This window comes from Hibiscus syriacus, unplaced genomic scaffold (assembly GCF_006381635.1).
Source record: "Hibiscus syriacus cultivar Baekdansim isolate YM2019G1 unplaced genomic scaffold, ASM638163v2 tig00017335_pilon, whole genome shotgun sequence".
NCBI classification, from domain to species: Eukaryota; Viridiplantae; Streptophyta; class Magnoliopsida; order Malvales; family Malvaceae; genus Hibiscus; species Hibiscus syriacus.
In genome coordinates this window covers 1-52,795 of record NW_024062404.1, presented here as the reverse complement: position 1 = coordinate 52,795, position 52,795 = coordinate 1, and the positions used below count along the sequence as shown (strand labels likewise).

The following is a 52,795-nucleotide window of genomic DNA, read 5'->3' as shown; positions in this document are numbered from 1 at the left end:
AACGGTTAATTGAATGAATGTCTATAATTTCAAAAAAAAAAAAATCTCGTTTGTGCACGAGACTCATGGTCACGAAACAGGCAGTTTATTTTGTGCTAACCAGCTACTAAAGTTTTGGCTGCCAAAAAACCCCCTCAAATTTGATTTTATAATGTCGACCAATGATGGCGTTCGTTAGTCAAAAGATTTATTATGCATTTAAAAGTACAAAATTTACTATAGGTGTATTTTCTAAAAGGGGCCATTATATTTTAGGGAAATTACACTTTAGTATCTCAACTAGAGACTCAAATAACAATCGAGTAACAAAATAATAGTTGCTATATAATAGTAATGACGGTGGCTGAAATGACGTTTAAAATGATTATTGCAAAAAATAACAGTATGAAAAGAATCACACCAATAATAGTGGATGAGACTTCAATTAGTGAGCAAAAGTCAATTGTGGCAATAACAGTCCATTATTCTGTTTTAAAAATAATTTTTTAAAAAATCAAATTCTTTTAAAAAAAAACTCAAGACCATGATATCTGATTTAAAAAAATAGTGAATGACCAAAGTAAAATAAAATGAATTCGGATACTAAATATGAATTTACCCAATTTTAGGTAAAGAAACCATCACCCCCTCGCACCTTATTTAAATGAGATTAAGTTTTAACCCGTTAATGATTTAAACCAAGGCATTACAAAACATAATAATCAAATCATTTTAAATTAAAGTAATGAATTCTTTTTATCACCAGATGTCGAATGACTCTTTCGTCTTGGTCTAACATGGCCTTAAAGTCATTGATCCATCTAGCTTCCAACTAAAGTTCATCAAGATGTAGTGGCATTCTTGGCCTTCTTTATCTGTACGCTAGTCTCCGAAGACCCCAATCGTTCAATCTCCATACCCTGCCTTTCTTCTCCCTCAAGAAATCTGCAGCAAGCATTTTATGGATATAAATTATGAAAAAACTCCGCCTGCGTTTCTTCGAACTGGCAAAGGAAGTAATCTATATCCACTCCAAAGGAATGTGTGGGAAACTCGATGAAAGGATACTAATAGCCCAAAATGAAACATTAAGCAAAAACAACAATAATGAGGAAGGGTTACCTTGAACTTTCTCATTCACTTTTCAACCCCCTCATCGTGCTTCTCGTGAATTAAATAAACAACCTCGTAGTGTCGCACTGTGTAAACACGGAAAAAATTGATCACGACAACATTGAAAAGAGAAAACCCATGTCGTCCATACGAAGACAAAAGTTTTGCTTCCTCCATATTTGACTGAAATCAGGCTCCAAATGTGACTTTGATATTACAAAGGGTAATAAAACCATGAGTTTCCTGGAATCATTCAGCAGAGATTGAAGATTCATATTCCATTTTCTCAGGTGGGACTCCGACGTAAGATTTCAATATCGTTGGCGTCATATTCAAGAGTATAATAAGCAAATTTATACTTTTTAAAACCATCTCTGAATCCAACACTTGCTTTAGTCTTTGTTTGTGGTGACATAAGTTCATCCTACAACTCACAAATTTAGAAATTTCGAAACGATAAGGTCCACTCAACATATGAGGAGCTAATGAAACGTTTATAAGGTCCAAATCAAAAGCTCGATGATTATGATAGAATCCAACACTCACTTTAATCTTTGTTTGCAGCGACATAAGTTCATCTTACATCTACGAGTTCCGAAACATCAGAACTGTCTGAACGGTCCTTCAGCTTTTTCGGAATGAAACTGTGAGCGTCTTGCTTATCATTATCATTGCTTTTGTTTTCTTTGCCTCCACAATTAAAGCTTTCCCGAGAAAATTTGAAGAAAGGGCATCGGTTTCCAAAGAAGCCAGTTTTTATTTTCAGTCTTGGTGGCCTATGAGCAACTAGTTTTGCAGAAGAGTGTAGGAGAGACTCCATTGCAGGAACTCGGAAGTGCAGAGATAACATTTCTCTCTAATTATCTGGAGTTATGGACAAAAAAAAGGTATTGGATTGAGCCACTTCTTGGGGTGATTCTAACCCATGGGTTGCATCTGCTGATTTACTACTTGTAATGTCCACATCTGAAAGCCCATTTATATACCAATCTTGTCTAGGGGATCTTGTCTAGGGGTGAGCGTTCGATCGAGTCGAGTCAAAAAAATTTCGAGTTATTCGAGTTGACAAGTCTTATTTTACAACTCGAAGTTGACTTGAAATTTTTTCGAGTCGAGTTGATTTTGAGTTTTGTTTAAATTTAATTATAAAATTTATAATATAATATTATTTTTCCAATTTAAGAGACTTTCTATAACCATATATACAATACAAATATTTTCTTCATATGTAATATACACATATCATACAAAGTTCAAGAACTCGACTTAAACTTAAAAGTAAATCTACTAATTACTAAATTTTTTTGAGTTATTTGAGTTGCATTTTACAACTCGATTTGAACTTGAATTTTTTTGAGTCGAGTCGAATTTGTGAAATTAGGACTTGAAGTCAATTTGAGTAAAAAAATTCGTTTTTTCGAGTCGAATCGAGTTTTGCTCTCCCTTAATCTTGTCAAGTTCTTCAATCTTCAGAAATAATTTAAATTATGGTTTTGCTCGCTCTGTATGCTTAAGTTTGAAATTTAGTATTTTTCTTTAGTTTTACATAATTTGGCCCCTTCCTTTTATAATGTCATTAGTTAATTCATTAGCTAAAAAGTTAACAATTCTACTTAAAATACTTAGGATTTTTTTTTTCATTAAACACTACTAATTCATCATATTGACTTAGATTCTTTGCGTTGGGTGGAGAGTGTTTCTTAACCTTGTGGTCGTGGGATTGAGTTCTACGGTGGGCAATTCATAATTCTGGCTGTCGGAGGTCTTCTACGGAAGCTGCTCTCAACCTGGCGTTGGGGACAGCCTACTATCCTACCTCTCCCTCACCCCATTACATATGGGAATAGGGTCACCTAATTTTTTTTATGAACAATAGATTCTCTATCATTTGAATCTTCAATAGAGCATCTTTGAGAAACTCAAAACTAGTGACATATTTATAATCTTATTAGTAACTAAATGACATATATAATCCAACGAATTTATAAACAAAAATTAATTCATTAACTGAATGACTCATTTATAAAAATTTGAAATTATAATGTCTCATTTATAAAAATTTGAAATTAACTCATTTGTAATCTTACTATCAGATGTAGTTTACCCTTTTTATTTTTCATCACATGCTTCGTGGCTAATATAACCTTCCAATTTCGATTTCTAAATGTCCTGAACTATCCTAGAATCTTGACTGTCGATTTATAGTTGATGATATTTGTCGAGTATGTTTCAGAAAATCAATAGGTGATGGAGCTTTCGATCTCGTTGCTGCCTACTCGGTTGAAATTGCAAGCAATTTGGCTGTCCGGCAGCATGTTTCTTGACCGCGGACCGTCGATAGACTCAATCAACAACCGAGCAAGATATTCAGTCATCTATTCATATTTGTTACGGCTTCTTCCGTCACCAGAAATAAGCCCTCCAGGCTTTGCAATTTATTTCATATTTGTTACGGCTTCTTTTATGGCCGGAAAATTACTTCTCTCGACAATATGGGGTTACAACTCATGACGACTGCTCGGAACTCACCATTGTTTCCAACCTATTCTCCTCTTCTTGTTTTCACTGGCGCTGCTGCTCTTCCAGCCACTTCCCGCTTTCGCAAATGGACTTTCAGCAGAGGTTCTAGCAGTAGAAGCGTTGAACATGACTACTTGTACTGCATTCTGTAACCACACTAAGAATTCTTCTTCCGTCAACGTTTCTTCAAGATAGGGCATTGGCATTGTGCCACCTCTCTGTGCCGAACTCGAACCCGTGCCGGTACTATTCTTGGATGTCACGTTGGTGTTCACATGAAAAGTCGGCTTATGCGTGTTAGGCGAACATCTCATTCGCTGCAAAAAATGCAGACGTATTGAGTGTTCTATCCTCGATTAATACGATAATAAATACCAGTAAACATAGATTTACCTGACAAAATACCATTCAGTAGCATCATATATCTTGCTATTAGCACAGACATAGGCAGAGGGAGCTTCCACCTACACCAACAACAAAATAAGTTAATGTAAAAAAAGGTAGAAATACGAAAAACAGAATGGTATCGGCATGTAATGAGAGGTGGACAGTGCATACCCGCTGCAAAAACCCGAAAAATAAGGGCTCAGACGATTGTTCAATCCATCCATCTCCATCTTTTGCTTGATTATAATCTTTGCATTCCTTGGACAAGTTCCGAGAACAAATTAGTTTCTTGTTAGAGTTAACACAATGTTATAGAAATTTAGGGGCTCTCATGCTTGATGACTATATGCTAATTGTTGAGTCAAAAACTGAAGGGTATGTTAAAATGATACACGTTTTTGCGGGAAGGATATACCGCGCACCATCTTGCTCGAGATTTCAATTTCTTGGTGTGTACCCAGACATGAAAGTTACCACATTTTTTGCAGGCGATTCGCCTAGATTCTCCAAACGGTTCCTTCCCATCAGCCTCTGGCCATGCAAATCTTGAGGAAACAAAACCATGTCTACCATTCTGGGCAATGAATGGCGCAATAGAAGGTCATTCAAGATGCAAAGATTGAAGTATCAATGGAGTAAAATATTTTATGGTTTCTCTGCCTGGAACTATGTTACTCGGACTTGAATGCAGGGATTTAAATAGCGTTCGTGGTCGTGTTTTCAGTCGTATCGCGTTTATCGCGGTTGTGGATATGACGGATGTCATCGCGGCCACTACGGGTGCCGCGGTCGTGAATTATTTTAAATTTCGCACAATTTATCCTAAAACATAATAATTATAATTATAGTCATAAGGAATCATTTTTTTAATGATTTCTAAGCAAAAATTACACATATATATAATATAGTTTAACCAAATAGAAGACTTTAAAATCCGGTAATATGATAAAATAATTAATTAATTATTACATTGTGAATACATGATTATTTGAATTACTAAATTAGGTCTAAATTAAATTATATTCTAAATTAAGGATTAAATTATAAATTCTAAAAAGTGGGAGCATAGCAAATTAATATATCCCTTAAAAATATATTATAAAACTTACTTTAAAAAAATAAAAAACAGTAAACTGCCTGAGTGTGTGTGGAAGGGCTCATGTAGTCTAATTTCTTTTAATTGAAAAATCAACATATACTTTAATAACTTAGAAAAATCTAGTATTTCTCTATTCTCTTCTCGATGGAGTTCTATGTTGTCTCCCTCATTTCATTCTTCCTTACTCTCTTAAGGTTTTGAGATAATCAACAGCAAAAAAACTCTAAAACCATGACTTGTTCTAGCCTAGAAGAGAGACTTAAGCACCTAAAGTTTAGGATTCAAGTAATTTTCACTTCAAGATCCACAAAACAGGTAAAGTTTCGTTCTTCCTTTTTACTTTTTCATTTTTTTTTAATCTCAACATGTATGTATCAAAAACGGAGATTTAAAAAGAAATAGAAAAAACGAGGTTCGACAACGATTAACACAAAAAAATCATCTTTCTTAAGTTTTTTTGGCAGTAACGGTAGAATAACGTTTATAGCGTTCCATGATCGGCGTTTTTCACCGTTATCTGTTAAATTACGGGCGCGATGGATCACTATCAACGTGAATCTGGTACCCACCGCTAAATTCATCAATAGCGGTTTCGGACGATGGCGCGACCGGGAAATAGCGGTCGCTATAGCGTTTGCATCCCGCTATTTAAAACCCTGCTTGAACGTAAGTGCCGGACACAGGTATGTTTAGATTTTTCGAAGTTTTGCATATATTTGAAGGATCCTTAGAGATCATATCCCCATATCCAAGCGTCGGACACGAGTGTCAGACACGGGTACTTCATGAAAAACAAAGTGTCTGAGCAACATAGGCTCGGAATGCATATAACTGGAAGAAGCAGAAGCGATGATGTTGGAAAAAAAATCAAAGATATCACAAACTAAACTCTACAAGCAACTTGAAAAATGTTACAAAAGTTTATACACTATCAATTTGAGAGACGAGTCTGAGGTAACTAAATAAAAATGCCATCAGAAAGTGAACATATATAGTCCATATGTTCAGATAAACAAGCTCAATTTCTGCTTTATCAAATCAACATTAGTCAAGCTTATGGCCAAGAAAAATCCTTGGGGTTTTGATGATATACATAAATCAAGAGTATGCATTGCAGAAACATGGCTTAATCAATATGAAACAAGAAATGTCTTGACAGAAACTTGTTCAAACCTGTGTTTTTCCTGGAAAAATATTTCCTGGGTCATACATATTATCAAGCACAACTAGAAATTTCATAACAACATCAACAAGGAGGGGAATCATATATATATCATTGGTAAATTATCTACTAGAAAGAAAATCAAACGAGAAAATGAGTTGTAATTAATTAATTTCCAGTAATAGCAGCCAACTTTTCATCAATATGTTACTAAAAAAGCTTATCCAACAACGTTTACAGAACATTTCATATCTATCAGCTATAACAAGCAATAACAGCAAAGAAAACATTTGGGAACAAAAGAAAATCCATAAATTTCATAACTGAGGGAAATACTTATAACAAGATTATGGATTACACAAGTTGAAAAGAAGGAAAAAAAGAATACCTGTTAGGCAAATGAACAATCACCGCGAACCACTGGGAAATACGGTCAAATATGAAGAAGAAAGATAAAAATACCCAATAAAAAGAAGTTTAAAAAAGACATTATATTAAAAATCACCCCTTAGCATATTTGTTACAAAATACCCCAAATTGCACACGTAAGACTATCTTGCGTCCCATGAAACCGTGTTAAGTCCTCGCTTTCCACATGGCACGAGGAATGTTCGATGTGGATGACCTTTTCAGAGGACGTAATTTAATATTGGTATGAGTGGTATTCAAGGTACATCGTTTTCCAAAATGCGAGGTATTTTCGAATTAATTTAATCATTTATTTTTATTACATATTATTTAATAAAATTACATAACCTTTACATTTTATTTTGATTACGTAATATTTAGTGTAATAACATTTTGAAAAAGTAGATTCTCATGCAAATATGCACTAATAACGCTAGTAATACAAGTATTATTATATAAATAGACACTAATAATATTGAACATGACAATCATGTACAACTTGACGAAACAAACTTGCTTCATGGTTCCTAAAACAAGAAGCATAACAAGTACATAGATTGTCATAATGTCGGTACAAACGTTGGAGGTATAAATTACACGCACAATTGGTAGGACAATTGCAGTCTTCGATTTGTTCTAGGAAGGCAATGTGGTGATGATGCCACAACTGTAAATGTAGAAACAAATTCATCTCTGGACGAAGAACAAGTAAATTTATTTTCGAGAGATCAAGAGCTCTCAAGATTCGAAGTCTTTCATCCCTCGATTCGCCCCCAAAATAAACTAGAATAAGGCCATAGACATATATGGCGTTGATTGCTTCAATAAATGTAGACTGAAGTCCGAATTTTTTCCACTAAAAAAATTAAACATGTTTTTTATATAAAACTTCAGGATTGTTAGCATGAAGACATCTTTGGTAAATCATCTTCTCGGGTTGAAACCACGACATGATGCTAATATTTTTCATGGAAACGTTCTTGAAAATGTAATCATGATCGGCAACTTTATGAAAACTCTTACAACTTAACTGCACGTTGACGAAATCGAGGACAGAGTTAGAAGCAACATGAAGTAGAGTTTTTGTTAATACTTCTCTCGGAAATTCAGCAATATTAAAAAAATATTTTTTTGTCATTTTGCTTTGAAACCGATTTAGAAAACCTTCCAAAATGGGTATCTATTTATAACAAGCCTCGCACCCGTCCTGAAGTGAAGATTCGATAGACCTCGCTTTTCTCAGGACACGAGGTACACATTGGAAAGGCGCGACACTTTAAATCAAAAGAAATCCAACAATTCAGATAGAACTCGCGTTCCACAATACACGAGGTATTAATTAATGCAAAAAAAACCCTAAAATCAATAAATTTGTACAAAATATGGAGTTATTATTTTAAAAACCCTAAAGCTAAAAATGAGTTAATAGAAATTTTCGTTGAGTAATTTGGGATGTTAAACGAAATATCTATGAAAATGTTTGAGGTTACAATTATAGTTTGCAACTTATATTTTAATTGAAACTAATGTGAAGACATATGAAAAATTGTAAACAAGGTACAATTTATGTAAATAACTTAAGAGATTTTTATATTTTAATTTTAGCGCACAATAGGGGAAATGATAAATAGTTGTTGCCTTCCATAATAAACGGATACCGCCGTGCCAGCGAAACGCAAAGGAAATTTTTTCTTTCTTCGTGCAGTCGATATTGAGTAAAAAGGAAAAAGCTCATAAGTTTTTCTCTAAAGGTGTTCCCTCACACTCGAAAAAGAATCCAGTGTGGCCCTTTGACCAACGTTTTCTGTCATTAATCATAATTCCATTAATTCATGCTGTTATAAATTAGGTAAATTACATCATTCATCATTCAATTATTTTATTTTCTTCTATTTTGGTCACTAAACTCTAAAAGTTTTCAATTTCAAAAATCCTAGAGATTCAAGGACTAAGTCTGTAGTTAAACCATTTTCCCCCCATTTTTCTAGCTTCTTTCCTCCCCTTCTCATCGCCACTGCATTATTGCTCTCAATCCAGTAAGATTCTTTGGCACTATGCCTTTACCTTGAGTCTTCCCCTGTCAGGTAGCCCGCTTATAGTCAAACTTATAGAATGAAGCTATGCCCCGCCCCTTCTACGAATGAATGGTACAGAAATGGCTTTCATCCCTACTTTTTTTATAAGCACCCGCAGCTAAAGCTAAGCCGCCTTCTAAAGTCAAGGAGTTTCCGCCTGGCCTTACCCGAGCGCAGAACGGAAGTAGTTGATCCACTCTCTAGATTCGAACTGGCCGCCCTCTCATCGTAGGTGACTTGTGAACGAAGTAAAACCTCTCGATTTCAACTCAGCAAGATCATGAAAGGTCTGTTGGAGTTCTTTTATCTTGTGAGCCATCCAAAACGAGATTAAACCAAACTCAGTAAATTCATAGTATTTGAGAAAGAGTGAGCAATAAGCAAAACATTGCTTCAACCGAGGAGACAGTTGATCATAACTTAGTTTCAGAACATAAACTATTTCATCATCTTTCTCCATTAGTTTCCAAGTCTCACTATTTTTCACAAGTTCCCACTCCCGCTCTGATGTGTTGGAGAAAAGCATACTTCCCAGTCCCCAAGGTCTTTAGTAGCAGTGGAACCCCATTGCATTTCTCGACAATTTCTTTTCCGATTTCCACAAGGTTTGGATGTCGTTTCTCTTTCCCTTTCTCTGTGGTTTTGAAATTGAAAGGAAATACCCTACCTTCTATCGGATGCTACTCTTCCGAACTTGCTTCCTCAGTGCTTCAATCTCAAATTCATCCAATACATCTTCTGTATCGTAACAGGCGTCCCTCAGCCTTTGTAGCCAAACCCGGCGTTCATGTAGATGAGCCTGTTTCTCTTCAGCATCTAAAAGCACGACTTTGATTGTGGTTAACGTGATTTCAAGCTTTTCAAGTTCCCCCAAATGCCCCAAGTGAGGCTAATTTCTTGAAGAGCAAGCTCGCATAGTTTGGAAATGACATTTTCTGCAACCTTAAATACAAAGGATCCGGCCATGATTTAGACAAGAAAAAGAGGAATATGTGAGGGAAACAAAGAGAGAAATGCAAGCAAACTTGTGATTTTTTCAATGATAGGTTCTGCATGGAGCTTCGGGTTAGGTTAGTGGAGCAATTTAGACAAGAAAAATAAGTTCTATTTTTTTTTCTAGTTTCAGTAGGTGAGGAGAGGGAACAGTTAGGTAAAATGGGTTAACGACAGCCTTAGTCCCTAAAGTCTCTAGGATTTTTGAAATTAAAAACTTTTAGAGTTTAGTTACCAAAATAGAAGAAAAGAAAATAGTTAAGTGACAGACAAACATATGAAAGTGCCATCAGGTCTATGACGAAACGTACGATGATACCCGCTAGCACGACATTGAACTTGTTCCTCGATACATCGCATGCTAAACGGACAAGCGTGGCTTCGCCGTCGGGGTAAAACCGAGTAACCGGCCTATACCTACTCCTAGGGAGCAACTTAGACACTCTAGTCAATGGATAGAAAACGTAGTAAACACTCTTATCGGGGATTTTCGAGCAACACAACGAGCCATTACACGAAGCTCTAACATTGACCCTATCTTTCAAGAAATTCAATGAAACTTCCCTCGAATTATGGACACAAATCATTATAGATTTTTGCGAAATATATATCAGGGACTAATCTATACCAAAGTTTGCAAACAGTTTTTGATTTGAAAAGGGGCTTTGCAGGCAGTCTCTCATGAATTTGAAGAATCACTTCATCAGGAAAAAACCCACTTTTTATATTCGTAACACAATCATGAAAATCGTTAAAAATGGGAAATTTAAGAGTTGCTTACCGGGAAAGTGAATTTGGGGATATAAACTGAAGCTGTCGTTTCTGAGACAAAGAAAATGCTTTTTCATCGTATTCATTTAGGGGGTTTTAGGAATCATTTGGTAAAGCTAATTATGTGAAGAATTGAGCAGCAAGCGATCTGGTAGGGTTTAAAATTTGGTCTCTGAAGAAGATTTACAGTTTAGTTTTTTTGGCCGATGGGAGCGAACTGCAAAGCGATGAAATAGCAGGGACTGAAAGCCTAAGGGATGTAGGGGTGAGATTGGATCGAATTAAGTCGAGTTGATTCAAAATATTTAGGGTAATTCGAATTGATTAATCTTATTTTATAACTCAAATTGTAACCCACCCAGACCTGGTTTGTAAGTTAGACCCAAACCTAGGTGGTCACATGTCTTATTCAGAGGTTTTGCTTTTAACAAATTATAGAATATTAAATATAATATAGAACAAAATATCAATAATACAGATATATCCAAAACGATAGCAAATACATGTCACCAAATATAACCGAAAAACATATAGAGATATATGTTCGCACAAAATAAGTAGTTGATCTCTCCTGATGCCAAATCTGCTAGCTTACGGTCTGCTGCTATCTGAAAAAAGTAAAAACTACAGAATGAGCTAAAAAGCTCAGTGTGCTCCATACAGTGTATAAAAACATATTAACAAAATATTTTAATAAAATTTGTTTATGCAACATGTTTTGAAAACATGAACACTACCCATGTCCTTTCACAATCTGTTTGTGTAGGTTCCCCAGAACCATACACCCCGCACAACCAGTAAGGCCGTGAGCACACAGTGGAGGAGCCTGCAGATAATATTCCTCCAATAATATTCCCCCAATGATAGTAATTAACATGAATGTATTCACGTAAAACAATGAATAATTCTTTAAAAACATAAGAATATTTCAAGCTTGAAAACCATAAACAGAAATACAGAAATCAAAAATCAAATTAGTAATGTATGGTAATTCAGATGTTGGGTAATTAGTATTCAGAAAACGGTATAAAATACCGTAACCAGAAATCCTATCAGAAATATACAGTAAAACAGAAATCAGATACACAGTATTCAGATATTTATATACTTTAAAACAATAATATAACACTATCAGGAAACACACCTGTAACAGTCTGAGAAATCAGATAGGGAAGCCTATTACTGGTTTTGTCGATCACGCTCTGCTGCAGCGCTAGATCCTACGAATTGAAAAAAAAATCCATATTGGAATCCTAATATAAATAATCTAAATATTATTTAAATAATTTACGGAAACCTACGGGTAATTCTCGTAGTACGCGGTTTAGGCTGATCTAATGAACGAACATCTCCAGACTTAACTGATCCTCGCTCAGGTGAAACACGAGTACCTTCATAAAATATTTTTACTGAATCAATTCCTTAACCAAAATTCAAATAAATAATCAAAATACTAAAATACTAAGCCTTTTGGGTTCACGTGCTCGATTTGGGAATTTTGGGTCTGAATTTGGCAAAACGAACTTCAGAATCAGATTCAGGACGTCAAAAAACATAAAGTATGACCTTCCAGATATTTAAATTATTGATCAAAGTCAAAGTCAAAGTTTTTGAGTGATAATTTGGAGATCTTCGGGTTCGAATTTGGTGAAACAGACTTCGGATTCGGATTTGGAACGTCGAAAAATGTCAGGATAGGTATACTCGGTCCAAATCAAAGGTCGTTTAATGCCCGGTCAAAGTCGGTCAAAGTTCTGGTCAAATGAGGTCAACGGTCAACGGGTCAGGTCGGTTCGGACCGGTCAACCCGGTTCAGACCGGTCAACCTGGTTTTGACCGGTCAAACCGGTCAAAAACCGATCAAACTGGTTTCAAGCTGCTGCTGAAGCTTCCCCACGCGCAGTGGCGGCGCGTGTGACGTCCTACGGTGTCCTATAATTCACAGAAAAATTTCTAAAAATTATTTTAAGTGATTTCGAGATACTTACAAAGCTCGGTTCAAATTTTTGAAGGGCGGAGAACTCGATTTCAACAAATCGAAAACTTTGACCGCTTCACCTCCCCACCCGCCGTCGTCTACGGAGATCAAGGATGACACCGTCGGACTCGGAACGACACAAGGAACACGATGGTGCATGAGGTGTCGTAAACGGAGCAACAATCGGCGATGAATTTAATATTTTCTCGGCGATTGTACTAAAAAAACATTGAGACTTTGACTTGAAATTCCCGACGTTTGGTAGCGTTTCACTTCAATTAATTTAAGGGGTTTGTTCTTCACTCGATGATGAACACGATGGTGTTTTCAAAACGACGATCAGAGGTCAGACGACGTTGTGATCGTGGTTAGAAGTTGGGGCTTGAAAAGAAGAAAACTTATAAAAAAAAATTTGCTTAATAATTCACCCCCACACACATCTGATTCTCCATTTAATAGAGTGTCTGCCGACACTTTTTTTTGGGTAAATTCAGGGCTTAGTCCCTAAATTTTCTTAAACTCTACAACAACGTATAAGTTTTGAAAACTTTCAATTTAGTCCCCAATTTTCACCAATTACATAATTAAATCTTCAAATTTCAATTAAATATTATTTTCAAATTTCCAGGTTGTTACAATTCCCCCTTTACAAGAAATTTCATCCTCGAAATTTACCTTATGAAAATAGATGAGGAAATTGAGCCTCCATTGACTCCAATGTCTCCCAAGTAGCTTCTAATGGGCTACGATTACTCCACTGAACTTTGACCATTAAAATACGCCTATTCCGAATAACTCGCTCATCTCTCTCTAAAACCTGAATTGGGTCCTCCTCATATGAAAAATCAGGTCTCAGCTCTACCTCGTCAACCTGAATGATGTGATCCGGATCTGGACAGTATCGCCTCAACATAGACATATGAAAAACATCATGAATACGACTGAGCTGGGGAGGCAACTCAAGCTGATAAGCAACAGGTCCAAATTTCTTCAAAATACAATACGACCCAATGAATCGCGGACTTAGTTTACCCTTACGTCCAAATATCAATACCTTCTTCCATGGGGATACCTTGAGAAAAACCTGATCTCCAACCTCAAACTCCATATCCTTACGCCGCTTATCTGCGTATGATTTCTGTCTATCAAATGCCTCTTTTAAGCGAGTACGAATCAATCTGACAGTATCTTCAGTCTCTCGAATCAAGTCTGGACCCAAAGTTTTTCTATCATGCAACTCTATCCAACATATAGGAGTACGAATCTACGTCCATACAGAGCCTCATATGGTGTCATGCGAATACTCGCCTGATAACTATTATTGTAAGCAAACTCAACTAACGGCAATAAATCTTCCCAACTACCACAGAAATCAATCACACAACCCCGTAACATATCCTCCAACACCTGAATAACTCGCTCAGACTGTCTATCAGTCTGAGGATGAAAAGCTGTACTGAAATTCAAACGAGTACCCAGAGCCTCGTGCAAAGCCTTCCATAACCTGGAAGTGAACCTTGGATCTCGATCAGATATGATAGAAAACGGTACACCATGAAGTTTAACAATCTCCGAAATGTACAACTTAGCCAGTTTGTCCAGAGAATAGTTAATCCGGATAGGGATAAAGTACGCTGACTTGGTGAGTCGGTCAACAATCACCCAAATAGAATCCTTTTTAGAAGGAGTCAGAGGAAGACCAGTAACGAAATCCATCGTAATGCGCTCCCATTTCCACTCATGATTCTTAATTGACTGTAACAATCTAGATGGATGCTGGTGTTCTGCCTTAACCTGCTGACAAGTCAAACACCTCGCCACAAAATCTGAAATATTCTTTTTCATACCAGTCCAAAAGTAGCGCTCTTTGAGATTATTGTACATTTTGTCCCCGCCAGGATGCATAGCATAAACTACTATGAGCCTCCTGAAGAATAACCCGTCTCAACTCATCATCTTTAGGAATGCAGTAACGACCGTGAAAACACAAAATACCATCTTGATCCACAATATACTCTGAACTCGATCCTTGCTTAATTTGCTCAATAATGGGAAGCAATGAGCTATCCAAAAGTTGTTTGTTCTTAATCTCATCGGCTAAAGTAGGTTTAACCTGCAACTCTGCTAACAAACTATTATCATCAAATAGACTCAAGTTGGCGAATAAGGCTCTGAGATCTGATATTGCCTTACGACTCAAGGCGTCTGCCACTACATTAGCCTTCCCTGGATAATATTCTATTTCATAATGCATATACCGGGTACGGAAAGCAGTGTTCGGAATATCCGAGTCTTTCACTTTGAGTTAATAATAACCAGACCTCAAGTCTATTTTTGAAAAGATAGAAGCCCCTCGAAATTGGTCAAATAGATCATCGATCCTGGGCAGAGGATATTTGTTTTTAACTGTGAGCTTGTTCAGCTTCCTATAATCAATACAGAGTCTCAATGTTCCATCTTTCTTCTTGACAAAGAGAACTGGGGCTCCCCACGGTGATACACTGTGTCGGATAAATCCCCTGTCCAACAACTCTTGGAGTTGAACTTTCATTTCCTTAAGCTCCTTTGGGGCCATATGATAAGGAGCCATTGAAACCGGAGTAGAATCAGAATATACTTCAATTTCAAACTCAACCTCTCTATCTGACGGTAATCCAGGCAACTCCTCGGGAAAAACATCGGGAAATTCCTTGACAATCCGGATACCTTCAATATCATACTGAGAACTCCTAGTATCCACTATATAAGCAAGAAATGCCTCGGAACCTTTCTTGATCATCTTCTCAGCTACCAAAGCAGATACAACATTCGTCAGAAATCCATTGAGTTCCCCGATCATTATAATCTTTCGATTATCTGGGGTCTTCAGAATAGCTCTCTTAGTCTCAAAATCAATATTTACTCGATATTTGTCCAACCAATCTACGCCGAGAATCAAATCAAACTCTTCCAAAGAAAACTCCATTAGGTCAGCCAGAAAAATCTCTCCATTGATCTCAATAGGGCACTCTCTATAAATACGATCCAACACAATGGACTTGCCTAAGGGACTTTGAACTATCACCGAATGCTCAGTATTCTCAACAGGAAAATTTAGACCCTCAGAAGCGGAATACGATTTATAGAAATTGTAGAACCACTATCAAACAATGCAAAGTAGGGAACTGAATGAATAGTAACAGTACCTGAAATCACATTAGGCCCACCGCGATCCTGTCGAAGTCTAGCAGTGTAAACCAATGCAGGTTGTCTGGCCTCAGATCTGACTGGACCCCTATTTTGAGATACACAACCTCTACTAGCCGATCCGAATGATCTCTCATGAGTACGACCACCCGCAAGAGTCTGAACAGTACTCTGAGTACGAGCGGGAGTACGAGCGGGAGTACGAACTGAATGAGTTAACTTTGGGTAATCCTTTACAATATGGTCACCTGAACCATATCTAAAACATGTACCCAATTTTTTCCTGCATTCCCCATAATGAGGTTCCCCATAATAATTACATGACTGTAAAGATTGCAACCCAGAAGATCCACCATGTCTAGAAGGCTGAAAAGTTGAAGAACCAGATGCAACAGGTCTGACACTCGCACCGCCTCTCCGAAATGACTCACCCCTGCCTCTCTTGCTAGGGTGTGTAGAAGAATCAACAGAACCAGAAGGCCTCCTGAATCGATTTTGGGCTCAATCACTATCTCTCTTGTGCTCCATACCCAATCGCTCTATTTCCTCAGCAGTCTTGGCTATCTCAACCAATGCATCAAAATTCCTCTCCCAGTGGGTAGCGACTCGACTCCTGATCTCATACCGGAGTCCATTTTTGAATCTTAAGCATTTATCTGTCTTTGTGTCAACAAGTCTAGGAGCATAACGGCTCAATCGGATGAACTCAACCTCGTAGTCCATAACAGACATATTACCCTGCTCCAGATTCTGAAACTCTTGACGTCACTCCTACAAGTATCTCTCTCCGATGTAGCGACTCCGGAAGCGAGTCTTAAAAAGATCCCATGTTAACTAGTTTCTCAGAATACTACCAAAAATTGATTGCCACCATCTAAAGCTCTATTTCTTCAACATAGTTAAGCTCCCCTTCAACTTCTGCTCATGTCCGAGGTCCATCTCATCCATAATCCTCTCTGTGTCCTCCAGCCAATACTCAGCGTCTTTCGGGGGTCCACCAGTAATACCCTCGAATGGAACTACACCAGCAGCGACCAAAGAATTTGAAAGCTCTATTAATGACGTCTTCATTCACGTCCGTATCCTCATCTCCAGTGATGGGAGGGTCTCTCACATGAGTAAACTGATCATCATGAGAAATGGTCGGATCTACTTGCGGAACAGGAGGATCACGTGGAGACATCGGATCGTCAATCGTAACAGAAGGTCGAGTAACTCGCCCTCGACCACAACCACGTCCTGTCCTACGACCTCTAGCAGCACTCATCGTTGGATCTATAAGGCTCTACAGAAAGAATTTGAAATATATGTCAGGTTAGCATCATGGATCTCGAGAAAATTTTAAATCATATAAGGTGACATTTTTTTTATTTCTTAAAAATCCAAAATTTAGGACACATATACAGTTCGAGTGTTTAAAACTGAAAGCTCTGATACCATCAAATGTAACCTCCCCAGACCCGATCTATAAGTTAAACCCAAACCTAAGTGGTCACATATCCCATTCATAGGTTTTTTTAACAACTTATAGAACATTAAATATAATATAGAACAAAATATTAATAATACAGATATATCCAAAACGATAGCAAATACATATCACCAAATATAACCGAAAAACATATAGAGATATGTTCGTACAAAATAAGTAGTTGATCTCTCCTGATGCCAAATCTGCTAGTTTACGGTCTGCTGTTATCTGAAAAAGGTAAAAACTACATAATGAGCTAAAAAGCCCAGTGTGCTCCATACAGTGTATAAAAACATATTAACAAAATATTTTAATAAAATTTGTTTATGCAACATGTTTTGAAAACATGAACACTACCCCCATCATTTCACAATCTGTTTGTGTAGGTTCCCCAGAACCATACACCCGCACAACCAGTAAGGCTCTGAGCACACAGCCGAGGAGCCTGCAGATAATCTTCCTCCAATAATATTCCCCCAATGATTGTAATTAACATGAATGTATTCGCGTAAAACAATGAATAATTCTTTAAAAACATAAGAATGTTTCAAGCTTGAAAACCATAAACAGAAATACAGAAATCAAAAATCAAATCAGTAATGTATGGTAATTTAGATGTTGGGTAATAAATATTCAGAAAACGGTATAAAATACCGTAACCAGAAATCATATCAGAAATATACAGTAAATCAGAAATCAGATACACAATATTCAGATATTTATATACTTTAAAACAATAATATAACACTATCAGGAAACACACCTGTAACAGTCTGAGAAATCAGATAGGGAAGCCTATTACTGGTTTTCTCGATCACGCTCTGCTGCAGCGCTAGATCCTACGAATTGAAAAAAAATCCATATTGGAATCCTAATATAAATAATCTAAATATTATTTAAATAATTTACGGAAACCTACGGGTAATTCTCGTAGTACGCGGTTCAGGCTGATCTAACGAACGAACATCTCCAGACCTAACTGATCATCGCTCAGGTGAAACACAAGTACCTTCATAAAATATTTGTACTGAATCAATTCCTTAACCAAAACTCAAATAAATAATCAAAATACTAAAATACTAAGCCTTTTTGGGTTCACGTGCTCGATTTGGGAATTTCGGGTCATAATTTGGCAAAACGGACTTCGAAATCAGATTCAGGACGTCAAAAAACATAAAGTATGACCTTCTGGATATTTAAATTCTTGGTAAAAGTTAAAGTCAAAGGGTTTGACTGACAATTTGGAGACTTTCGGGTTCGAATTTGGTGAAACGGACTTCGGATTCGGATTTGGAACGTCGAAAAATGTCATGATAGGTATACTCGGTCAAAATCAAAGGTCATTTAATGCCCGGTCAAAGCTGGTCAAAGTTCTAGTCAAAGGAGGTCAACAGTCAACGGGTCGGGTCAATAGGTCGGGTCAACGAGTCGAGTCGGTTCAGACCGGTTCAGATCGATCAAAGCGGTTTCAAGCTGCTGTCGAAGCTTCTCCACGCGCAGTGGGGGCGCGTGTGACGTCCTACGGTGTCCTATAATTCACGGAAAAATTTCTAAAAATTATTTTGAGTGATTTCGAGATACTTACAAAGCTCGGTTCAAATTTTTGAACGGCGGAGAGCTCGATTTCAACAAATCAGAAACTTTGACCGCTTCACCTCCCTACGCGCCACCGTCTATGGAAATCAAGGATGACATTGTCGGGCTCGGAACGGTACAAGGAACACGATGGTGCGAGAGGTGTCGTAAACGGAGCAACGATCGACGATGAATTTAAGATTTTCTCAGCGATTTTGCTAAAAAAATGTTGAGACTTTGACTTAATATTCCCGGCGTTTGGTAGGGTTTCACTTCAATTAATTTAAGGGGTTTGTTTCTCACTCGATGATGAACACGATGGTGTTTTCAAAACGACGATCAGAGGTCAGACGACGTCGGGATCGTGGTTAGAAGTTGGGGCTTGAAAAAAAGAAAACTTATAATTTTTTTTTTGCTTAATAATTCATCCCCCACACACATCTGATTCTCCATTTAATAGAGTGTCTGTCGATATTTTTTTGGGTAAATTCAGGGTTTAGTCCCTGAATTTCCTTAAACTCTACAACAACCTACAAGTTTTGAAAACTTTCAATTTAGTCCTCAATTTTTACCAATTACACAATTAAATCCTCAAATTTTAATTAAATATTATTTTCAAATTTCCAGGTTGTTACAGAAATTATTTATATATTAGGATACTATTTAATTCTAATTTAAATTTTTTGATAACTATTTATAATACATATATATTTCGTCATTTTCTCCAAATGTGATATACATATATCATACAAAATCAAATAACTCGACTCACACTTAAAACTAAAACCATTAATTACTAAAATATTTTAGTTATTCAAATTGCATTTTATAACTTGATTTGAACTTAAAATTTTTCCAAATCAAATTAAAATTAAAAATTTATAACCCAAAATCAATTTATGTCTTTTCGTAATAGAGTCAAATCAAAATAATTAATTTTTCGAATCGAAAATTTTTACTTTAACCGTAAAGTGATCCGCTGGACATCCGAGAAAATAGTTCACTGGGCACTTTTTACTTTCTGCATAATTAAGCCTATAAGCCAATTGATTTGTCCAAATGAAAGGAAGGATATATAAAAACTACATAAATGATCATTAATATTTGAATACATTTTATTTTTCTTATTGTAGTATTAAAAGTAATATATTAGTCACTAACATTATCAATAGGGAAAATAAAAAACTTATTCAAACAGTAGTGATCATCTGTGTAGTTTACCTTTTAACATATGGGTAAATTTTATACTTTTCATCAATCATACTTCTTCTTACCTCTAATTTTGATTATTAAAGTATACAAAACTTTAATTTAATCATTCAATTTTGATATTGTGCCTTTTTTGTCGTGAGACAGTTAAATAACAAATTGTGAGATGACACGTTAAAATGACGTTGTTTTAACTCCTATAAAATATTAAATTTAGACCAAAATGATGTCGTTTTAAAAAATATTTTCTTTTTCATTCATTTTTCTTCCCTTCTTTTCCCCTTTTATTTCTCTTATTTCTTTCTCTCCCTCTTTTGAAATTATCCATATTTTTACCATCACGTTGTCTATTGTTTTGACCAGAGTCAGTCATTACCATCGACTATTGATTAGTCTCATTTTTCATCAAACTTATTTTGTCCTCCTAGATACGAATCTAATATCTATGTAACCGAAAACACTAAATTCATAAGTCTAACGTTATTTCACTATAAATGTAACACCCTAAATTTTGAGTCAGTAGTTTTGAGTTAAACCAAGAGGATTTTAGATAAACCCATTAAACTTGTATAAAATCTTAGTCCAAAAGTGAATTGGATTTGGGCTTGGATTGAGCCCAAATAGGTTTTTAGGAATTGATAAATTAAGGTTTTTAGGAATAGAGGGTCTTTAAAAAGGAGAGTTCACAATCGTTCACTGTGGAAGAATACCTCGCATGACAAAGTAGTGTCAGGTCAGTCGGGTTAACGCGTCATATAATAATTTTATTTCCTCAATAACAACTATTAACAATAAGTGATCGATTTGTTATAAATCAATAACGTTAGTGATTGATTGTGAGTTTTGAATCATCAATTAAGAAACAAAATAAAATTAATCAAACATTGGCTATCATTTATGTAGTTTACCCTTTTTAAAGAATTTTAACCATCATTGTTTAAGTTATGAGTCAAAAAGTCTTTTTTTAATGAAAATCATTACTTAACTAATAAATAATATTTATTACTGACGTGATATTTTACATGTACTAAATTATTTGTGTCATGTCACTAAAAGTGACTGAAATATATCTTTTTCAAAATTCAATGGTCAAAATCAGACAAATTTAAATAAAAATAACTTCTTTAATAATTATCTAATAAAAATAAAGGTATAATATCAAAATCCACTTTTTAATACCTACATGAATAGTAACTTTGTCCTCTATTTTTTTTTAAACATTTTAACTCATAATATTTTAATTTTAGTAGATACCATTTTTTATATAAAAAATATTAGTCGATTAATCACTAATATTTATTATTGATGTGATATTTTTACATAAATTATATATATATCATATTAATTGTTAAGTATATAGAAATATTACTCCATCAACCGATGTTCATTGTTAATTAACTAATAATTTATATAAAAATATCATTTTAAAAACTAAAATATTAAAAGTTAAAATACTTTTTTAAAATATATAGACAAAATAATTATTTTATTAATTTGATATCATATGTAAAATAAAAATATTTTATTTATTATTTTTACAATTCACGCAAATCCACTCATAAATTTTAGCTGACCCTTATTCCCATATGTAATAGGGTAAGGGGGAGGTATGATAGTAGGCTGCCCCCAACGCTAGATTAAGAGCAGTTTCCGTGGGAGACCTTCGAATTATGAATTGCCCACCGTGAAACTTGATCCTACGACCACTCATAAAATGCATGCTAAAACTTTCTCTTACCCATCAAAATCTTCATCTTTTTTTCCCTTCTTTCACATTTCTTCTTAATCGCCATCATCTTTGATATTACATTTTAACCATTACCCCTTCAAATTCATTATGATGTACAACCCAATTGCATGCTAATAAGATCAGGTTTTTTGTCCACTTAGATCAACCCAAAAATTAATCTTTTAATCTGCTTTCGATTCAAACGAGTTTAGAAAAATCCTACCTAAATGTATAATTATTTTTATTAGATGAAATAAGGGTCTATTTGAAAAAAATAGAAATTGATATTATTACAATTCTCTCTCTATTATAATATTATATCGAGTGAGGTTGTATTCAGTTTTTATCCTAAACAAAGTCTCGGCCCGAACTGAATCCATCTTATTTATTTTATTTGAATTTGAAAAATCAAAATAAAAAATCGACTCGACCAAATCGAGTCAAATAGAAACTTATCAAATATGGATGAAACAGTCATCCCTGCATGTTTCCCACAACTCTATGAAAGCCCCTCGAGGTGATAAGTTTAAATAAAAAAATATTTTTTAATTAGAACTCATTATCTCGACGTGTCGAGGTCCATAAACATTGAAAAAAATGTTGTAGGTTCTACTTACCTTATTTTCCCTAGGAAAATAAAACCCTAACTTACGCTCTATGCACATACATAGGTTAAATGGGTTTGGGCTTAAAATGTAGTGGTGGAATTACACTTGCATGATGAGACTCCAAATGGACCGTCGATAACTTGATGCTGCCCTGTGTGTCTGCCCCTTGCGGCTGCAATTCTTCTGAAATTGGATCTGCACAAAGTTGGAAGCAAAAAGCAATTGACAAAGGGTCAACAAGGCAGCAAAGTTGGTGAATGGTCCACAGTCAATCAACTAAAATTTCATCTTCTTTTCATATAGTCAACCCCCATAAAGGTAACGCTTTTTTGTCATCATCTCAAGGTAGAGATAAACAGTCGATTAAATTATAACGAATGGTCACTCTCAGCCCTGCAAATATGAAAGGAGTGCATTCAGATTTACGATTTCTCCAATGCCTCTTGATTGTTCGGGTTGAATTTAGAAAAATGGGGATGCGGCCATTTAATCTGGGAAAAGTGTAAGTGGTCCAGAAAGCAAAGAATTTTGAAAAAAATTATCAGTGTTTTGTTTGCAAGAATCTTTGCAGGGTTTTTGTTCCCTTTCTTCTCCGGGATGGACCAGAACACATCTCCATCTTTGGACTCACTCGATCAGGGATTTGGATTTTTTTTTTGTTAACAACAATATTCCGATTCTGAAAGTTACAAGCAGTTGATCCTTTTGATTTGAACAGAGAATCGTAGTAAGTAATTCATAGTAAAGTTAGAAACATATCCAAAAAGGAGGAATCATAATTACATCTAATTAATGATGGTTAAGGAGTCTCAAGAAAAATGTAAGGTCTATGATCATAATTGTTACTCATAGGTTGTTAGATTAAATAAATATAACTGTCTAACAGTAGATTTTAGATCATCTCCAGCCCTTATCTCTACTCTAGAGCATCTCTATCTTTACTCTAGAGATGAAACAATAATTCATCTCCAGCGCTATCTCTACATTACCATCAATTTTACTTTATTCATAATATTTAACTATTATAATATTAATTTTACAAATATAAAAAAATCAGAAAAAATAGAAAAAAATCCAAAAAAATTACAAAAATATTAGTATGATTACTTATCTAATTTTAATATATTTTTATCTATTTTATAATTTAATATACTTTAATTTAAAAAAAACAAATGTAGCGTTAGCTACAGTACCGCGCTAGATGTGGCGCGGTACTGTAGCAATCCTTCACTGTAGTGTAAGATGTGGCGCAGGGCTGGAGCTGTTTTTTTCTCCACACTGGAGATATTGCTGAAATGTGGCGCAACATTGGAGATGGTCTTAGCCTGACGAATCATGTGAGATCCTATCAAATGTTGCCGTTGATATAATTCTCCCAACGATTCGATTATAGAAGTTTTTCTAAAGATTCTGATTGTAAAAGGAGTACAAACGAAGAGTCTAAAGAGGAAATCCCTTATTATGATATTAGTGTTGGTATAAATAATGGTAGATCCAAAAATATTTTCGAATGTGTATTTATATATATAACATAAATTTTTTATACGATAGACATAAATCAAATATACTTTCATTTAAATATATTTTCATTTTATAAAGATATACGTTAAAATCTACCTATTTCATTTAAATATACTTTCATTTTATAAAGATATATTTTTAAGTTTTTGCTTAGAGCCCCGAAAATATCGGGGACGACCCTGCTTGTGGTAAGAACATTTGGAGGAAATATAATAAGTTTGCATTTAAACACATCATAATTGATGAAGTCAATGTGCAAGAAAGATTCTTGCGGATGAAAACAAAAGCCCAAAAGGAAAACGATCAACCTGTATTATACTATACAATTGATTGTGATGGAAACTTCGAGGGTTTGGAATTCAACAAATACGCATTGTTTTGTTGTACCAACAACATTATTTGTGTGATTTAGTGTTTGACTCTGCAATTATACGCCTGAATGTGAGGAAATGCACTTCTAAATTAAAACTTCAATTAATGAAGAACGCCGGCCAAGGTGATCCTTTCAATTTCACATTATTTTGACCATTTCATTCCTAGGAGATTGTGACCCTAAACTTATAGTTATTTGAATCCTTCATTCAAAATTAATAATAAAGTAAATTGAATACAAATAAATATCCAAATTTGTATTATCTAATGCGGTTTTTCACAGGGTTCAAATTCTCTTATCTCTGTTTAAGAAGTCGTGAACTCAGTGATAGCATGAAATGTTATTTTTCCTAGAGGTCTCACATTCGAGAAATTGCGTTTACATGGTGTATATTCATTATTAATTGACAAATAATAGTAAGATTTTAACTATAATAGTTTTTGTTTTTCATTATGGAATATGTTGTTTTCTGGTCCATGGGGCAGCCCATGAAATCCCATAGTCACCCTTCTGGCTGGCTTTATAAGCCTAATTCCACATCTCTAATTTTTCAAAGATTTTTAACTTTCCTTGTGCTTGTAATTTTCCCTAGAAAGAAGAAGTATGGAGGAAAATGAAAAGCTCCCACGGAAGAAAGCAAACACAAGCTCTCACATGGTATGAAACTTCTCATAAACCTTTTCTTTTTCCTTTTCTCTTCTCTCTGCCCTCTCATCACTTCTTCTCATCCTTACAATATATATATATATATATATATATATATATATATATATATATATATATATATATATATATATATATATATATATATATGCATGCAGATGGAATTATTACGATGAAGGCCGAGCAAGTACTATCAAAGAATGATGCCACCGATGAATCCCGATATGGTGTCGATAGTTTCATAGACGACTCTTTTTCATCTTAATTGGGTGCTATCCTACCTGAGCTTTATTTTTTTTCTTTTGTTTTTTTAATTTATTTATTTTTATAAGTTTGATCTTCTTGACCTTGTAAGACCTTTTCTTGACCTTGTAAGACCCAGTCCAGCATTTATAACTCTTCTTCTCCTTCCTTGTCTATCCCTCCTGAGCTATTTCAAACTTGTTTCCTGCCGTTGACATCTAGTAAGTCACATTCGGTGCCAGATAAATTCGAAGTATAAGCGAATCATTTTACATTTGTATTGTTATAGTGTTAAAAGGTCAAATGTTGTAATGAAGGGTGTAGAAAATATGCTTTAGCAGGCACCAGTTTCGTTGTTTTATATGTTGTTGGTCCAAAGACTAAGATGTGAGATATAATAAAATTCAAAATATTCCCTCAGATATTTTGTCGTGCAACACTTTTCCTCCTCGTGACTTCTCTTTATGTGTTTTTTTTCTTTCTGTACTACCACATCTCGTTCCTCACATTTATCTGCTCTATTATTCGAATATTTCAAATCGACTAATAACATTATAAAAATAAAATAATTAAATTGTATTAAATTAAATTAAAATTGAGAATTGAAGCTAAAAAAGGAAAGAGAAAACAGGGTTAACTTCCTTAATTTGATGATATGTTTTTTATTCAGTTTCTTCTTTAATCCAAGACAAGTGGGATTGAAGTACTCAATTTGGCAAATGTAAGTCCAAAACTCATTTTGTAACATTGCTGATGACTAATAGAGTTAATGATATGTTCAGTACATATGTTTCAATAAAAACCCTATTTTGACCCTTGACTCGGTAGTTCTTCGTGGGAAAATTATATAATAAGAAACTTAAGATAAGGGCAATTTTGTAATTTGTGTACATTGTTGATGATTAATTTTTTTGAACATATATTATTTTATAGTCACCCCAAAGACCCATATTATTCAAAAAAAAAAATATCTTATAATCTTAAACTGCATAGAGGGAAGTAAAATCTTGCACGAACCAAGTAACCTCAAGGGTTAAAAGAATAATTATTATTTCTAAAAGTCACAGGTTCGAGCACTAGAGATTGCAAGGTAACGTTCATTTGTCAAATGGTTAAAAGTCTTTATAACATATATTATCACTTATAAGCATCCTAGATTAATAAAAAAAAATTAAATTTTAAATCTAAAAATAATAAGAGAATAGGAAGATAAACTTTAAACTCTTAATTTCAAATTTAAATAATTATATTAGGAAATAAAAGGAATCCAAAGTGATTTCAACCGGACACTCATCCATCTAATTCTAAACCACACAAATACATTTATGTTAGAATAACGTGTCTTTCATTCCCTCCTCTTCTAACTCTTCTTATAAATATACATATATAACTATTAGAGTAAATTACACGTTTAATACTTAAATTATCAGTTTTATTATGTTTTAATACTTAATTTTTTAATTTTTCAAAATCATACCTAAATTTTAGTTTTTGTTTCATTTTAGGACTCAATTATTAAAAACTTTGGTTTTGATTTCATTTTAGTATTCCGCCATTAAAAAAATTAGTTTTTGTTTCATTTTAGTATCCTATTTAAAATTTAACATTAAATTTTGAAAAAAATTGAAAATTTAGATACTAAAGCGGACCAAAACTGATAATTTAGGTACTAAACACGTTAAGATTTAACGGCGGTGTAATAAAATAAATTAAAACTAAACATTATGTATGCTTTTGAAAAAAATTGAAAGTTTAAGTATTAAAACAGACTGAAATTGATAATTTAGGTACTAAATGCACATTTTACCCTAAATATTATATTGTGTATGATAAGATTCTTTTAACTCTTATTGTAAATCTATATCCATAATTTATATATTATTTAAAACTATCTAAAATAAGGAATATGAAATAGTATATTAATATGATTAGAATTGCTATATAAGAAATTTTGAAAGTTTACCATTTATATCATCGAACAATATAATTATATTTAGCAATTACTTATTACTACCATATCACATATTTTTATATTATAAATTAAATATTTAAAAACTCATTATTAAAAGTAAATTTTCAATATTCAATTTATCAAACAACACTCACATGATTACAAACAAAATTAAAATATTGAATTATACTTATTTTTATTCCTATTTTATTATTATTATTATTATTATTATTATTATTATTATTATTATTATTATTATTTCACTTTTATGATATAATCAAGGTATATTTTTGTTGATCATAGATGATTCATTCCTTTTGGTTTAGACGGATAATCGTAGTCGGTTACGATGCAATGGTTGATCAGTGTTTAAGTAATTTGTCTTTATAAAGAAGTAGAAGAGGGATGAGTGAAGAAACATTTTCTAAATTTTTCTATCGGTCTTGATCTAGAAGTTTTATAGTAACCTTAGGCTGATGTAACACCCCAAATTCCGGGCTAGTAGTTTCGAATTTACTCGAGAGGTAATTAGACCTCGTGAAATTCATAAGTAAAGTCGTTGGGCTTTATTGGGTTTGGATTTGGGCTTAATTAGCATTGAAAAAGGTATTTTAAATTTTAGAAAAACAATAAAGGACTAATTGTACAATTTCCCCTTTTGCAAAGATGAGGGTTTTATATCTCATCATATTTCTCTTCTCTTCATTTTCTTCATTTTCTTCTTCTTCTTCTTCATTTCTTCTTCTTTCATCTTCTCTAAGTAGCTATAATTCCAAGGTAAGGTCTTGAACCCTTTTCTTGTTTCATTTTCGTTCTTAATCCCCCTTACAACATAGTTTTAAAGTATCAAAGCATTGGTTTATTCCTAACTAAAGAAAAGTGTGGATTTTTATCCAAACCACCAAGGAAATGATTTTGGTTAAGCAAAGAGCTTCATTTCATGATTAAATCATCAAGGCAATGTATTCCTAATTCTTTAGAGTATTACGTTTTGATAAATTTAGAGATTTTGCTAAGATTTGGTGATTTGAGTATTTTAGGGTTTGTCTTTAATTTCTCAAGTAAATCATGATTTAAGTGTTAATAACACGTTTTTATGATACCTTAAGACTCTAAACAACTTACTAAAGCTTCACAATAAATTTAGAAACCAAACCAAGTCATTTGGGATGATTTTTGAGTGATTCTCAAGCCTAAATAAATTATTTCAGGGTTTGAGCATCGATATTGATTAAATTGGGACTAAAATTAGGGATTTTAGAAGGGAGCGCACCAATACTCCGGGTAACAGTATCGATACTGAGACCCTATTTTCATAATGTAATGTATTTTTGGTACCGATGCTCATAGGAGATACTTGACCCTAGGGTATCAATATTACAAGTAGAGTATCGACATTACTCACTTGGATGGTTAGATTTGACCCGTTTAAGGCCCGCAAGAGCTAAATGCGATATGTAATAGTAAGACTTAGTCTGTGACGGACATAAATGACCAAACATACCTAGAAACACTCATAGGAGTATGTTACATCAGAAGTAACCATATTAAGCGTAATATGCCGAAGTATCTTCAATCGAGGATGTATACGGATAATGGGATTGAGGATCATTACAAGAGATATTCGATAAGCGATACAATATTTATGTCAGATTCAGTGGTAGCAAAAAATATGAGTTTCGAGAATGTCAGTGAAACCAGGAAAAGTAAGCCTCATATTTCAATTCAAGAGGTTCTAAAGGGAAGTACGATAAGATTGAAAAGAGTATCGCTTCTCATAAATGAAATCGAACCAGATATCGAGCTAGCCAGTTACACAGTTAATAAGTAAGCTTTCACATAATGTTCTAGATGAGAGAATGAGCGAGATAACAACTAGTATGACATTGACTTCACTTTAGTGAGTCCATCTATGTTAAGGTATACCCAGGTTATCTTAGTTGCCCTAGTTGGGCATTACCAGTGCGCAAGGCACTTTAATGGCTAACTAGGGTGAAAGGCCCGAACACTTGAGATGAGTGGATTAGCGATGTCAGTGTTATGTGGCATATGGGCCTTAGATATGCAAATGTAATTATATTTGTTCAGTTCAGTTGAGTAAGTTTTCAATTCACGTAAATTTTGATTCTTACCCTAGTCTATTTTGTATTCAGGGTAGGCTGGGGCGTTGCTTCGAGATTCATGTAAAATTCCTCTGACCACACCACCAGACCTATCTCATGTTTGTTTGTTTAATTCATGCATGTATAGTCCCATCAGTCTAGCATATTAGATATGTTAAAGCTTGGCTTGAAGGCTATGTGAGACCGAGCCAATGCTTCAGTTTGTGCGGGAATTATACCGATGATATGTGACGTCAGGTTCCCCTTTAATGGTCTACCTGATGGCTCTGTGAGGACCAAGAGATCATTCAATATGTTATGTGGGAACTGCACCGATGCTATGTGACATCGGGTTCCCTTAGTAACTAGGTCTGAGAGTTATGTGAGACCATATACTAGTCATGTTTGCATCCAGATGATGCATGTCATGTTTGCATTTAGATAATTCACAGTATGTTAAGTTCACATTTAGAGAATGCATAAAAGTTCATCCATTAGGGTTAGAGACCCTTTAGAGGTGTACTCATGGTGAGGCCCTTAGTAGGGGATTAAAGGAAGCGTGAGACCCCTACTTCAGTGATAGAGCAATAAAGCCTTAAGCAGGTAGCACTTGATATGTGAGACCAGATACTAGTCATGTTTGCATCCAGATGATGCATGTCATGTTTGCATTTAGATAATTCAGAGTATGTTAAGTTCACATTTAGATAATGCATAAAAGTTCATCCATTAGGGTTAGAGACCCTTTAGAGGTGTACTCATGGTGAGGCCCTTAGTAGGGGATTAAGGGAAGCGTGAGACCCCTACTTCAGTGATAGAGCAATAAAGCCTTAAGCAGGTAGCACTTGATTTAGGTCATGCATGTACCTACTGTTTAGTACCTTGTCTTCGGCATGCTTTTGTTTTTAAAATTCTTATGTTGCTCTATATTAGCGATTATACTGCTGGGCTTTGTAAGCTAGCCTTCAGATATTTTCCGTTGGTAATTCAGTAGCTTGGACAGTTCATGAAGCGTCGTCGCAGCAGGACTTTCAGCATCTCCGACAGAGTACTGTACTGTAGCTTTAGTGGGCATGTGTATTCATAGAACCTTACTCATATATTCAGTTTATTAAACTCATTGTTGTATTGTTTTGATTTTAAATTATGTGTCATGGAGATCTGATTTTGTAAAATATTTTTATAACATTTATTTATGTTATATTATGACACCATTCAGCATGTTGGAAAAGAAAATGAATAGGTTTTGAAAATTAGGGGTTGCCTCGGTGGCCCAATGTGGCACTTTAGGCCAAATCGGGTTTAAGGTGTTACAGTCGATGTCAGACATAGAATCATTATGACTCTTCATAGGTTGACAAGCTCAATAGATATGACTGATGGCAATAAATTTTGGTCCTAATAATCACATGGTGTCTATAAGAGATCATGCCAAAAGGTTGTACTTCTCCCGGGAATCTAAACTCTTTGGTCCTCGTATGTTCTCTCAAGTTTTTATTCTCGGGGGAGGAGTTTTCTGGAGGCATTGACATGTTTTTTATTCTCGAAAGACAAGTTCTTTGAAAATTTTGAGGTGTAAAAATCAATTTTACGAGATAGATTCATCAGAGGTACAATATTTTGTGGAGGAGATTCAAAGTACAAATTTTTTATATCCATTTTACAAATTATGAAAATTATTATTTTTACATATTTTTGTGGATTTATAACAAATACTTATTTTTATATTTGTAATAATCGATTTTAATGAGATCATTTTAAAATTTTACACTTAAATTTATTTTATAAGAATAAAATGTATGTGATCACAACATATGGGTGTCTATTTTCAATTTGTTTCACATTTCAACGTTACATAATTAGCTCTAGAGATTCCAATGCTACATTGGAAATATGTCAGCATCACGGAATAACTTTATAGAGGCAGTTAGGCTCAAATAATGACTTGGTTTACCCAACCTATCACTTCAAGTATTTGCAAACATATAAATTAATAAATAAATGTGAGGCCTACCCGATGAGAATATATTATATGCCCCCCAACTATGATGTTAATCTAAGACATTTTGAAAGAGACGTGAATACATCAAAGTTTTGTATATACAATAAGCAAAGATGTAGACTCCACAAAACGCCTCAAAATAGTTTTTTTATAAACAAGTTCTCTCAAAAGTTTAAATTATTATATATTTTAGATATTTTTATTAACAATTTACTTTTATTTTTTTAAAATTTTATAAGCCTCTAATCCTTTAAAAATTTAAAAGTTTTCTTAACATAAAATCTTGGATTCATTCCTGTGTATAACTTCCACTTAATCATACCCTAAACGAATTACTTCCATTCAATATAAAAAAATTTATTTGATATAGAGGTGATGTAAACTTTAGTTCACACAAGTTTATATATTTTAAAGTTTATAAATCTTATTTAAGATTTTAAAAAAAAAATTTAAGAATTATGAATTTAGAATTTTAGGGACTCGGATATAAGTGTACTATTTATAGAAGAGATACTTCAAACTTATATTCTCATGATGCATGCCGACGTCCTTGAACTAAGTCGAATCATGGTACATTCAATCAATATGAAATTCAATAATTGAATTTAATTTGGTTGACATCGTTGTTGAAGTAATATATTAAAGGATTTAGTATCGAACATGTTTAAATATTCTATATTTTCTAATTGAAGGACGAGAAGGTGTTTCAATAATTTATACATTGTATAAAACTCAGTATGAAATTCATATCTTAACACTTAAAATCATTTTGGGTTATTTCATTTTAGCAAAAATGAAGTAAAGGGTTGGCTCAATCATGGTTAATGATAACTTTAAGACCATAATTGCTCTATGGGATCGCGCTCCTACAATAATGTTGAAAACAAAGGTTTGTATGATGAAATGAAGTAAAAGGGTTGTACCATTGAAAAATTACCCCATCCTATAAATTTTCTCCTTTATAACACCCATATTCCGTACATATTGTTAGCTTTAAGGGAAACAATGAGATTCTTTATAGAATCCCAAAAGAATAAAAAAGTGATTAAATGAATGTTATTTTCCTTAGAGATTCTGGGTTCGAATAGTTATCAATAACTAAGAGAGATTCTGAACAAAAACTATCACATAGTCACCATATATTATTAAAAAGACAATTATAAATTAAACAACACCTAATGATAATGTAACATTAAGTCAATAAATTGTAATTGTAAGTTTGTTGTTTTGAAAGAAATGTCAAAATTGGTAGTACATGGTAATTATTATGTTGTTGGATTTACTTTTCAGAATATTTTGAGTAGAAAAAAGGGGGTGGGTCATGAAGCACAAAATCATTGTGTCCACAAGTGGGTGCTTTAACTTTTTGACTCAGGCTCAGCCACTTATTTACATTGTGTTTGTGTGTGTGTGTTCAGGCAGTGAATTGGGAGGAAGAATCTCAAAGCCAAAGTTAGAATTGAAATGAGTTCACTCCTATCCTATTACACTTCTCTCATGTAGGGTATTCCAAATTTTGGGGCCCTTTCGTGTTCAAACGTTTTATTAGAACTTTAATCTCATTCACATGTATATATACACATTTTGAAACTTTCTGACCGAATTCGATATAATAAATTAATCATTCAATTAATGAATTAATTAAATTAAATTGGAAGGATCACACCCTAAAAAGATTTATATTGTATTTGATATAAATTAATTGATTAATAAGTTCAATATTCATAATTATACAAACAAGTAAAAGTATATTAAAAAAATAACTTAGGTTAAATACAATACAGTTGAGATACTTAACCTCCATGGAATCATGGATTAGCGCAAAGTGAAGAAACTTTTAGGAAGTTATAATAGAAATTTAGAAGATATGAAATATAACACCTACGTTTAGACCCGATAAATTCAAAAGATCCGAGTGTCACATAAAATCACCAAGTGACTAATCTTTTTTAAAACTTCTTTAATCAAAATATTTAAAACAAAATCTTCTCGACACATAAATATAATGAATATTAGATAAGTTATACAAAATACAAAATTTCATAAATGACCTAAGATCATATAAATACATATCCCAAATATGAATTAAGTTATTGTACTCCGAAAACAACTCATTGTTGAAATTTCTCTATCAAATCTAGTTATCTGTGAACGAAAACATCATAACGTTGAGTTTAACAAACTCGATGACATGTAACTACACAACGGTAATTGATGCAGTTCATAACATATATATAGTACAAAGATATGTATTGATGTATAAAGAAAACAAATATGAATCATCTCAGCATAAATCTTACGATAACAACCTATCATGTATCACTATTAGGATGAAACATCGCACGCGCACACAAAAAGTAGTTTGATCATAGAATACGGACTACACAACATCAAATCAATGATTAGACTCAATGCCTGGACACACAACATCAGACATTAGAATATATGGATGCCTAGATCATACAACATCAGATAAAAGAGAAGTGCAATGTTCGAACTGTACAACATTAGATAACTCTTACACGACTCTCTCATACGGTGCTAACTTAGATCATACAACATCAGATAAAAGAGAAGTGTAATGTTCGAACCATACAACATTAGATAACTCTAACACACTCTCTCATACGGTGCTAACTCTTACCCTCACCACGCATGGTAAAGTATCTAACAAGACCAATGTGACCAAATCAACAATCATCAAGTAATACTTCTAAGTCTCTATCATGTTCGTCCACATAAGGTCCCCTAACAGTGTCCTTCATTGTTGTACTCCTCTGCTGAGGTATCCTCCATCATGGCATCATCTGTCGTGAACTCCTCCACATTGACTCTTCCATCATGGACACATTTGTATGAATGCCTCTGTATGGTCTCCTCCACATGGACTCCCATATCATGGAGTTCTCCACATGGTTTTTTTCCGCATGAACTCCTTTGCCATGAAGTCCTCCACATGATCTTCTTCGTCATAGAGTCTTAAACTTTAAAATAAATCGTGAACTCTAGACTCCTAAACTCCAAATAGGACGTGTAAAATAAATTCTACTTAACCTATTTATCAAATAATAATCTAAACTTTAAAATAAAATCAAATTTTAAAGAAAAAATCACATATTCTATTCTTTTTAATCATTTTTAGGTCTAGACAACATTAATTTTCTTTTTCATATAAATTTTCAGTAATTTCTAGTTTTATTTTTTAAAAATTAATTCAATTCCTTTTGAAACCATGATACTTGAAAAGGATAGGATTCGTAGTTGATACAAAACCTCTCAATAATTGGCCAAATCGAATAGAAAAGACACGAGAGACACCCAAATTATGTATTCCAATGCTCTGATTTTGACAAGGAATTGAAAATAGGGTATATTTCGCTGTCCCAATCTTTATCTCGTAAGAAATTGATTCAATGGAGACATCATTTTTTATCATGGTTTCTATACTCAGTTTTTTTTTCCCATCTTACTACAACACCACATGGGCCATGGGGTTTTGATTTTTGACAACAAACTAACCAGAAATCATAAATAAATTCAAAGTATAATAGGCAATCAAGGAGAGTATTGTTCTCTAGAGATTTTGAATTTGAGCAATTGCGTCTGTAAAATATATATATGTTATTAATTATTAGGAAAAATTCTAAATAGATATAATTTTATAATCACCCGGATTATTTAAAAAAAGTAAAAACAATTTATTATAAACCGTAATCAATAAAGTTTGTAACATATTAACAAGAGTAATATTTTAATTTTAGTTAACGTTAGATTTTATTGGTTTCAATATTAGACAACTTCTACTCTTTCTTATAGAAAAAAAACCCTTAAAACATAAATAATAATATTGTTAAAATTTTTAAAATTGTATTTATCATTTTACTTTTTTTTATAATTCATGAAATTTCAGTTTATAATATTTATATAATTTAATATATAAATTGTCGAAACGATTTTTAACGGGAGCGGGGGTGAATTTTGGAAACCGCGTCATTTTTAATTATTATCTTTTCAATTGGATTTTTTAATTAAAAACAGTGCGATTTTAGAAAACCTCTCGTTTCGAAAAATTGGAAATTCCTTTACGATAAAAATATAAGGTTCGAGGAGTCGCCACCAATCTTTGATTAGGGTGTGATTGGGCACCCAAAAACATTGTCATTTTAAATAAAAATTAATTTTAATTAAAACGACAAATTTACGGTCTACGTTACCAAAACCCAAGTTCGGGAGTCGGTTACGCGTGGGGAAGGATTAGCACCCCCACAACGCCCTAAATCGGTACCTAGTCGATTAATTAATTTCTTTGCAACGAATTTCACAAGTTCAAATTTGATTTGATTAATGATCCCTTTAAACAACAAACATGCAAATTTGCAACATTCAAAGCAACAAAATAGATTTAATTTAAAATTACTAAGTCATTAGAAAGATAAAGAATATTCGATTATTTAAAAATATCGAGACCAGATCTTTAGTTCAGTTCTAACAACCTTTTCTCGAAAAGTTTAAATAGTCGAATATTTCCTTTTCTTTCGCTCCCAAATTTTACAATGATATATCCAAATTTAATTAGGCGTTACTGACGGGATACCATTTTAATTTAAAATCGTCAAAACAACTTTCCTGTAAGTTAAGAAAAGCCATTCTGATAATTTTAGATTAAAAGGGCATTACCCTTAATTCCGATTATGTGATTAGATCGAGTTATGCACACGAGATTAACATGCTTTTTAAAAAAAAGGAAAAAAAAAAACAACAACTAAACAAAAGTGTACTAACAACATACTCGGAATACTATACATGCATACATTTAAAATAAATATAAATTAACCTTACGAACATGGATAAAATATTAAACAAAGGGGCTAAAATGTAAAGAACACAAAAGACAGGCTCTTTTCATAACATTTTCATTTCTGGGCAGTCCAAACATGATACAACCAAAATACTACATAGGATCAAAATGCAAGTTTCTAAAACTGTGCATCCAATGTAAAAACAACACAAAATGGCCCCAACATGAATTTGGACTATCATGAAAAACGCTGAAAATCATGCAACAAAATCAAAAGATAATAAAGTTCAGTATAGGGACCAAATCGAAATGAAACAAGGTTGGGATGGCCACGCCAGACATTAACCCCTTTTCCTAAAACGCACAGTTTTCCCCTCAGCTATCAAAACGCTACCGTTTTGGACCTAAACGAAACGACGCCGTTCTGGCGTTCTGTTATATAGGTTATTAGGGTAAAATCTGAAACCCTAAATCACTTCTCTTCAGCCAGACCAAACCAAGCCCCGCCGTTTTCCTTCTTCTCTCCCTCAAACTCTCTCCTAACCCTCGACGAAGCCCAAAGCCTCCCTGGTATCTGCCGCCCTACGCTCCGACGAGGAGCTAAGACTCCATCTAAACCGACCCTCCGACGACAACCCCTTCAAATACCAACCTAAACCGGTGACCTAAACCCAAACTAAACTTGAAAACCCAACCGGCTTCACCCTCTAGTAACCTCACAACACTACGGCCACCGTGACCTCTTACCTCCCCGGAGGACTCCGATGAGCAACCTTGACCAGAAACCTACCTAGAACCTAACCCAAAAACGATGGCCTAACCCCGATCTACCCCTTTAGTTTCCAACTCCAGACCCAAAACGCACATGCACACCTAAAACCAACCAGGAACCAACGAAGGGTAAAGGGTTTACCTTCGATTCGACGAGGCACTGCCTCCTAATGAGGGCGACGAGGGTCTTTACAGATGAGAAAGGTACGGGTAGTTCTAATTTTTTAGGTTTTCTTCTTGGATGGTTGCTTGGTCTCTATTCCCATTTTTTTGTTGTTGATGGCTGGTAGTTTTTTTTTCTTAAATATTTGATATTTATTGCTTTTTCTTCTCTGGAAAAATATCTGAGGGTCCCACCCCTTACAACATTTTGGTTCTGGTTTATATAGAACCAGATTTTACAATATTTTTTGTTTTCTGATTTCTCTTTCAAAATCCCGTGAGTCTACTGCAAGTTTATCTTCGTTGACTTGGGTTTTGCTGCCTTGAAACTTGGTTCTGAGTCTTCTGTCGTGTTTTCTCTTGATATTGCAGGTTGCTAAGGTTCACGTGGGATGGTCGACCGTCGTAATTGGGTCCAACGGCGGTGGCAACTTAGTGATCGAGATGGGTTGGCAGCAGAACGTGATCTGGACCGTTGGATGGGTCCAGATCCGAAGGTTGCGCTTCAAGGTGGCGGCTGAAGGGTCCTGAAACCCTAATGACTAAAGCATGCATACCGTTGGATCTCCCTGAATCCAACGACTCCTGATGCACAACGCTAGAGGGTTATGGAAACCTTATCAAAATTTAGGGTTTCCCTTAGGCTTGGATCAGTTCTGGCCCCAAACGGGTCTTGGGTTGGGTTACTGGAATTAGATCAAATGACCCTTTGTAATTTGGGCCTGTAAAAATCAAAGACAATGTTTAGTGCATTTTTAATTGTTTAATTATTTACTTATTTACTGCTTATATATATATATATATATATATATATATATATATATATATATATATATATATATATATATATATATTAATAATTATATAATATCACACTTATAATAATATTAATAATAATAAACTCGAATTAACTTTGAATAAGACCCCGGACAAATTGAATATCTACAGCTGCCCCTCTTTGTTCATTGTCGTGTAACGAGAATAGAGCAAAGATCAATAGATGGACAAATTTGTCTGGTCATGAAATATTCAAAAGATTAATCCGTTTCACCGCAACTTCAGGATAGTGGGACTTGAAAAATATTCGGAAAACGGGTTCGCTCCCTCATTTTTAGGGAGTATAGAACTCGAACAATTTTCTGCGAACGAGTTCACTCCCTCTTTCTTCGGGGAGTATAGAACTCGAACAATCTTCTGTCAACGGGTTCACTCCCTCTTTCTTAGGGAGTAGGAACTTGAAGAATCTTCATCAATCGTGTCTGCTCCCTATTTCCTCAGAGAGTATAAGACCCAAACAATCTTCAACAAATCTTGTCTGCTCCCTATTTCTTCAGAGAGTATAAGACCCGAACAATCTTCATCAATCGTGTCTGCTCCCCATTCCTTCAGAGAGTATAAGACTTGAACAATCTTCATCAATCGTGTCTGCTCCCTATTTCTGCAGAGAGTATAAGACTCCAACAATCTTCAACTGTCGTGTCTGCTCCCTATTTCTGCAGAGAGTATAAGACTCGAACAATTTTCATCAATCGTGTCTGCTCCCCATTCCTTCAGAGAGTATAAGACTCGAACAATCTTCATCAATCGTGTCTGCTCCCTATTTCTACAGAGAGTATAAGACTCGAACAATCTTCAACAGTCGTGTCTGCTCCATATTTCTGCATAGAGTATAAGACTCGAACAATTTTCAACAATCGTGTCTGCTCCCTATTTCTTCAGAGAGTATAAGACTCAAACAATCTTCAACAATCGCGTCTGCTCCCTATTTCTTCAGAGAGTATAAGACTCGAACAATCTTCAACAATCGCGTCTGCTCCCTATTTCTTCAGAGAGTATAAGACTCGATCAATCTTCAATAATCGTTGGGAAATCTGCAAACATTTAAAATAATCATGCAATGTCATGATCCTATTCATGCCTACGATGTGTGCAATTATGCAATTTAATGCACTTTCTTCTTCGAAAGAATATTATCCCCTTTGATTTCAATGGAACTCGGTTTCGCTTTGGGCATAGAGCATTTCACCAGTTCACCCCAGTTGATACTCTCAATACTATAACTTTTGGCTTGACAAGGCTTTGACTTCTTTCTTTCTTGAGGCCTGCCAGTACCCCTGACCAATCTTCTTGATAAATGACAACATCCTTGGGTCATCTATTAATGGCTGTGATTTTCTATGAATTCCAAAGTTTTAGCTTTTCGCAACCACACAAGCTTATGGGTTAAAACCATTGCTAGCTTCAGGATACCTGCATTTCCAAAACCTTTTGCATAATAATACAAAATGATTTCATGTACCACAAGTTAAGCTATGCGTTTTAACTTTTTCAAAATTAGATACTTGTAAAAGGGAAATTGAAAAGGGAAAATGTCTCTTTATTTATATACATGCAGAGAATTTTTAGGCAACTACATGGCAAACTTTTAATTGGAAAAAGAACAAAAGGAGGGGTGTCTTCAAATATCAATAACAAAAATGCTTTTGAACTTGAATGCCGTCAGAATGACTCGAGTGTAGCTTATGTGAAAATGATCTCCAAAATTGTGATGACACCTAAGAGTGCGAAGCTCTTTCTGAACCCCAAAATCTCCCATTACTGGATATCGTAAACCAGTATTGAATCTCATGTGCGTTCAACTTATCCTCTGGTTGTCTCCATCGATACCCATTAATCTTTGGTCTCAACCCCAACTGCCATTGTCGTTACCCATGTCAGGAGCTCTTCCTACTTCCAAAAACAATTCAGATCATCCACCATGCATGAACTCTGAATTTAAAACTCAAGTCACCCTTTGCGGGTTTTCGACTCGAGACCTCCTTTGGTTTCAAGACGCCCTTTTCGAGTTTTCATCTTGAACCCTTCTTTTTTTCATTTTTTTCATTCTTTTTTCTTTTTCATTTTTTTTCTCCTTTTTTATTTCATTTTTTCATTATTTTTTTCAAGCAAAATATTTCTTAACTGCATCAGAATTCACTGGGTAGGGTAATTCAGACCCATCCATCTCAGTTAAGACTAGAGCTCCCCCAGAGAAGGCTTTCTTGACAATATAGGGTCATTCCCACTTGGGCATCCATTTCCCTCGGAAATCTTTTTGAATGGGCAATATCCTCCTGAGCACCAGATCGCCTTTGTGGATTTCTCGAGGGCGGACTTTCTTATCGTGTGCTCGTATCATCCGCTTCTGGTACATCTGACCGTGACAAATAGCTTTCAGTCTCTTTTCTTCAATCAGATTCAATTGGTCATATCTGGCCTGTACCCATTCTGCCTCATTTAGCTTCACCTCCGATAAAACCCGGAGCGAGGGAATTTCCACTTCAATAGGGAGGACAGCTTCCATCCCATAAACTAGAGAAAACGGAGTTGCCCCAGTTGACGTCCGTACAGAAGTCCGATAAGCAAACAGAGCAAATGGCAACTTCTCATGCCAATCTTTATAAGTTTCAGTCATCTTCTCTATAAGCCTCTTAATGTTCTTATTAGCCGCCTCCACTGCCCCATTCATCTTTGGGCGATAAACCGTGGAATTGTGATGCTTTATTTTGAATTGCTCACATACAGATTTCATCATCTTGTTGTTTAAGTTCAATGCATTGTCAGAGATAATTCTCTCCGGTAAGCCATATCTGCAGATGATTTCCTTCTTCAAGAACCTACATATCGTTGACTGGGTAACACTTGAATAGGAAGCTGCTTCTACCCACTTGGTGAAGTAATCTATTGCTACCAGAATGAAGCGATGACCATTTGACGCTTTTGGAAAAATTTGCCCAATAACATCCATGCCCCACATAGAAAACGGCCACGGAGCTGTCATCACATGCAACGGATGAGGAGGGGTGTGCATTCTATCCCCATAAATCTGACACTTGTGACACTTTCGGGCATAATTGATGCAATCAGTTTCCATAGTTGACCAATAATACCCAAATCTCATAATCTGTCTGGCCATTACATGCCCATTAGCATGGGTGCCACATATTCCTTCATGTACTTCTTCAAGAATCATTTTCGCTTCTTTAGTGTCCACACACCTTAATAAGACCTGATCCATGCTTTTCTTATATAAGATCTCACCATTAAGCACATACCCTGCTGCCATTCTTCTAATGGTCCTTTTGTCATTCTCAGTTGCCTGTTCGGGGTAACTTTGATATCTTATATACTGGAAGATATCATAGTACCAAGGTCCTTCATCATCTTCTTCTTCAATGTTAAAGCAGTGGGCTGGATACTCATAAGCCTTCATCTCAATAGGCATCATATTTGAATGCTCGTTCATCTTAAAGGCCGCTGCCAAAGTAGCCAAGGCGTCCGCCATTTGATTTTCTTCTCTGGGGAGGTAATTGAAAGTCACTTCTTCAAATTCTTCAATAAGTCCCAGAACTAATTTACGATATTCCACAAGTTTGGGATCTTTAGTTTCCCATTCTCCTCTGAGTTGGTAAATTACCAAAGCTGAATCCCCATATACCCTCAGCATTTTTGCTTTGAGTTCAATAGCTGCTCTAAGACCCATAACACAAGCCTCATATTCAGCCATATTGTTTGTACAATCAAAATTGAGCCGACTGGTAAAAGGATAATGCTCTTCACTTGGTGAGACCAAGATTGCCCCAATCCCATGCCCCAAGGCATTTGAAGCACCATCAAAGTTCATCTTCCAGTATTTACCGGTGAGAGCAATTGTTTCTTCTTCCGAGATAGCCATTAAATCCTCATCCGGGAAATCGAAGTTCAACTGTTCATATTCTTCTGAAGCCCTACTCGCAATGAATTCTGCTATGGCGCTCCCTTTAACTGCCTTCTGGCTTACATACTGGATATCAAATTCGGACAACAGGATGGGCCAACGGGCTAACCTTCCCGACAATGCAGGTACCCCCCATTAGATACTTTAAAGGGTCCAGCTTAGATATGAGCCAGGTAGTATGATACAACATATACTGTCTAAGTCTTCTGGTAGCCCACACTAAAGCGCAACACAATTTTTCAATTGGTGAGTATCTGGCCTCATACTCAGTGAACTTCTTACTGAGATAATAGATAGCCCTCTCCCTCTTCTCAGTTTGATCATGTTGCCCCAACACACATCCCATTGAATTGTCATAAACGGACAAGTAAAGAATTAAAGGCTTTCCTGGGATAGGTGGCGCTAGGGTCGGAGTATTCGAAAGATATCTCTTTACTGCCTCAAAAGCCTCTTGACAATCCTCACTCCATTCTCCTGAATCATTCTTACGAAGAAGGCGGAATATGGGATCACATTTTTCGGTCAGCTGCGAGATAAACCGAGCGATGTAATTTAATCTCCCCAAAAATCCTCGAACCTCTTTCTGTGTTCTTGGGGCTGACAAATCTTGAATGGCTTTTACTTTATCGGGATCTATTTCAATTCCCTTTCGGCTCACTACGAATCCCAACAGTTTTCCCGATATCACCCCAAAAGTACATTTATTTGGGTTAAGTTTTTTAGTTGGCACTTCTTTAATCTTTGAAAGAGCTTCCTCAAATTATTGATGTGTTCCTCCTCCGTCTTGGCTTTGACAATCATATCATCGACATAGACTTCAATTTCTTTATGCATCATGTCATGAAACAACGTCACCATGGCCCTCTGATAGGTTGCCCCTGCATTCTTTAATCCGAACGGCATGACTTTATAACAGAACGTTCCCCACATAGTGACAAACGTTGTTTTCTCCATATCTTCAGGGTACATTTTAATTTGATTATAGCCGGAGAAACCATCCATAAATGAGAATAAGGAATTTCCAACAGTATTGTCCACTAACGTATCTATATGTGGCAAAGGAAAATTATCCTTTGGACTAGCTCTATTCAGATCTCTATAGTCGACACACATTCGTACCTTCCCATCCTTCTTTGGTACTGGGACAATATTTGCTACCCACTCAGGATATTTGGCCACTGTGAGAAACCCAGCATCAAATTGTTTCTTCACTTCTTCTTTAATCTTGAGCAGCATCTCGGGTCTCATTCTTCTCAGTTTCTGTTGTACGGGCTTACAATCAGGCTTTATCGGTAATTTATGGACAACCAATTCTGTATCCAGCCCTGGCATGTCCTCGTACGACCAAGCAAATACATCCTTGAATTCTTGAAGTAATTCTATCAAGCTTTGCCTTCCTTCAGCAGACAGGGTGGTACCAATCTTTACTTCCTTTAATATCCTCATATGTGCCCAGGTTCAAGATCTCTGTAAGCTCTTCGTGAGGCAGAATCTGCTCATCTTCCTGTTCCACCATCTTTAGTAATTCTGAGGGTGGTTCACATCCCTCATCATCATCACAACCTTCGATTTCCTCTTGACATATGGGCATCTCGAAATCAATCTCCGGGTCAGAGTCATTAGCATTCGTATTATTGATATCTGAGTTCCTGAAAGGATAACGAAAAAGAAGATATATATACATATATACATATGGGAGAATCATTTCCCATATAAACAAATAGAAAGAAATAAATATATGCATATATTCAAACAAAAATGCATGAGGAAATGTTTGCCATTTGGGAATTAACAAAACACATCTTTTATTAAAAGCAAGTAAAAACACACAACTTAACTCTTTACATCAAATCACCTACTGTCCCAGGGTATGAACAATAGGGAAGAGTTCTAGTGTATTACTCTGCAAAAGATTTGTAAACTACAGGCAATTCCTCCGCAGTCCAGTTGTTCAACACAAAGCCCAGTGGCGCAGGGTAAATGCCCGTAGCTCTCATTTCTTTGAACTCCTCATCGGTTATGACATTAATGCCCAAGTCCTCCAAGGCATTCTCAACTATCACTTTACTACTTTCCAAAGTCCCTTGAAACATATATCCTCCTGATACGAAAATGCTGCTCAATGGCGGGAATGTCATGGGCTCCCAGCTTGGGTCCTCACCAGTCAATCTTGCCTTTCTCAATTCCTGAATCTTCTTGATGCTTCTCAGTTTTTCTTTTAAAGTCGGTTGATACCCTAAACCGAACTTGTCTCTTTTAGTTACAGGGTAGATTGGGCCCACCAGTCCTTGCAACCGACGTCCAAACCCTTTGCCAGTTTTTGCTCCTCTTCCAAGAGTCAGCTTAAGCCCCATTTTGGTGCAGTTTTACAATCTAGGCTTCGGGATCTTCTTTCCTTCTGCCACAAACATGGCATTGACATATTCCAACGATCTGAAAGAACATTCAACAACTTGCTCTTCCACTTCAACGTATGGAGCAGTAGTAGAAACCGAAGCAATAATGTCTTCTTCAGCATGAATGCATATAAGCCTCCCATCAATTACAAATTTTATCCTTTGGTGCAACGTTGACGGAACCGCACCGGCCTGATGAATCCAGGGCCTTCCCAATAAACAGTTGTATGTAGGCATGATGTCCATCATAAGAAACTCCACTTCGTATATCGCCGGGCTAATAGTCAAAGGGATATCGATCTTGCCTAGAACTTCTCTCTTCGTTCCATCAAAAGCTCGAACCATACTTTGACAGCTTCTCATCAGGGTGCTGTCCACTGGCAATTTTTTCAGGGTCACCAAGGGCATCACATTTAACGCCGAACCGTTATCTATCAGTACTCTGGATAGAACATGCCCTTTGCACCTAACTGTGATGTGTAGGGCCTTATGATTACCAATCATCCCAGAAGGGATCTCGTCCTCAGAAAAAGATAAAAAAATTATCGGCCTGGATGTTGGCAACTAGTCGGTCCAGCTTTTCTGTGGGTATCTCCTTCGGGACAAAGGTTTGGTTTAAAACTTTTAACAGGGCGTTGCGATGAGCCTCTGAACTCAGAAGAATTGATAGGAAAGAAATACGAGCAGGTAGCTTGTGCAGTTGCTCAACAATACTGTATTCACTATGTTTCAAAAATTTTAAAAATTCCATCGCTTCATTCTCCGTTACTGGCTCATTGACGATGGGTTCATATTCTCTTATCTGCACATCGATACTTTTTCCTTTCTCGACAGCAATCTTTTTCTCAGGTTCTTTGTGATAACATCTACCACTCCTGGTCATGTGTCCCACTTCATCAACCTCTTCCTGTTGCTTTGTCACCTCTCCTATTTGACAAGTATATCTCCAGGGTACCCGTTTATTGTCTTTGTACGGGAACGGAGAGGGAGGTGTAATAATCACCTTTGGAGCTACCTTCCCAGCCACTCGATTCTTGGGAGTAATAACGAGGGGACAACTAGCACTATAGACCCCTTTGGATGATCCCTCAGAGGCATAAACTTCCGCTTCTTCTTTCTCAGCCACTTCTTTGAAGAACTCGATTTCCTTACTATCCATCATCTCTTGTACCAGCCCTAAGAAATCAGAACACTGTTGTATACTGTGTCTCGTACAGTTATGGTAGTGGCACATCTCTTCATTGTTGAACTGTTCACATGGCAGATTAGTCTTTAATAGTCCTACCTTGACCATTTGGCACCACACCCAAGACATGGGTGACATCACCTCACTAATATTTTTTACAGTCATTCTTCCTTTCTCTTCAGCGACTGCATTAATCCCGGCTCCTGCATGGTTTGGCAATGGATTCTGGGCTATGTTTGGCTGTTCACTGTCACCAAAATTGATGACGTTTCTTCTCCTCAGAGCTTGGACGACCTTTTTGAAAGCGGGACAATTTTCAATAGAATGTCCGGAAACCCCTGCATGGTATTCGCACTTAGCACTAGCATCATACCACTTGGGATACGGGGGTTGTATAGGGTCCACATGATAAGGTGACACTACATGTCGATCATATAATTCGTGGAATAACTCCTTATAAGTCATAGGAATCGGATCAAATTGAGGCCTCTCTCTCATTGGATCTCTTACCCCTTGTCTATTGTCAATTTGAGGTGATGCTACCGTTCCCTGTGGTCTGGACACTGTGATATTATGGGAATCATATTGCCTTACGTTGCTGACTTTATTTTCCTTCTTCCTCATCGGTTGTTTCTTGCCGGAATCTCCTCCCTCAAGCTTCCCGCTTTTAATCGCCATTTCAACCATTTCTCCCGCCGTAACTATATCAGCAAAACTTCGAGAAGGATTACCAACAAAATGTGAGAAAAATGGAGCCTTCAAGGTATTAACAAAAAGTAGGTTCGTTTCCTCCTCTACCAACGGTGGGTGGACTTGTACTGCTACCTCTCTCCACCTCTGAGTATATTGTCTAAAACTTTCACTATAGTTTTTCTCCATTGCTTGCAGCACCATTCTGTTAGGCCTGACGTCCTTCACATGCTTATACTGGTCAAGAAAAGATTTGGCCAGGTCTTTCCACGTCCTGACATCAACTCTCCTTAGTTGATTATACCATCGCAATGCTGAGCCTACTAAGCTTTCCTGGAAACAGTGGATCAACAGCTGGTCGTCCCCTACGTAACCAGTCATTTTCCTGCAGAACATTGTGATATGGGCAGAAGGGCATTGGGTACCGTCATATTTCTCGAAGTCAGGAGTTTTTAACTTGGGAGGTAGGACCAGATCAGGAACTAAACTCAGTTCCTTAGCGTCGAGACCATACAAGCTGGTATCTTCTTTCATAGCTTGTACTTCATTTGCTAGCTGCTTATATTGCTCCTGCAACAACTTGTCTTCGCTCTTTTTTGCTTCTTCATCAAGGTCCGGGACCTGGTGATATGGGCTTTCTTCGGGATGCGAACAAGATCCCGGTTGTGGATTAACTGCAATGCCGTCAGGATTTATGTGTACTTTGGTATGGATAGATGTTCCTTGGATATTCGGAGACTGTACCGGGGTAAACCCTGGAGGGTAAAGTGGTTCTTCACTTGTTTGCTCATGGGCCTTTCCGTGCTCTGGATTTCTCCCTCCCAGCATATTTGCCAACTTAGACAACATATCCTCTTGAGCCTTAAGCATATCTTCTGCATTTCCTTAGATCATCTTGCAATTGCAGTTGAGTTCTTTCAATTTGAGTAATCTTATCATCCATGGCCTTCCTTGTGTTATAGTGATGCTTGAAATTTCCCAGTATTCTGTAATGTATCCCTTATTGTTAATCTTAATTCTTTGAGGATGAATGCAAATTATGTAAAGTGTGATAAAGAATGCAACACAAAACTTAAATTGCAAATAAAATGCAAATGCATGTAGAAAGGCATTGATTCATAAGACGCGATCAGTCTTAGAACAACTTTTATTTAGGACAAAAGTATCATCTTTACAAGAAAAGTCCATTACAGAAATGGCCTAGCTCTCATGTTCAGCTCTACTATCTGATTGACAAGCCAATCGACCCTCTTTCCTACGCCTGATGCTGGATTGGTATAGCTCTGGATGACTTTTGCTTGGAGGTCCATCTCTCCCAACTGCCTCGCAACGCTGCTTAACTGATTCATGGTCTCTCGGATCACGTGATTCACGTTTGTCTTCCAGTCTCTAAAGTGATCGTTTGAGTTTTGCCATTGCAGTCTGGTGCCTTGGACGGTGCGCTCGAGACCAGCGATTTGTGTCTGGCAGCTTCGTAAGGCAGCCTCTAAATCATGAATCTTCTTTTGCAAAGCAGCGTTCTCCTCGAGGCTAACCCTTTGATCCACTGGGCAACGCTGACTGTTTTCTGCAGATAAGGAACTTTCAAGCTGCATAACGTAGGCACTGTACTATTCATTCTTTGCCTTGGCTCGAGCTAACTCTTCCTCATGCCTTGATTCCATTTCATGCATCTCTTGATTGAGTACCTCTATCCGTTCGTTCTTTGCTCCACACCTCTGTATCCAGAGGAATACTTTATCTTGTTTGCCTTAGAGCACACTCTCCCGATGTTGCCTTTCTAATTTTAGCTCTTCTTTGCTTTGCCTCTTCTCAGTTTCGAGCTCGTTGATTCTTTGCTTTCTAACCTCAAGTTCAAGTTGCATGTTATTTGCCTTCATTCTGAGTTCTTCAATATTAGCATGCAATTCTTCTTCTCGCTTCTTGCTCAAGGTGTACCTTTGTCTTAACTCTTTAGCCTTTGTCCTTTCGCTCTTCAGTGCCCTAACCCAGGACCTTCTCTCGGACTCAAGTTCTTGATTTCTTTTCTTCTTCTCTGTCTCTACTTCTCTGACTCGGTGCTCTCTCTCGGCTCTGACGTCTCTAACTCGACGATCCCTCTCAGCCCGAAGCTCTAACCGCCACTGCTCTGAAGTTCTCCCGAGGCCAGCAATTGCCTGTGCTCGACTCATCTTTTGGTAATCGCTCTGTAAACTAGTGAGATTGGCCTCCACTTCATCCTTTCTCTTGCGCATAAGCTCAAACTGTGTATTATAGAACCCCCTATCGATGTCCAACATGAAATTCTTTTGTCTAAGGGCCTCACACTCTGCTTCCTTCCTGGCGATTTTCGCTTCGAATTCACTCTTCAGTATCTCCAACTTAGACGGTACGTATTTAAACTGTGCTTCCAAAGGAATTGTTTGGTCACGATCCGCCAACGGAAGGATATCATTCTTTCGCACCGCACTCCATGCCATGTAATCTGGTGTCAGCATGACCTCAGCTGCTATGAAATCAGTTCTAAAGGTTGACTTCCACGCCTTTGACATTGCACGAGCAGTCTTCTTGTAGTGATCTCCACAGTACACAAATTCAGATGCCTTCAGACCGGATGTAGCTGGGATGAATTGGCGTGCCCCAAATTACCTCAGTACCATCAGTGGCACATAACCTACTCCACCCCATAACCCTAATAGGGTTACCCAATCAGAATCCCCGCATTTGTACAACACATCCATAAAAGCTAACCAGGGGACACGCCACACTATATCATGCTCCTGTAAATTTCTGAAGAGTGAAACCCAATCCTTCCTGGTGAGATGCTCTGGCCACTCTTTAGTGAGGAAATCTTTTAAGGGTGAATAGGCCGTAGAAAACCGTCGACTATACTCTCGGTCAATTTTCTAGAAGTGACTGCGTATCCAAACAGTAAGCAACTGGACACACCCGGTGAAGCGGCTACTCTCAGCTCTTCTGCAACTGCTAAGTGCTCTGAATGTTTCGGCCAAAACTACAGGAACAGGGTTTACCTTCCTTTCCAAACGCTCGAATAAATCGATCACTGCGGCTTCCACGTGATAAAGAACTTTCGGGAAAATCATCAAACCATAAATTCCCAAGGCGAACATCTCTATGCTCTTCTTGATATCGCTATGCTTGACGATAAGCTCCTTGAGGCATGACCAAGGGAAGCAATCAGACTCTCCCTTCTTTTGGATTCGATCAGCAGCCCACTTCTCTCCCATCCCAGTAATCCTTGCGAGCTTGTTCTTAAAGGATTGTGTCCTTGAGGCTTTTGAGTAGATTCGGTCCAAGTGTATCGTCTCGAAATGAAACAATGAGGTGTATTCTTCTAACGTGGGAGTCATGTCTTCCTTGTTGAAAGAGAAGCAGCTATATGTGGGATTCTAAAACTGGATGAGAGCTTTGATTAGGGGTTCGTTTACTTTCACGTACAACAGAAGGGCGATGTCACCATACTTTTGCCAGAAAGAGTATTTCACATCAGAATTCCAACTTTCCCAAATTTCGCGTAACTCTTGCAAATCGTTTTGCTTTAGACTGACCGGAGCAACCTCTGGTAGTACTGATATGTAATCTTCAGTCAAACTGTCACCTTTCTTCCTCTGAGTTTCCTCGGACCACGACCTCACTTCTGCGTTATCCACTTCCTTGTTATGAAAGCTCTTGTCCATTTTATGACCGCCTTCTACTTTTATGACCACCTTGTGAATCAACACCTTTCTTCATGAATAATGATGCAATGCAGCAGTAATAAATAAAACACAAAACACAAACAAAAATAAAACTGTGTTAGTATATACAATGAATAGTCGAAGAATACATAAACAACATGGAGATAGAAAATATATACATCTTAAACCTTATTCATATGATATCTACCCAACATGATATCTACCCAATCATGCTTTAGTAGATCCTACCCAACATGGTATCTACTCTCAGGTTTCGTTATTCACAAAAAATCCTAACCGCATGGTATCTAATTCACATGCTTGCTCAAAAAATGAACCTGACCACATGATCTCTAGTTCGCATACTTTTTACAAAAATAAATAAATTCGAGGAAAAGATTAGAATGAGTTTCCCCTCTATGTCTATGGACAGAGATTTAGCATAGGACGAGCAGAGTTCTGGTATCACTAAAAGGGTCCTCGAATTGTCCTTTGCTGGTGCCCCCTTGAGCTTGCCAGACCCTCGATCCTCACCCATTATAGGCTTAAAACGGATCAAGTTCAATTTCGAGAGGATACATTTCCCTATGTCCATGCGAGGAAACTCAATGTTTCACTCGTAAACATAAGGCATGTACCCCAGAGGTTACTAGCTAAAGCCCATACGGAGAAAAGTAATTTTTCTCACGTAAGCGTAGCTTTCACCCCTACCTAACGCGACAGAGCACAGTAAGAAGGCTCTAAATATCGAAATGGTTGTAACGACAGTGAGGGGAAACCCATAATCATTTGCCTTGATCCAAGAAAAACAATAGACTAAAACGAAGGTCAGAAAACTGAAACATGTAGAACACACATTAGTACAACTATTTATTCATTAACCAAATTACAACAACAACAACAACAACAAAACCCAATTCCCATATGTATGGGGTAAGGGGGAGGTAGGGTAGTAGGCTACCCCCAATGCCAGGTTGAGAGTAGCTTCCGTGGAAGACCTCCGGCAGTCAGAAAATTAAAAATTTAGATAAAATGCAATGCATGTATAAATAAATACATAAATACATAGCTAAACAGTATTCATATGCAGTCATTAAAATCATATGTGCGTCTGTAACGGGAATTAATCCCTGCATAATAATCCCTGCGAAAGAATCTCTGCATATAGACAGAAACATAAGATCCGGCTAAATTTAAAAGAGGAAACATGAAGAGAATGATACACAGAAGTCAACGTTAGCAAGCCCACTTCTAATCCTTCATAAATACCAATAACAGAAACGTATAAAAAGTATAAGTCATGGAAAATACTACAAAGACATTAAAAGAAGACAGAGATGATACACCCTATAGATGTGACCTACACTACTCGACTACCCTAGTTTTTAGCCTCCATATTTTCCTATCAGAGGTCATGTCTTCGGTAAGGGCTAAATCCCTCAAATCAGATCTCAAGCAGTCTTCCCACTTTCGCCTTGGTCGTCCTTTCCTTCTGGCACCGTCGACTGTAATCGACTCTACCTCCTTACCGCATCCGACGGTAGTCGCCTAAGGACATGCCCAAACCACCGTAGTCTTCCCTCCCTCAATTTTTCGGAAACAACACCACCCCCAAGGACATCCTAATAGCAGAGTTTGTCGTCATATCCCTCAGAGTCCTACCACATGTCCATCGAAGCATTCTCATTTCTGCGGCCTCAATCCTCCTTACGTGATCCTTCTTGGTTGCCCAACATTCTGATCCATACAACAGCGCTGGTCTTATTGCCATTCTATAAAATTTTCCCTTAAGTTTTAGAGGGACCTTCTGTCACACAGAACTCCAGTAGCGGCCCTCCACTTTAGCCATCCCGCCTTTATACGGTGTGTAACGTCATCATCTACACCCCATCTTTATGTATCATAGACCCTAGGTACTTGAAACAATCATTTGAGGGGAGAACGTGTCCTTCTATGCATACTTCTACATCTCATCGTTTTGGTTCCCATTGAAGTTTGAACATAAATACTCTGTCTTTTCAATATTGATCCTTAAACCTTTTTCTTCCAAAGCAGTCTTCCAGGTAGCCAGTCTACTATTCAACTCAGATTTTGATTCAGCAACTAAGATAATGTCGTCAGCGAAAAGCATACACCATGGTACACCGTCTGGTGTCGCACAATAGATGTCGTCCATATCAAGGCGAAGATGTAAGGGCTAAGTGCCGACCCCTGGTGGAGTCCGATTTCCACCGGGAATGCCTCGGTGTCGCCAACTGTAGTCCTGACGTAAGTAGTAGATCTATAGTACATATCACGAATCGCCCGGATATAAGCAGTTGGGATCCGTCTCGTTTCCAAAGTCTTCCAGATCGTATCGCGGGGAACACTATCATAAGCCTTCTCAAGGTCAATGAACGCATGTGAAGATCTCTAGACTTTTCCCTATATTTCTCCATAAGCCGTCGAAGTAGATGAATCGCCTCCGTGGTAGATCTGCCTGGCATAAAGCCAAATTGGTTTTCCGAAACCCTAGTAACTTGTCTCAACCTAGCCTCTATCACCCTTTCCCATAGCTTCATGGTATGGCTGAGGAGTTTAATACCTCTGTAGTTACCACAACGTTGGGGATCTCCTTTATTTTTATAGATTGGTATCACCGTAGACTCTCTCCACTCCTCTGGCATCTTGGCAGTCTCTAAAATAATATTAAAGATGTTGGTCAACCACTTAACTCCCTCTTCTCCTAGGCCAACCACACAGTGATAGGAATTTGATCAGGACCGACAGCTTTGTCCCTTCCCATCTTTCTAAGAGCCATTTTGACTTCCTCAAACCCAATCCTACTTGTAGGGCAGTCATTGGCCGTAGTATGATAGTCGGCTAACCCATCAACGATACTATCTCTACATGGAGAGGCACCGTCATTAAATAAGCCAAAGAAGTAACTACCCCAACCCTCTTAATATCGTGATCTTTCGCTAAAAGAACACCATTGTTGTCCTTAATAAACCTAAGTTACCTAGATCCTTTTCCTAATCTCCCTAGATTTTGCAAGTCTGAAGATGTCATTTGTCCTTCCTTGGTGTCTAATCTCTTGTACATTTCCTCGTATGCCTTATCCTTTGCTTTAGCTACCGTTTTTTTGGCTTCCCGCTTTGCCTCCTGGTATCTTTGTTTAGCTCTCGACCTTTCTTCGTCGTCATTGCATTGTAGAAACTCCTTGAAGCAAGTTTGTTTTGTCTTCACCTTAGTTTGGACT

General features: G+C 36.3%; 2 long non-coding RNA genes across 2 annotated transcripts; one reads left to right on the top strand and one right to left on the bottom strand.

The window, feature by feature from the left end:
* The first annotated feature begins 24,715 nt into the window (after positions 1 to 24,715).
* On the top strand, positions 24,716 to 25,483 carry LOC120208719. Its single transcript, XR_005524335.1, has 2 exons — positions 24,716 to 24,814; positions 24,979 to 25,483. It is a non-coding gene; the product is annotated as an uncharacterized LOC120208719 (long non-coding RNA).
* Positions 25,103 to 45,358, bottom strand: LOC120208718. Its single transcript, XR_005524334.1, has 3 exons — positions 45,347 to 45,358; positions 42,795 to 42,811; positions 25,103 to 25,268 (listed from the first exon to the last, which is right to left on the bottom strand). It is a non-coding gene; the product is annotated as an uncharacterized LOC120208718 (long non-coding RNA).
* Between the last annotated feature and the right edge of the window lie 7,437 nt (positions 45,359 to 52,795).